General features: G+C 34.4%; 3 protein-coding genes across 6 annotated transcripts; 2 read left to right on the forward strand and 1 right to left on the reverse strand.

The window, feature by feature from the left end:
* Positions 1 to 3,093: 3,093 nt before the first annotated feature.
* Positions 3,094 to 33,281, forward strand: kif16ba (kinesin family member 16Ba). 4 transcript variants are annotated; one of them, XM_079864170.1, is made up of 33 exons: positions 3,123 to 3,428; positions 6,677 to 6,746; positions 6,832 to 6,945; positions 8,381 to 8,497; positions 8,638 to 8,735; positions 9,393 to 9,502; positions 10,931 to 11,073; positions 11,220 to 11,388; positions 11,473 to 11,604; positions 12,159 to 12,334; positions 12,483 to 12,548; positions 13,923 to 13,982; positions 14,083 to 14,202; positions 14,335 to 14,386; positions 15,316 to 15,453; positions 16,132 to 16,214; positions 16,652 to 16,740; positions 16,836 to 16,898; positions 18,130 to 18,162; positions 18,543 to 18,596; positions 19,564 to 19,765; positions 20,046 to 20,269; positions 20,864 to 21,248; positions 22,446 to 22,706; positions 24,962 to 25,299; positions 26,582 to 26,740; positions 27,827 to 27,932; positions 28,737 to 28,784; positions 29,728 to 29,772; positions 29,852 to 29,974; positions 30,115 to 30,204; positions 31,589 to 31,672; positions 31,753 to 33,227. In XM_079864170.1, the coding sequence occupies exons 1-33, from the start codon at positions 3,382 to 3,384 to the stop codon at positions 31,912 to 31,914; spliced, it is 4,161 nt and encodes a 1,386-aa protein (XP_079720296.1). In that variant the 5' UTR covers positions 3,123 to 3,381; the 3' UTR covers positions 31,915 to 33,227. The 4 variants fall into 4 exon arrangements, with proteins under 4 accessions (XP_079720298.1, XP_079720296.1, XP_079720297.1 ...); XM_079864172.1 differs by lacking the exon at positions 16,836 to 16,898 and having other exon boundaries at positions 3,094 to 3,428; XM_079864171.1 differs by lacking the exon at positions 28,737 to 28,784 and having other exon boundaries at positions 31,753 to 33,281.
* On the reverse strand, positions 33,209 to 38,200 carry ndufaf5 (NADH:ubiquinone oxidoreductase complex assembly factor 5). The gene is made up of 11 exons (XM_079864175.1): positions 37,902 to 38,200; positions 37,763 to 37,803; positions 37,049 to 37,112; positions 36,302 to 36,349; positions 35,665 to 35,768; positions 35,549 to 35,588; positions 35,271 to 35,468; positions 34,797 to 34,857; positions 34,632 to 34,715; positions 33,583 to 33,665; positions 33,209 to 33,466 (listed from the first exon to the last, which is right to left on the reverse strand). Exons 1-11 carry the CDS (start codon positions 38,067 to 38,069, stop codon positions 33,365 to 33,367), a joined length of 993 nt encoding a protein of 330 aa, XP_079720301.1. The 5' UTR covers positions 38,070 to 38,200; the 3' UTR covers positions 33,209 to 33,364.
* Positions 38,201 to 39,056: 856 nt separating this feature from the next.
* On the forward strand, positions 39,057 to 48,366 carry esf1 (ESF1, nucleolar pre-rRNA processing protein, homolog). Its single transcript, XM_079864174.1, has 14 exons — positions 39,057 to 39,245; positions 39,783 to 40,245; positions 40,381 to 40,640; positions 41,417 to 41,530; positions 41,621 to 41,730; positions 43,529 to 43,681; positions 43,833 to 43,947; positions 44,024 to 44,177; positions 44,299 to 44,457; positions 46,316 to 46,440; positions 46,527 to 46,623; positions 46,705 to 46,793; positions 46,863 to 47,012; positions 47,178 to 48,366. The coding sequence occupies exons 2-14, from the start codon at positions 39,819 to 39,821 to the stop codon at positions 47,481 to 47,483; spliced, it is 2,259 nt and encodes a 752-aa protein (XP_079720300.1). The 5' UTR covers positions 39,057 to 39,245; positions 39,783 to 39,818; the 3' UTR covers positions 47,484 to 48,366.
* The last annotated feature ends 23,723 nt before the right edge of the window (positions 48,367 to 72,089 follow it).

Raw genomic sequence — 72,089 nt, forward strand, 5'->3', positions numbered from 1 at the left:
ACAGAACCTGGCATTATTAAAATGCAGTGTAAAAGCACAGTTTACATACACTTACTCCACCACCATGGAAAACAGCGATAGATGGACCTTTACGCTATGGAGTTGTCGAATGTCGAATGCAATCAGGAAAATGGCTCTAGGGTAAAAGTTTGTCCTTGGGGGACCTATATCTTTAGTTCCTATAACTTTAGTTCCAATGACTGCCTGGTGCGAAAGCCCCTTAATAGTGTTAGTGTGAGACTTCCCATCACTCAAATCCCTCCTCTGTATTACAGAGCCTCCCTTAAAAGAATTAAACTCAGACGTGTCTGACTGTGCGATCCCGGTTTAGCTGACCTCTGTTGGGCTATCTGTGCCACATCCCATTGACGCACAGACTAATTTAGGGATTTGGTGTGTGTCATAAGGGCGGGATGGGGCGATGATTATAAAGGAAGGAACGGATCGAAGGGACACAGTGTGTCTCAGTGGAGCCTGAAACTTGACTGATCTCATACTTTTTATCCTCAATTCAAGCCTGTGAAGCTACTTCAACTTCTGTTCCTTTAACTCTCCTGAAGGAAGAGCTATACGTGAACTGACGGGAATCATGGACACGGTGTCGCACACGTTACCTCGCGCAGAAGGAGCCGTACCACGGAGAGCCCTAAAGGTCCCGGTTCGCGGGGCCTCCTCACATTTCGTGGGCTCCACCATTGTCATCCTCTCCACTTACGCTGTAACGACACTGGCTATGAACTGTGGGAAAAAAATACAGGATCAGCGAATGGGCACTTTAAAAAAACTGAAGAACAGTTGTGCAGGACTCGGAGCACTTCATCTCTAATGGCTCATAATGGAATTGCCTTGTAACTCTGTAGAGTCAGTTCATGTGTGTATGAGCTGATGTTAAGAGTGTCTGCTGGCGCTGTCAGTGCTGCTGAAGAAAAATAACAACGAATGGAGCTGATATTATCATCATGTTGTTTAAGTTTAAGCCCCGGGACAGCATGAATGGATTCAGGATGGCATCCGAGGAAGCATCATTCCTGTGAGCGGTCAGCGGGGAGAAGCAACAACATGTTTCACTACAATTGCACAAATTATTTTTTCTTCTGAATGTAACGTCTAGAGAGATCCATAACTAAAGAATTCATTTGTAAAGTTAATGTTTCATTTTCAATTTAGATAATAAAGACATTTAATAATGTCATTATTTTTTGTCTGTCCTTATTGATACATCTTGATAGATTAAAAACCAGTATTATTTTAGTATTATTCATATTATAGCATTATATTATATAATACTGTTGTAGTATTTATTCATATTTTGAATCAGCTTTTATTTTTAATCTTCATTTTATTTTAGGTTTTAATCATTTTGTTATGTACTTTTGACATTTTTTTTTTGTCATATTTGGCTTTAGTTTTATTACAGTTTTAGTATTTTAAGTACTTCAAATGTACCCTTTTATTTGGGGTTTTCTTCTAGTATTTGTATTTTATTTTATTGCAGATTTGTTTCAATAAGGAAAACTAATTTTAATAGTATTAGTTAACAATAACAACATTGATAAATACATATATAATTCATTAGTGATTGTGTATTCAAAATGTGTAAAATATCTTATTCATTATGAGGTGCTATAATCTAATGCCTCACATTGTGCCCTCAATGAATAAAGTTAGAGAAAAGACAAGAGACAACCTGCTTGTTTGATCTTACTTAACAGAGGTTTTTAGAATAGAATAGAATAGAATAGAATAGAATAGAATAGAATAGAATAGAATAGAATAGAATAGAATCAAGGTTTTCAGCCTGGGGTTCAGTGAAGGTATAATGGTATAAAATAATTTCAACATTAACTAGAAGATGTGACCTGACTTGGCATAAATCATAGATTAGATAAATCAGGTTAAGGTTGTTATTGGTCTAATTACATGAAGGTCCACGACCTAACTAATGAACACACTGTTATTATTGGATTAAACGCTGACCTGTAAAGACCAAAGTAGAATAGACTAGAGCAGGGGAGATTAAAATAGCATATGACCATATATACAAAAGCAGATCTTCATCATCATAATCATCATCATGGAAATATAAATGAATTATCAAAACAAATCCACATCCCCATTGTTACGTATTCATTACTGTAGAGGACTAGGAAAACTTGGCTATACATTTTTTTTGCACTAAAAAAAAAAAACATAAAAATAAAGAAAGAAATCAGGAACAATTTTTTTTTCACCAGCTAGCAATTCAGTGACAAATCTCACATGTGCATGTCTACAGCACTTTTTTGTTGGCTATGTAGCCTAATATGCTACAGTGTTTATATCATGGTAATTTATTATGTTTTGTTTACTTTTTTATTATAGTTTTTCCATTTATGTTTATTGTATTTATATATGCTGTACTAATATGTAGCCTATTTGTTATTCTAATAATAAAAATATTTATTTGTAATGGTTATGTGCTGATAGCCGATATAGCCTCATATTTGTATTATTATTTGTAGCCTATTTGTATGCATTATTTGTATTATTATACCAGGTGTTTTTGTTCTAAAGTACATTGATTGATTTACATTTATCATCACACCATGTCTGCGACCTGAAATCTTAAAAATGATGCCTTTGGAGGGCATCCAAGGCACGTCCCAATCCAATAGCTTCACATCACAAAGATGGCGTCTGAAAGTGGTTAGTGGTCATTCAATATGTGTAAATGTACATTTTTGACCAACATTATGCCATTACTAGCGAGAAATTACTGTCCTAAATCAGTTTCGTGAGGCACCTTCATGCGCAAACGCTGCCTACAAAGTCAATGCCTGATAAGGCAGCGCGGGAACAAGTCAGCAGCCTAGGTTTTCGGACAAGGCCCATGTTCCAGGTGTAGTGCCGAATTTCTACCCCCGCCAAATTATTACCCCCCTAGTATTGGTAGGTTTAGATTAGTTGTGGGGGAGGGGTTAGGATTAGGGGTGGGGTTAGGATTAGGCAATCAGGTACTGACTTCAACGAGGGGGGTAATAATTTGGCAGGGAGTCGAAATTCGGCACAACACCGGTAAGCCATGATAGCTCCAGGCCGGCGGGTGGCAGTATCGCGTCTGATATGTGTTCTGCCCTACAGCCAGCAAAGAGCAGGACGTTGTGAATCACTCCGGGAAAATAATACGAACCAAACAACAGCGTCCTGGACAAATACGCTTTTTTACATGATGGCAGTTGAGTGAATACTAGAGGATTGTTATCGGCTCCTCTCACGGACAGACTGATCTGTTTTTACGCGTCCCATCACCCGGAGCCGGTTACAGTAGTGTGTGTCAGTGACCCATGAGAAGAAGTGCCTGAAGTGAGTGTGTGTGGTGGTTCTGGTCCTCAGGGATGTGTCATGGCATCGGTTCGGGTGGCAGTGCGGGTCCGGCCCATGAACAGACGGTGAGTGGGTGTCAGACACACTAATAAACTAATAAACCTGCACATAAACATGTCCGAGTGAATGTCGCAAAAGCTGCGGAGTGAAATGCATGACAGTAGTAACGTTAAAGCACAGATATTAAATCCACCTAAAACGAGTGAACTGTATTTATTATTATCATTAGCATTAATAATATATAAAAAATAATATTCCATTCAATTATTTATTTCAGTTTTATTATTAGTATGATATGATTATTTTTGTCCGTTGGGAAGTGTACTTTTTTTTTTTTTTTTTTTTTAACAAAGTGGGATACATATTATCACAAAAAAGAAAGGATAAGAAACTTGAGGTAGAGCGAGGCAATAAAATACATTTTCAAACAATATTTTGGGAAGTGTAGCCTACATGACGCAGGCCAGATACGAACCTGACTGTCTCTGAGAGGACGGTTCCCGCTGCGCCGTGACTCTGACCTCATCTGTGTGCAAGCATGTCCATAATGTTGTCGTCTTATTAGGCTGATAAGTGTGATTTGTCACTGGAGTGTAATTAAAAGAACCAAAGAGATCAAAAAGTGAACCGGATTAAAACGACCCAGTTCTCTTATACGTTTTTATTGTTGTTGTTTTGTTTATTTTTTTGTCAATTATAGTGCTCTCAAATCGATTAATCGTGATTTTAACATAAAAGTTTGTGTATGTATGTACATTGTGTAGATGCGATTAGACGCGATTAATCGATTTGACAGTACATTGTAATAATATACAAATACTATAATATATAAATACTATATATATATATATATATATATATATATATATATATAAACTTGGTAAAGGTTTTAGCATTGCTGTGTGAAAAAAAAAAAATCATTAATTGGAATAATTGGAATAGGTTAAATGGTCTTGAAAAAAATAGTCCCACTTTTATTGTTATATAAAAAATATAGTACAATCATTTCATTAAAATAAAATAAAAATCCATCATTTTTTGACCGACACGGAAACATGGTGCGTTCAAGTCCTCCTGGGAAGTTCGTACGTACGAGGTGGGAAGTCGTGCTTATAACGGCATGTGCGTTCAAGTCACTTTCGTCGGAGCAAGATGGCGGAGTACTTTCTCTTAATTAATTACACAAAAATACAGTAAGATTCTTAAACTCTTGTTCTAGAAAATGAAGAACAAAGAAATGTGCATCAGGTGTACTTTGTATTCTTATGTTTTTAATTAGTTTATGAAGCCACTGCCAGCTCATCGTTATATGTTGCATTGTTATATTATAATACTATCATATTCTGTGTTGGCGATTAGCTAACTGCTCTGTAAATAGACAAGCCTGACAATATCACAGCTAAATACCTTTACGTATTGTGTATTCCGCCATGTTAATCACTGACACGCCCCCTACTCGTACAGATCGGGGCTTAAAGAAAATCCCGAGCTCCCCACTGGTATTTACGACATTGTGGTGGCGTTCATGTGCGTTCAACTCGTAAATACGATCTATACGAGATGACTTGAACGCACCAACAGTACAATAATAAATTGTAAAGTATTTATAAATATTGGTTATTTTATTTACATTTATTTAGCTTTGCATTGTTGCAAATAAAATACTGTAATGTCACAGGCATGATATAGAGTATTTGTAGGGCCCTATAATTTCCGCGATCACGGAATCGCGGACGGAATCGCGGAATTGGCAAATTAACGCGGAATCTAGTGTCAACGCGGAATTTCGCGGAATTTTACATATTTGGAATAAAATTCTGTTTTTGTGTGGGAGAAAAACATATGTCTGAGGAAAATCGCATATTACTTAAAGAACGAGCAGAGAGAGGCCCGGTCGCGCGCGCGTCTTCAAACTGTCTTGCTCTCTCTCACTCCCTCGCGCTTATTAATCTAAATCAATTGAGAATTGACACAATGGTAAAAGATCGGAAGAACGAAGTTTCACGTGGAGCATTCGGATATTTTTTTCCTGAATTACCGCTGGGTGTGAATTGTGCAAAAAAAAATCTTTTTTACCTTGCCTTCTTCTCTGAAAAGCATTCCGCCCATTCAGCTGACATAAAAAACACTTTCAATAAACTAAACAAAACCTATCCAATGATGAAATGTTTTCTGTGTTGACAAATCTTGTGCGATGTCCTAACTGCCGGGATAATCACACAACGCGTAAGTCTGCTAATGATACGTCCGATTCGCGAACTAATGACTCCTTTGAACCGATTCACTTTAATGAATGGTTAAAACAACTGATCTGTCCAACACTGAATCGGTTCGGTGTATAATAAAATCGGTAACACTTTACAAGAAGGTTCCATTTATTAAACTCTAGTTAACTAGATCAGTTAACATTGACTATTAATAAACTGCACTTCTACAGCATTTATTAATCTTTATTAATGTTAATTTCGCCATTTAGTAGCCTACATTATTTAAATGAAAAGTTGTATTTGTTAACATTAGTTAGCTTAATGCACTGTGTGAAGTAACATAATAAAAATACAGGGTTAGGGTTAACTAAGATTAACAAAGATTAATAAATACAGCAACAAATGTATTGCTCGTGGTTCATGTTAGTTAGCCTAATACATTCACTAATGTAAACAAACCAAACCACATTTAACACCTATTAAAATGAGAATTTTGTTTGTTACCTCAATACATTTATTTTATTTGTGTACATTTTAATCATTAACATTAAAAACACTCTTTTTACGACTAAAATAACAGTAAAGGGTAAAAAAAAACTTAATTCCCAAAAATTAAAACGGAAAAAACGGAATTTGCAAAAATTAAAACGGAAAAAACGGAATTTGGGAAAAAATAAAACGGAATTTGGGAAAAAATAAAACGGATTTTATAGGGCCCTATATTTGTATAATAATAATAGATTACAATTGTTGTTATTATTAATAATAATTATAATATTTAAATTGTAAAGTATTGATAATTATTGGTTTTGCCTTTGATTACACAATATACAGCATGTAGAATACAGCAATTTAATGATTAAAGTAATGCGAACGTAAGCCAGAGGTTCTGCTTTCTTTTCTTTCTTTTCTGTTTTCCATCCTAAACTGCTCATAAAAGCATCAAGTTGACAACAGATACCTGGTTTGATCTGTGGATTGGTCTAAATTAAGTCGTCTCCCTCGAGAGTAAATGCATTTTTTACACTGTGCAGATTTACACGGTGTCAATAATAAATTAAGTGCATAAATATGTTTTATTTATGTATTATTGATTTTTGGCCCAGGGAGAAAGACCTGTCTGCCAAATGCATCATCGAAATGGAAGGCAACAAGACCACCATCACCAACTTAAAAGTATGTTGTATTAAGTGACTCTAAATGATTGAGTTCCACAGAAAGTATCATTTTTGTGCTTATTGTGTTGTTGTTTTTCCGCCAGATACCAGATGGAGTGACTGGAGACTCTGTAAGAGAGAGAGCAAAGACCTTCACATATGATTTCTCTTACGACTCGTCGGACGGGAAAAGCGGCAGCTTTGTCTCACAGGAGAAGGTCAGTGGAAACATGAACAGACTGTAGAACTTTTGACATTTGCAGTCATCAGTTTGTTAATTAACCGTAAGCAATTAGTGCACAGGCTGGGCGATTGATATTTATGCGTTTGCCCTGAAATTGCTTAAGCATAATTTAAAAACAAATTAATTAATTAATTAAAAAGAAACCATTTCAACCGAAAAACTGAAGTAAAATAAGTTAAAAATAATCAAGGCATGTTTTCGACACTTTTTTTACTATATGAACACAAGGGAAAAACATAACCACATATAAATTATTGATATAAATGTGATCTTTTAAAAATTCCTGTCGGAGCATGAGCTGGACATTGCCTTCTTTTTTTACTTTTATCTTTAACTGGCAATGCAAATTAATAGAGTTGAATCAGAGTAGTGAATCCACAAATCAGAGACTATTAAAATAGAGACTATTGAATGCAGCATAAGTCGCTTTTACATAAATGTAAAAGAAATCAGTTTTAAAATTCACTTACTTGAAAGATCACAGAACTAGTTTAATTACATGACTTAAAGGGGAACTATGCAGTTTTTTTTTAGCTTAATTTACCTTAACTGAACAGCTTCGGAGTCATTGGAATGGTTATATGACTTTTTTGGGGGTTGAACGGTGGCCGTCTCGCTTCCCCCTAGGGCCTGTGAAAGGAAAAACCACCCTTGCAACTTTGGGCCGGCGGAAAATGTAACGAATTGCTTTACAGCACTGCACACATACACGTTTATATGCGCCGGCTTCTTTGAAAACAAATGCACATGACCAGAGGGAGAAGAAGGGATGGGGGTGAGTCGCGAAAAACAAGTGTTTTTACGACAGTGTTGTCAAATATCTATTCCGAAGCTGTAGGGGGAGCTCTATAGAGAAACCTGCGAGCAAAAAGCGAGAAAACAGCGAAGAAATTGCCAAAGCGCCGCTTTAATGGCCGAATAAATATCATAATCACAATGCGAATTCATTCAAATCTATTGGGAATATTCTATAATTTGCCCCCCAGCTCTAATTGGAGCATTTTTGTAGAAGCATTATTGGTATCAATTCCTCAATAGATGTTTTATTTAAAAGCTCCAGCACCGGTCAAAAGAGAACTTTTTGAATGAATTTGTTCTACCCTGTTTCTGCATTATGAAATAATCAGATCTGATTAGGAACTAATCCTCTTAAGCGTTTGTGTTCAGGACGGTTTGTGCTAAATGTGACAACAATCTTGGGTGTTGTGTTGTACAGTAAAAAACTATAACGTTGGTATTCATGGCTGGTTTCCCAGATGCAGATTAAAACAAATCCTGTGATCGTAAAGGAATTGTAAATGCCCTGCTATTATTAACAGTACAGTTGAGAACATAGCTTGACTTTATGATTAGATTTGAGCTTTTTTCGATACTGTAATGTCACAGGCGTGATATATGTGTGTTTTCAGGTGTTTAAGGATCTAGGCACTGATGTGTTGAAGGCAGCATTTGAAGGATATAACGCCTGCATCTTTGCTTACGGCCAGACGGGATCGGGGAAGTCGCACACCATGATGGGCATGCCTGTAAGCTTTAAGCTCTTTTCTTTTTAGGTTTTGTCATTTCAAACATGCATTAGTAAATCTCTCAGGCTGTTGATTTATCACCCTCGACTGCTTGCAGAATGTGTAATATTGGCTCTGAATCTTGACTTGCTGTGCCGTAGGGTGACGTCGGGCTGATCCCACGGATCTGTGAAGGATTATTTAGCCGGATTTCAGGAATGACTCGGAGAGATGAAGCCTCTTTCCGTACAGAAGTCAGGTAAGTTCAGTTATGTATGAAAATCCTGTGCTGTGCGATAGCTAAAGCATGATAGTTAAACAGCCACTCTTACAGACACAGATTAAAGAGGACCTATTATGCCCTTATACAAAGTCTTGATGTAGTGTTTGGTGTCCACTAGAAGAGGTTTTCATGCTTGAATGTTCAAAAAACACATTATTTTTCACATGTTTGACATTGTTGCAGCACCTCTCTTCCCAGTCTGTCAGTAACGCTCTGTTTAGTTCCTGTCTCTATGAAGCTCCACCTTCTGAAAAGCACAATGTGCTCTGATTGGTCGACTGGACCAGTGTGTTGTGATTGGTCAACCACTTCAAGAATTTTTGTGATGTGTAACGTTCCTTACCATAACCATGAGTTTCAACACACTACTAACTAACTCAACCAAGTCCCTTTATTTGCATATACCTTGGGCGGGAATTACCAGTCCCCTCTCCCGAACTCATGCATTCATTGTTTTAGCCAGTGTTGTTGTGTCCACCCCAACTGACTCAAACAAACAGATTGCAATTCCATTTGGTGCAGCTATGAGCACAGAAATGAGACACTTCATGTTTACGTCTTTAAAGTGAAGACCAGTTGCTGTTTGCATACAGAAAACCTGTTCTTACTCTTACATTTTGGTTATGTTGGAAGCTATTTGGAGATTTACAACGAACGGGTGCGGGACTTGTTAAGGAGAAAGATGGCTAAGACGTATAACCTCAGAGTTAGAGAGCATCCTAAAGAGGGACCCTATGTAGAAGGTAAGACCATGACTTCAAACCTTAACCAAATCAATGCATAAATCATACAAATAGTCACAATTTCAGTAGTCAATACAGTTTTTTCGATTTGCATACTGATTTCAGTGTCATAGCAAAAATGAATATGTTATACATAACACTCCTATAATAAGAAAAAATTAAACATTAATATAAATAATAAATAATTAACCAAAACAGCCTTGTAGCCTTTTAGGAGTGTTTAAGTAAACATTGCTTGTAGTACTAGTTTAAGTAAATACTAATTAATTATTGAGTATAAGTATTGCAATATAAATTACATGAGTATAAATTGTAATTGTAAGTGAATTTTAAGGACATATTAAGAAAATATTAAATATTGAGAAAATATTGCAATCAATATACATATATTACATGAGTATATAAAGTAAATTTTAAATAAATATTGCAGTATCATGTTCACATAAATATTGCAATATTAAGTAAACACTGAGTAAACATTGAGAGTCAATGTTGCAATAGTATTTAAATATTGAGTAAATATTGCAATGTCATGTAAACTTTGAGTGAATATTGCAGTATTATGTGAACTGCATAAACTAAGTAAATTTTGCATTATCATGTAAATATTGAGTAAATATTTCTTAAATTCAAGCACTGAGTAAATATTATAATATTAAGTAAATATTGCAATATTACCGGTATGTAAGTATTGCATATTAAATAGAAAAATATTGCAATCTCATGTAAACATTATGTAAATATTGAATAAATATTGCAATATTAAGTAAATATTGCATTATCTTGTAAATGGTGAGTAAATATTTATAAAATATTGCAATATCAAGTAAACATTGAGTACATTTTTCAATATTGAGTAAATATTTCTTAAATTTAGCAGTATTAAGTAAAAATTGAGTAAATATTATAATATTATGTAAATATTGAAATATTATGTAAATATTGCATATTAAATAGTTAGAAAAATATTGCAATATCATGTAAACATTATGTAAATATTGCAATATTAAGTAAATATTGCATATCTTGTAAATGGTGAGTAAATATTTATAAAATTTTGCAATATCAAGTAAACATTGAGTAATTTTTTCAATATTGAGTAAATATTTCTTACATTTTGCAATATCAAGTAAACATTGAGTAAATATTAAAATATTATGTAAATATTTCACAAATATCGCATATTAAATATTTAGTAAATATTGCAAGAACATCATGTAAACTATGCAAATGTTGCAATATAGTATTGTAATATTATGTCAATATTATGTAAATATTGCAATATTGAGTAAATGTTGCGATGCCATGTAAGCATTAAGTGTTGCAATATTAAGTAAATATATAAACTATTGCAGTTGAAGTTGCATTGGAAGGTGTGTGGATCTCTAGCCCCTGTGAGTCGTGACAGTTGTTCCTCACTGGTTTCAGACCTGTCAAAGCACCTGGTGCAGAACTACAGTGATGTGGAGGAGCTGATGGAGGCGGGAAACATCAACCGCACCACAGCCAGCACCGGCATGAACGACACCAGTAGCCGCTCACACGCCATCTTCACCATCAACTTCACACAGGTGACTCTAACGCATCACACACGGACATGTGGCTTTTTGCCATAGACTGTGCATTTGCATAAACATCCAGCTAAAGAAACGAGATACTAGTAAATGCTATTAAAGCAGTAATATCATACATTTTGTCATCATTCGCTTCTTCTCAGGCTAAGTTTGATGCTGAGATGCCGAGTGAGACGGTCAGTAAGATTCATCTGGTGGATCTGGCAGGAAGCGAGAGGGCCGACGCCACCGGGGCCACTGGTGTCCGGCTCAAAGAGGGCGGCAACATCAACAAATCACTGGTCACTCTGGGAAATGTCATCTCCGCCTTGGGTGAGAGGAACTGTTGTGTGGAACAAATGCCACCGATGTAGTCTCTTTTGATCGGTATTCTGATGGCTCCTTCTGTCTCTGTAGCTGATCTGTCTCAGGAAGGAGGGAACAGTCATTTGAAGAAGAAGCAGGTGTTTGTTCCTTACAGAGACTCGGTGCTCACGTGGCTCCTGAAGGACAGTCTGGGAGGAAACTCAAAAACCATCATGATCGCTAGTGAGGGAGCAATCATGTGACACTCAATCTTGTGTGCACTTCTAAATCTTATGTAAAAAAAAGAGGCCTTTTTAGAGTCATAAAGCATAAAGCAAATGCGATAAACACTGGTGTTCAAAAGTTTGAGGTTGCTAAGATTTTTTTAATGGTTTTGAAATAAGTCTCTTTTGCTCATCAAGGCTGCATTTATTTGATCAAAAACAGTAAAATTGTGAAATATTATTAAAATTAAAAATAACTGTTTTCTATGTGATCATAGCTGCTAATATGCTGATTTGATGCTCAAGAAAAGCATCAAAACATGAAAAAACATGTTTTCAAGATTCTTTGATGAATATAAAGTTCAAAAGAACAGCATTTATTTGTGAAATTTGATCAAAAAATGATCAAATTCTTTAAAAAAATCCTACTGACCCCAAACTTTTGAACCAAAAAGCTTAAAAAAGCAACAACATAAGAATACATACAATGCATAATAACATGAATACAAAGAGTATTTCTGAGGCATATCCCTACTGTGAGATCTTACCATATTTGCAAATATTTTTGTCCAGCGATATCGCCTGCGGACGTCAACTACGGCGAGACACTGAGCACGCTGCGCTATGCTAACCGTGCCAAAAACATCATCAACAAACCCACGATTAATGAAGATTCCAACGTTAGACTTATCCGAGAGCTCCGGGCAGAGATCGTTCGGCTGAAGGCGCTGCTCGTGCAGGGAACTCAGGTCAGAACGTCAACTTGACCGTTGCTATTTACCCTAAATGATTATGAGCCTTTTAATTAGCTTTATATTGGAACTGCCTAATAATCTTAACTTCCTACCGCAGTATCAGTTTTCATTTTCATTTGCTATTATATTGTGTCATTTTCAGATAGCGCTGCTCGATTCCCCCACTGCGTTAAGTATGGAGGTGGAACTGCATCATAATGAAGCCAGGGTAACATACACACTTTCATAATCACATGGCAACCGCTCCTGAACAGCCGTCGCACTGAAGAAGCACTTTCTAAATGTACTCGTTGTCATAAGCTCAAGTCCATAATGTGCTGGACAGTAGGCTAAACGTTCGCTAATACAGGGCTTGATGCTTACTTTTTCCCAAGCAGAACATATGACCTAATTTGAAAAATTTAGGAGATCATAAAGAACTTAAGGGGTGCACTTAAAATTGATCAAATAATAGTTTTTTTTCCTTATTAAAAGGATAAGAGGAGATATTTACAAGCAAAATTATTTAATTTATTTGAATACAAACTAGGTTTCATAGTTTAGGGTTACATAGTATCCCCCCCCCCCCCCCCCATAATATGGGAGTCAATGAAGTCCATCAACTGTTTGGTTACAGTCATTCTTCAAAATATGTTCTTTTGTGTTCAGCAGAAGATAGAAATTATGTTTTTTCTAAACAAAAAAAAATTCCAGATACAGTTTATTTTGTAACTGAAATACCAATAATAATCAGGAAAAAAAATATGTTGTGCATAATGTGGGACTTTTAATTATAAACAAGCCTTAAATACACTGGGACTCTTATTTTGAAATCTTTACTACATCCAGTTACTCATTGAAACATATGAGTGAGATAAAGGCTACATCTGAAAATGTAGCTGACTATCAGGCAGCGTAACGGTTTAATGATCTACAGCAAAATAGAGTGAGCTTTGGTGATAACTAAGCGAATATTTAATTACTATCGTAGTCCTTTCCCGCTAGAAATTATATCAGAAGTGGAAAATGTTGGTCAAAAACATATATTTACACACAAAACTGACTATCATCAATATCAGCAACATTCCCTGTTTAGTAAATCTGGCCCCTGTTGGCAGAAATGTGCAGTATTCATTAATTGTGAACTGCTCTGAAACCATGAGCCTGTAGAACGTGCAACAGTTTTCACTTTGAATGTGCAGCCCTCACATTTATTTAATTACATAAATCATTATTAATTATCACATGAAGCCATATCCTGCTGTCCTGGCTCAAATTTAAGACTTCTTAAAATGATAATACTTTTGTCATACCATTTAAGATATTTAAGACCTTTAAAGACCTTCAATTAATAAAAAAAAAGACTTTTTAAATAACCGTGGGGACCTACTACTACTAAGTAGTTTGCCCACATCTATTTTTAGTCGCAAATGCGAGTGAAATTCTTGCACTGTCAAGCCATGTAATAAATGCTGTGTATTGTCTATCAAATGAACTATAACAGGCCCAGTATACTTTGTGATGAAATCAAATGTAGGCGTTTGGCAGGATATGAAACACACACACACACACACACAGTCTTGAGCATGTTTTTCTGTCGCAGGTGTTGGAGTTGACCAAGGAATGGACGAACAAATGGAATGAAACCCAGAACATCCTGAAGGTTTGTCGCAGTGATCACACAGCTGTCACACCAGCGCTAATGTGTGTCTCCTCATGCACTGAACAAGACGCTGAGTGCTTATGATGTGTGTGTTGAACAGGAAGAAACTCTTGCTCTGAGGAAGGAGGGAATTGGAGTGATCCTGGACTCAGAGCTGCCTCATCTTATCGGGATTGATGATGATCTTCTCAGCACCGGCATCATTCTCTATCATTTAAAGGTAATGAACATTAGAGTTTGTGCCGTCAGCTCTAATTTTCACCTGCCACTGCATCTACATGTGTTCATCAGCCTGTAGCTCACAGTAAGAGTGTGTATTGAGTGAATGTGATTGGCTTGTGTTTGTTTACAGGAGGGAAGGACGTACGTTGGCCGTGATGACGCCACTAATGAACAGGACATCAGTGAGTTTGCAGTCCTATGTGTTTTCATTGATTGAACTCTCTCTCCTTCAGTTCAGTTACTGAAAATAGTTTTTCTTGTCTTTCCATTTAAACATCCTATGCATCATATCATGTAATTTATCCTGAAATAAAATTGAATACATTTTTGTTACTTTAGATTTCTTTCAATTTCATGTGAATTCCACATCCTTAAATATCCTTAAAGGGATACTTTACCGATTAGCATTAAGCTTTGTATCAGTAGAAACCCGGTTGTATTTTCGAATGACCGTGCTTCCCTCCCTCATGTCCCCCTGAGACGAGAGATTTCTGTATTGTGTGTCTGGAAAAAAAACTCAGATGACGCAAAAATCGTCATCGGAGGCTTTTTGGCCCGAGGCAAGAGACTACAGCCAGTAGGAGGAGCTCGTTCCGCATGTTTTCAACCCACCCATAGGGGGATCTCACGATAAAATGTCATCTTTCTTAGTTTCGAGTCGACTAGTAGCCTAGTTGTATCATTTCTTCCGATACTGCCCTCTGTAACCGGTAGGCGTGGCTTGGGAGTGGCCTCGTAGGGCAGCGAAGCAAGTGCATTCTGGGAGTTGTTGTCTTTCATCCACATGAGCCAAAAATACATTTTCTGGCTTTTCTCAGTCTAGAAGGCACCAACTTCTAAAATAATTTCACATTTCTACTACATAAATGACCCAATTTAAATACACATTCATCTTTTCCAGCGGTGAAATATCCCTTTAATATTGAAAGTATAATTCTGCATCCTGTTTGCTGCCTAAATTGAACTTCAGATTGAATTGAAATGCAATTTTTGATTGGCACAACTCTGTTATTATCATTCATAAAGCCTGTGTAAATGTTTCTCTCTCTCTCTCTCTCTCTCTCTCTCTCTCTCTCTCTCTCTCTCTCTCTCTCTCTCTCTCTGTGTGCAGTTCTTCATGGTCTGGGTCTGGAGAGTGAGCACTGTCTGATAGAGAATCGGAACGGAACGGTCACTCTCATTCCTCTGAATGACGCTCAGTGTTCGGTCAATGGAGTTCAGATCACTGAGAACTGTCAGCTCAACCAAGGTCACATATATATAAATAATAAAACCATTTTCTCACATTTCAAACTACAATCTAGACATCAGATAGATCGCTCAATACAGCGTGAAATCAACAAAATGTCAGGTTTTATTTTTTGCGACCCTGCATAATTCAGAACAGAATTCTGAACATTGGATAAAGCTAGGCTCAAAATTCGTGTTTAATTTTGGTGACATATTAAAGTTTTTACAGAGGAGATTTTAGATCTCTTATTATCTCTCCATAAATCAGAAAATACTGTCAACAGCCAGAAACAAAAAAACATTTTCACCATGTTTTTAGGAATAAAATGTAATATAAATCAGGCGAATTATACATGAACAAACCCCTCTGAAATAACCTTCAGAATATAAATGGGAATAAAACTAGTTTAAGTGGAGCTTTGTAGTTCAGTACTGGTGAAAAACTCATTTTGAGAAAACAGCCTTCGAAGATATGTATTGTAATTGAATCCTACAGATAGATAAAGTGTTATAAAATTAACTCTTAAATGTGTATTATGTTTTTGTGGCCACTAGTCTAAAAGACGTGTTATGAATGCAAAATAGCATTCATAAAATTCCCAAAATCTCAAAATTGACCAGTGCATGAAAAAGCAGTAGTTTCGCTTTAGTGTCTTTCCTTAAACAGCACTTTAATAAGTGCATTTGTGTTTCTCAGGTGCTGTCATTCTCCTCGGCAGAACCAATATGTTCAGATTTAATCATCCTAAAGAGGCGGCTAAACTACGAGAGAAGAGAAAGGTGAGAGAAATTCACACATGAAACTTCAGCATTAGACACACGTTTGTTGAAGTCAGTGTGAAACAAAAGTTGCGATAGTCTTTTTTCCCCCTATTGTGACGTATGTCTAAGTGAAACGGCAGCTTGAACAAGAACAAATGTAGGGCGGGACTTGATTTAGTCCATGGGGAATTGATTGGGTGGTTGTGGTTTGCTATTGGTGGATCTCATGTGAGTGACAGGTGGCCCCGCCCTCACGCCAGTAAACGCATCATCAGAGAAGAAAGGAGATGAGCTGCAAGAGGGAGAGGAAGTTATTTTGATTAAAGATTACGAGGCACATGAATTAAAAAAAAATGATATGCCCAGATTTATAATAAATTGCAATATTCCATAAAATAAATAAGAATTGTCAATTTTGATTACATGGTGACTTTAATGCTCTTCCTGTTCTCCAGAGCGGCCTCCTAACCAGTCTGAGCTTATCCATGTCTGATCTGTCCAAATCCTGTGAAAACCTCTCCACAGTCATGCTGTATAACCCTGGGTAAGCCATCGCCTGTGTGTGTGTGTGTGTACCTGTGCGTTAGAGCGAGTGGTAGCTTCCTCTTCCTCAGCCCTCCTCCCTCTCTTCCTTCCCAGGAGCCTCCTCTTCCCTCCTCTCTCCATCCTCCACTCTCTTCATGCCCTCCGGCGCCATTGCTGGTACCGCTGATGCCCAGTGCATTAAAACAGCAGACAAAAACACTAATTCAAACCCCGCTTGCCAGATCACCAGAGACCCTTCCCCAAAAACAGCCACTAGGGATGCACGAGATATCAGTGACCATATTGGTATTTACCAATGCAGGATAATGCGCATATTTAGAAGTCTTCTTAAATTATGAATTGGACAAGTACACAATAAAGACCACCAACAGCCAATAAAATGTTGGTATATCCACTAGTGTTCAAGAGTTCGGTATCAGTAAGATATTTTTTTATTTATTATTAATAATATTCAGCAAGGATGCATTGTATTGCTCAAAAGTGACAGTAAAAACAAAAAATATATATTTCAAATAAATTCTGTTCTTTTAACCTATCTATTCATCAAAGAATCCTGGAAATGTATCACGGTTTCCGCAAAAATATGAAGCAGCACTTTTGTTTTCAACATGATAATAATAAAAATGTTTCTTGACCAGCAAATCAGCATATTAGAAAGATTATGTTTACAAGAGGCTGTATACCAATTTTTTGAGAATCGTTCCAGATGTTGCACCGTAATGATTGATTTTAATCTAAACTATTGCCAGTGGTTTGATTTGGTTAGTAATGGATGAAAATAATTACATTTTTTACAATTAAAACAGTGTTTTTTTTCAACAGTACTAAATACATATGCATCAATTTTGCTGTACATATTTTAATATTTTAATGCCTGATTTCAAGCATGTATAATTTTAGGCTGGACACGGCTGCTCTAGTGAGAACACATGTTTACAATAATAAAAAACACCATAGATTTATCGACTATAAACTTTTTTATATATATATATATCGATGCATCCCTAGTAAACAACAAAACGCATGTTGTCTTTTTGCATTGTCAGATTAATAGAAGGATGCACAGTAGAAATGAGTTTTATGATGGTTTTGTTGGTGAGGTTCTGATCTGCGATCGCGCATGATGATTGGCCTGTAAAACCCTTAACAGTTGTGATGTCATGACGGATCATGAATCTGGGCGATGACCTGCTACTACACCAACTTCATGTCATGAATGAACGCCAACCACTCCATTTTTACACAACTAAGTGTTTATTTTAATATTTAGAGCTGTTCATCATTTACTCTTTTGAATTGTATTTAATTCAATTAACTCAGACTAATAGCTAGGATTTGTGCAGCGGTATTTGGTAACATTTCCTCTTTCTGAACTTCTTCATGGCAGTCTCTTCACTGAAAAGGGTCCCATCTTTCTCAGGTAGAACCAAAGCACAACTAGTGTTCTCATGTTAACTGTCGTGTTATTTATATATATATATTAATCATCAGTATGTGTGGGTTCAGTCTCTGCATTTCTCGTTCATCATGCTTGTGAGGAGCACATCATCATCTTCATAATACTTTAGTTGAACGTGTGTCTTCATCTTTTTTTTTTTTTTTTTTTTTGTGTATTCTGCAGCATGTGCTTATAGTTGCAGCGCATGCATTGTGACTGATGGATGCTCATAATAATGCAGACCCTCATCCCATGCGCTGGTGTGAGTTTGCTGTGGTGTGTGTGTCTGTGTGTGTGTGTGTGTGTGTGTGTGTGTGTGTGTGTTCTAAAGGTGGAAACTAATTATGTCTTAAATGTTCCAGACTGGAGTTTGAGAGGCAGCAAAGAGAAGAACTGGAAAAACTGGAAACTAAAAGGTGTGTCTTGTGACTTCTCAAATATTAATACATGCAAAACACTTCAGTGAAACGTAATTGACATAATGCAGTCCTGCCCGCTAATTTACAGGTAATTTAGCATTTTATACAAATTAACTTACGCAAATACACTAACTTATCGGTAACACTAAATAAGCAATACTTCTACGGCATTTATTAATCTTAGTTAATATTAATATCTACATTTACTAATATATATTTCAAAACTGATAACATTAGTTTACTGTACTGTGAACTAACATGAACAAATTGTATTTTTATAAAAGTCTTTATAAAAGCTTTTAACATTGTTTATATGTCTATGTGGTGTTTTTAATATGTTTTAAGACAAACCATGTGTAAATTCGATCATAGTATTTTCTCCTAAAAACTGCAGTGAACCAAAGACAGTCTCAAAAACACGGTTTGAAATCGCTGGTGTTTCTGACGTCACAAACTACCTTGTAACCAATCAGATCAATGTGTGATCGTCAACGAGTGGATCTCTGAGCTGGTGTGAGTGAGTGGAGGCGGGGCTAATTTGCATATTCATAGAACCGCGTATATTAAATGAGGCAAGGGTGTAGAGTTATATTCAAGCTATTTTAAGGGATGAAGACAAAAGGGAAACTTTTAAATATGTCATTTTGGTGATTTTAAGGGATAAAATTATTGACTACAGTGGGACTTTAACTAACATTAACAAAATGCTGTAAAAATATGTTAACAAATGAGAAAGTGTTTCCAAATGATCAAAAGCGAGCTGCATCAATACATCTACAGTGATATATAGCGGAATCTCATGGTATATACTTTGCAAATTCTAATAAAAATCATGCAAAATACAGACTTATGGATATGTAATATATATTTATGACTGGTAAATTTTCAATTTCACCCACTACTGCTTAATTTTGGGCCCTGGCCTGTCATTTCACCATCCTTCCCTTTGTTTTTCTTGGTCCAGGCGGCTGATAAAAGAGATGGAGGAGAAGCAGAAGTGTGAGAAGGCGGAGCTTGAGCGCATGCAGCAGGAGGTGGCGTCTCAGAGGAAGGAGTCCGAGCAGGTGCAGCTGCGCATACGCAGACAGGAGGAGAGCCTGCGCAGACGCAGTCAGGACATCGAGAGCCGCCTCAGGGACTTGATCGCTGAGAAAGAGCGATTCCAGGTCAGACTCCGTTTGGATTGTTAACAAGACAATAATATTTTATTGCCATAATGATGGAATTCTTCTGTTCTTCCTGCTGATAAAATCATAACAGTTATTTCTCCACAAGGCAACACATAAATGCATTAATTTGTACTTGGGTAAGTTTTTGCCTTGCCATTTCCACACCAAGAGCCAAAATTCACCTCAGACAAGAGTTTAAATCGAAACAGTGCTTTCTTATAAACCATTTTTTGAATGTCAAGGCAGACTTCTTTATGCTAATGTCTGTTTTGTTCAGGAGGAGAGACACAGAGAGCAGAAGGAGCAGGAACAGCAGAAGCAGAGGAGATTACATCCGAAGCAGAAGCTGGAGGAGAAGGAGGTGCAGGAGGAAGATCTGGAGGAGGAAGAAAAGACTCAGGCCCAGCGAGAGCAAGCAGAACAAACCGAGCTCTTCCGTGAGCTGGAGCGGCTCAAGAGAGAGCGGGAGGAGCAGGCCGTCAAACTCCAGCTAGAACGCAGGTGAGAAAGAAAAAGACTTTGCTGTTAATGCCTGACTTGGAAAATATTTTTAATTATTCAACTAGTCTCAGTATAAGAGTGAAAGCAATCCAAACTAAATTGCAGAAAAGCTTTGTTTTTAATTATTTAAAAATGTAAATCATTTATTGTTTTGTTTTTTTTACTTTACAAAATACAACTAATAATAATATGAGTAGTAGTATAAATTATTTTATTTAATTATTATAATATATTAAATAATTAAATATATATTTATATTTAAATGTAGTGTTATGTAAAAGTAAATTTAAGTAATAAAACTATTATAAGTATAATCATATTATTTTAAAATGTATATACACAGTAATATTAGTATCACATAATATTATAAATTATTCAATTAAATTAAGTTATTTATAAAAAATAACAATTATGTGTGTTTGATTTAATTATTTGTCGTTACTTTTATTTGTTAAAGTTATAATCATTATAAAGTTATATTGGAAATGTTGTATTATAAAGATATCATACATTTAAAAATGTATTTAAATTTGGATTTTTTTTAATATATGGAGTGCCTACTTTTGCAAGCGTGTCGGACTGAATGTCTTCCAGGCGTCTTGAGGAGCGTGAGAAGGAGCAGCTGAGTCTGGTGGGGCGTCTGGAGGAGCAGCTGAGGGAGCGCAGCGAGGAGGCGTCTGTCCTGCTCACTCCTGACGAAGCTCGACGACTGGAGGAGGAGAGGCGGGCGCTCACCGAGCTCAGGGAGGAGCTGCTCAGAGCCAAGGAGGCGCGCATCGATGGAGAGGAGGAGAGCGGGGAGGAGGCCCGCAGGAGCGCGCAGGCAGGCTATGAACATTTCAAGCAGACGCAAGTGGAGGAGCTGGGTTTGCTGGAGGAGTCGCTGATCCAGCAGGAGGAGCGACTGGAACGGGAGGTGGCCAATGAGCGCACGTCTCTCGGCCTGTTGCTGCACGCGCACAAGGACAAACAGAGACAGGTAGAGCTGTCCGTATTTCAAAAGCTCACTGAAACCAGAGGGAAACGGATTCGAACAGGCCTGTTATTTGGGGTCGTTTTTAATTGTTTATTATCTAGAGAGTGTTGTGTTTAAAGGGTTGGTTCACCCAAAATTATAATTCTGTCATTAATTACTCACCCTCATGTTGTTCCAAACCCGTAAGACCTTCGTTCATCTTCGGAACACGAATTAAGATATTTTTGATGAAATCCGAGAGGTTTCTGAACCACCCATAAGCAGCAACGTCATTGCAACTTTCAAGGCCCAGAAAGTTATTAATGATATTGTTAAAATAGTCCATGTGACTACAGGGGTTTAACCTTAATGCTATGAAGCTTTTTTGCGCAAAACCCCCTAAAATAACGACTTTATTCAACAATCTCTTCTCTTCCATGTCATTCTCCTACACTGTTGATGTAGTGTTAACTGCAGCGCTTCCTGGTTCTATGTCAGAACGTAGGCTTATTATTGGAGACAGAATTTTCACTGAACTACTGTAGTCACATGGACTATTTTAATGATGTCTTTACTACCTTTCTGGGCCTTGAAAGTTGCAATGACGTTGCTGCCTATGAGAGAGACAGAAACTTCTCGGATTTCCTCAAAAATATCGTAATTTGTTTTCCGAAGATGAACGAAGGTCTTACGGGGTTGGAACGACATGAGGGTGAGTTATTACTGACAGAATTGAACTTTTTGGGTGAATTAACCTTTTAACTATTGGGATAATAGTGTGGCACTTAAATACTGTTTAATATGGTAACATTAATATGGTAATGTTGGTGATTTTTATTTTTTCTTAATTTTTATTTCTTTCTTGTTATTTTTCTTTGAATGAAACATGAAATAGTGTGATCTGTGAAGGCCAGATCTCGAACAAATGACTCTTTTACTCTCTTGTAGCCCTATTCCTGAAACAAATTACTAATATGTGTGAGTCATAATAATGAGTCATAATAAATAGTTCACTAAGATGAGTTACCGGTTTGAATCAGTCTGAAAAAGTGAACAATTTAAAGCATTAGCAGAAAGAAAATTTCTTTCAAATGTGAGTAAATAGAACTTTATAGCCAAAAAATAAAAATAACCAAAATAATTAAATCAAATCAATATTAGATTTAAAATGGAATGGAATCTGGCGATTCGCTGCGTCTCATCCTGTTCTCCTCTTTGCAGGTCCGTGACGCGATGGACCGTGGCGTTCAGGACGTGTCCTCTCTGGGTCAGGAGGAGGCTCTGATCCAGCAGGCCGAACACAGGCTGCAGTTTAAAGAGAGACAGCTCCTATCTCTCCGTGAGAAACAGCTCCCCGCTGTCTCCGAGGAGCGCCAGAGAGCCAGCGAGCTCCTGGAGCGAGCGAGAGGGGGAACAGGCTCTCCTGCTTTGGACAGAAGTTCAGAAGAAATGGACAAAGAACTGGACGAGACTCTGTATCAGGTAACACTCTCAAAACTCTGGTCCGTCAGATGGACTCATGCTCAGATGGACGCTGCTCGGCCAGAATAAGCTGCAGTGTTTTCCGTTATTTGAAATAACTTAAAGGCAGGGTATAGGTGATTTGTTCCAGAGACATTTTTTGTTATGCTGGTTGAAAGTCCACATCCTGATAGCAATCACTACATTAAGTGGTCTAAATGTATTTATATGTATATATATCATCTGTGGAAGCGTAGGACCATAAAATGTTTGTTCAATCATTGAATTTGGTCCGAATGCAATGACACGATGTCCTACCTGCCTATCAGCGTATGTATTTCCACACCTCATCATATCACACGTCATCAGTGCGTTTAATGCTATGCAGAGTTAGACAGACGTCAGTCACTGAGCAGCGCAAACGAAACACCAGCCGCCTTTTACAGTTGCTCCTGAACCAAAACAACCAGCTGATGCTGCTTTCACTTCACACCATAACTGCTGTAATTTGGAAGAGATGGAAACCTGTGACGTTATACTTTCAGTTCATGATTTTTTTTTATGCAATTTATGCGTTTCTGTGTCAACACTATCAATGCTGAAATGAATCTGCAGCAGTCAGGTGATACAGGTCAGAGCTCTTTAAGTTGTTTGTTCATTATTATTGTAATGTTATTTGCTTTGAGATATGAAGTAGTTTAACGCCGTCTCTCGTGGCGTGTTTATGTGTTTTTAAGGAGGCGTGGCTTTGGAGACGCTCTGAATGGAGGGTGGGATCTCGTGCTTTCAAAGCTAACTCGCTAATTGCTAGCCTTCTCCGAAAGTTGCCTACCCTAGCTTTAAACTTTTACGAAATTTCGAAATGTTGTCTTGGTTGAAGTTGAAGTACTAAAATTATTAAAACTACAACTGAAATGAAAATAAAGCTAAATAGAAATATTAAAAACTAATAAAAGTAACAAAAGCACAAAATTACTAAAAGCTAAAATTTTACTAAAACTGAAAATCTAAAAAAGAAAAGCTAATTCAAAATATTAAATACTATAAGTAAGGGATAATCCACGGCTAGCCATGCATTAAAGAATTTTAATGCACGACGTAGAGGCGAAGAACCACCCGACGCGAAGCGGAGGGTGGTTGCCTCTACGAAGTGCATTAAAATTCTTTAATGCATGGCTAGCCGTGGATTATCCCGCTTATACCTTGGTTATTTGCCAAGTTAAAAATAAGTTAAAGCTGTAACTGATGTTTACAGTGTAATTTTTTAACAGACGTGTAAAAATGACGGTTATTTCTTAAGTTTAGGCTCGTCAGTTCTTGCACTCCGTCCGCTTTAAATAAAGTAGAGCCATCGGATTGCTTTTATTTGAATGAATTCACATTTATTTAAATTCATTATTAAAAGAGAGAGACAGAGAACTGAAGGAGAAGGAACAGAGAGAGAGAGAGAGAGAGAGAGAGAGAGAGATGCGTGCGCGAGTTAACGTTACCTGTGTGCGTCGATCTCTTCTTTAAAGTCTAGCAGCTACAGTCCCCTCGTTGCTTAAGCCTACCTAAACGTTTTCATATGCGTCTCTCACTCTGCTTGCAAGTGTATCTGTGTTACTATGGTTACCAATGTAGCGGATTAATTTCGAACTGTAATCAAACTGACTGGAACTACCTGTGCATTAAACGGTTTTACTGCACACCTTCCAGCCAATCAGAATCGAGTATTTAAACAGCCCATGGTATAATAGTATATAAATTATACAAAAATATTTTTGTGAATTTAGAAACATGACAGAAGTTCAGCTGTTTTTAAAACTGTCTAGCTTGTCCATGATTTTTGTCCTGTTTTTCCAACAAGTAGTGGTTTAGTCAGTGTGGCAAAACACAACTTCATTGAAATGAATCAGTTCCAAAAAACTGAAATCATTAGAGTCATCATTCTTTTTTCCTACAAATCCCAGCATGGCATTTGAGCAAACTCCTCTAGTACAGACATGAATGATAATAGCTCAGATCCTGCAGGTGTTTTAGAAGGTTTTATTCGTTTGTTTGTTTTACAGTGACCAGACATATAATTTTCATCTGGCTATAGATAAAATGAGAGTAACAATTCCTGTAGACTTACATTGAAGGAGGAAGTTGAGCAATATCTGGATACCAGAATATCAGAGACTTGTTTAACTTATTTAAACCCAAGATTTGTTTTCACCCTAAGCACTTGTTTCAGTAGCAGCATCTCACAACCTGTCCTTTATCTTTCTCTGCTGTGTGTTTCTTCTCTGCAGGTTGAGAAGGAGCTGGAGGAGAAGGAGGAGCGCTTGTCCCAGTACAGCGCGAGCGCAGAGCAGTTGCAGCAGCTGCAGCAGTCGTACGAGTTCACTGCAAACGTGGCCCGACAGGAGGAGAAGGTTCGCAGGAAGGAGAAGGAGATCCTGGAGTGGAGGGAGAAGCAGCAGCGGGAGGCTCTGGAGCAGGCGGTCGCGCGTCTGGAGCGGAAACACTCGGCCTATCGCAGGAGCCTCAGCCTGGAGCCGGACCCTGAAGGGCCCCGCAAGAGGTCACAGTCCGCACTGGGACAGAGCACTTCCAGGTTTACAGGAACACCAGACCCGGACCAGGACAGGTGAGGGCTTGTTTTTTAGGAGCACACTAGCACTGGGGTTTTCCTTTTCAAACTTTGAGATGCGAAGGACCCTCTAATACGATGATCCTCTGGTGGGACCCTGTTCATAAATATAAAGGTAGCTGAGCTGTATATTTTTATGTATAAAAATCCATTTGTACTGTGTAGGAATATGATTAAGGTAATGGTAACAACTTTATTAATCCCATTATGAAAGTGTTCATGCCAGACCACTCACATAAATCCTCAAAAATACAAACATAAATGTATAATAATTTGAATAAATATACATAAATATAAACCACCCATTAGCATCAAGACAATATATATGTTTATATGTTTTCTATATATATATATATATATATATATTAGGGCTGTCAAAAGATTAATCGCGATTAATCGCATCCAAAATAAAAGTTTGTGTTTACATAATATATGTGTGTGTACTGTGTATCATTATTTTGTATATATAAATACACACAATATGAAATATTTGCATACATATACTGTATATATATTTATATAGTTTATATTATATATAAATATTATTTTTTTGATATATAAATAACACATTTTTCTTAAATATATACATGCATGTGTGTGTATTTATATATACAAATTTAATTATACACAGTACACACACATATATTATTAAAAACAAACTTTTATTTTGGATGCGATTAATCGCGATTAATCTTTTGACAGCCCTAATATATATATATATATATATATATGAATACATGGTATTTGCAACAAAAAAAAAAAAAAATGTAAATATGAGAACATAATAAAAGTAAATGTGAGGTTAAGACAGCTGATCAAATAATTGTTTGCAAAATGAAATAATTAGCTTTTACGTAGTCAGTATACTAAAATAAATTATTAAAATATTACCTGGAAAATATTTACTTTTTATTAAATTGACAAGTGTTTCTGAAATTGGCACTTAAATCCCCCCCCCCCCCCCAAAAAATTTTTAAATACTGAAAAAAATAAAAGTAAAATAATTATAATTAATGTCTTTTCCGACCGGTCTTTAGAAAGCAGGATGAAATACTATTAAATTTAGTGAATGTGAAAAATAATCACGCTAAGCATATAATATTTAATTAAGATTTTAAGTGCAGACATGAACTATAACAGCCTCAAAAAATGTACTTTAAAAATAAATAAAAACAAACTCGAACCCTAGGACCCCCTTGCGGCCCCCAGGGTTCTCTAGAAATGAATGTGATAAATCCAGAGCTCTTATCCTTCTGATTTTATTGTGGATGTTTCTCAGGATGGAGCGAGAGATTGCCCAGCTGAAGCAGAGGATCAGTGAGAGTGAAGGAAGTGTGCGGAGTCTGAGCGTAAGCGGAGAGGAAAAGAACAATGTGAACCAGTCGCCCGTCAGCCCCATGCAGACCCTCCCCAGCGTACTGTCTGTGGGAGACGAGAGGTGCGCGCGCTGCTTAGTGCTCTCGAACACAGTTTTACTGCTCGCTTGTGATTTGGCCAAGCAATGCTGGACTGTTCCTTTAAAGGGATAGTTCACTTTGAAATTAATTTTTGATATGTTTTAGCTTACCTCAAGGGCATCCAAGATGTAGGTGTCTTTGTTTCCGCAGTGGTTTCAATTTTGATATTTTTAGGTCAAACCGTTCTTGTCTGTCAGTCATATAATGCAGGTCGATGGTCACTGTTTCAAAACACAAGCACAGAGTCCAAATTAAAACAATTCCCCATCGTCCAAATGAAACAATTCCCCATCATAAGTACACATTGATGGCCTAAGACATGAAACGAGCGGTTTGTGTGAGAAAACGAACAGTATTTATATCGTTGTTATCTCTTGAAAACAACACACGTCCAAATGATCTGACGGCGCGGGCGGGTATAGATATATACATAGATGTCGCCTTGGCTACTGCAGTTCATTGGAACGAAACCGTAGCCAAGCGACATCTAGTGTATATAGCTATGCGGGTATAGATGTATACACTAGATGTCGCCTTCGCTACTGCAGTTCATTGGAACGAAACCGTAGCCAAGCGACATCTAGTGTATATAGCTATGCGGGTATAGATGTATACACTAGATGTCGCCTTCGCTACTGCAGTTCATTGGAACGAAACCGTAGCCAAGGCGACATCTATGAATATATCTATACCCGCCCGCACCGTCAGATCATTTGGACGTGTGTTGTTTTCAAGAGATAACAACGATATAAATACTGTTCGTTTTCTCACACAAACCGCTCGTTTCGTGTCTTAGGCCATCAATGTGTACTTATGATGGGGAATTGTTTCATTTGGACGATGGGGAATTGTTTTAATTTGGACTCTGTGGTTGTGTTTTGAGACAGTGACCATCGACCTGCATTATATGACTGACAGACAAGAACGGTTTGACCTAAAAATATCAAAATTGAAACCACTGCGGAAACAAAGACACCTACATCTTGGATGCCCTTGAGGTAAGCTAAAACATATCAAAAATTAATTTCAAAGTGAACTATCCCTTTAATGACTCGTTTCTCCTTCAGGATAAACATGTATATTGAAGAAGAGGTGCAGCGGAGGCTGCAGAAACTGAACCTGCTGAACAGAGAGAACAACAACACGCTCTCGCTGTCCTCAGACTCACTGCAGGTATAGGACTACAGCTCGCACAGTCACTCACTTTAAACTGCAACAGCTATAGTCTGGAGACTAGGAATTAAGTGTGAAACCACCAGAAAGTCTTTTGCAGTCAATATTCGTCTTGTCTTCTTTTGTTTTGTGTGACCCTGACCCTGTTACCCCAATGAGCATTTCTTGTCCTATGGTCACACTTTAATTTTTCAATTTCTATTAGTAATGCATCCTTCTCATGGGCATTTAATAATTTTTGACTTTTCAGTGTGTTAAATATCTTTTTTTAGCCCTTTTTTTTTTTTCTTGAAAAAATAGTTTTTTTTTCGCTTCCAGTCCTTGTTAACAATTATATATATATATCAACATTAACAATGATTATATACAAAATTAATAGTAGTTATTAAGTTTGATGTAGTTTACAAAAAAAAAAAATGTTTTTTGATGTGGTTTTTGCTTGGAGAAAAAAAAAGATCGGTATATCGAATTGCCTAATAATTATGCACGCACTAATATATATATATATATATAGATAGATAGATAGATAGATAGATAGATAGATAGATAGATAGATAGATATGTATTCAGTGCCTTGCGAAAGTATTCGTCCACCTTCATTTTTTCACATTTTGTTATGCAAAAATCCATTGCTTTGCAAACTTATTAAAAGGGAAAGACAATCAAATTAGCCAAAGCTTTTAACATTTTATCCACAGAGATTTCTGTGGAGGCACACATTGTGGGAAAATAGTTTAATGTCTCCCTAGTCGTGCACAAGAGACACATTGTTTTTGGCACCAACACAGTTGTTTAACTCTACAGGAGGAGGAGCAGGATAGTGACGGTAGCTCTGTTAGATTGACGGATGAGGTAAGCACAGGCCTCAGCCAATCAGCACCAGCTGAGTGGACTGTGATTTGCATGATCCAGCCTTAATGATTTGCATATTGCTCACAATCTCTGATGTCAGTAGATTGGGTCTTTCCTCTGCGGTTTTCCACTTTGGGAGCATGCAGCCTGCCCACCGATTTCTTGTGTAGATGCATTTGCTGTTGCTGCAATGATTTTTTTTTTTCTGTTCCCAGACATGTTCCTAGATCAACATGTTTCCTAGTCCTAACCCTACCCATAACTTATTCCTAAAACCAGAGGGAAATGATAGGTGAATAACACTGATGTAGAAGCACCTAACCCTGGATGTAAGCCTAAACTTGACATTAACTGTAGACCTATCCCTCAAATCTGATTAGTTGATTGGAATCTTTTTCCAGGATCAACAAAGATGTTGATCCAAGAACATGTTCTACTTGGTTAAATCACATTCACTGTTTCCATCCATCTATTTTTATGGAAATTTTGGGATATTGCATAAAAACACTGGATGGAAATACCAAGATGCGCATAAATTCTAAAAATGGGTATAAAAATGTATGTGCTCAATTGAGTCGGATAAAAAAAAAAAAGATCCGATAAGAAGTGAACTACGATGGAAACACTTTTTTTTTATAAATCCTTCGATGCGCAACAAAAAACTCATGTGACTTTGCCTCAACAGAGGATAACTGGACTGACCAATGATGTTGGTTTGGACGTTCTGAAATCCCTGAGCCAAAGTCTGTCATCAGATTGATTTGGTTTAATTCCCTTCCAGAAGCGATATTCCACTTTAATTCCAAGATAAATTTGCAACATTGGATGGAAACATAGCTATTCATACGAAATGACAAACATGTACTCGCTTGACCCCTGAAATCAGCTCCGTTGAGTTATGTGTGTGTAATTTTGTGACCCTAATAAACTTTCAATCTCTCAGGACAACGATAAAAAACGCTTGGATCCACGCAAACTGAAATACGAGGTATGATCTTACTGTATGTGTTTAGGGAATGATATTTCATCAGCATGTTTTCTGACCGTCACTGGGCATCTTTCCACAGCGACTGGTGTCCATTCCCCTGGATCCGAGTTCAGAGAATCTTAAAGATCCTGTGAAGATCAGTATTCCACGTCACGTCCTGTGCGGACAAGGCAAAGACGAACACTTCGAGTTTGAAGTCAAGGTTTGTCTGCGTTTTATACAGTCCCAGTCAGTGCATTATCCATGAGAATTGTCGAATTGACCAACCGGCGACCTCCACTGAATAAAAAATCTCTGTACATGAAAATCTTTGATGACTTGGTGTTTTGCGTCTGTGTTCAGATCACTGTTTTGGATGAAACGTGGACGGTGTTTAGGAGATACAGTCGTTTTCGGGAGATGCACAAGTCTCTGAAGCTGAAATATCCAGAGGTATGACCTACATGGACACATGATATGGGTTTGATTCCCAGAGAGTGCACGTACTGATGAAATATAAACCTGGAATCTGGGCTTGACATTAACAACTGCCAAATGCGGGTGTATTTCAGCAGCGGTGTGTAACGCTGTAACTCCTATAGCCACTTTGGCGGGTTGAATTTTATATGTAATACATACATTTTTCAATTGTAGTCTTTTAAAAAGGCATCTGAAATAATAAAGTGCAATGTAGTGTTGTCAAAAAATATCGATTTTTCGATGCATATCGATACTGAAATATCTGAAACGCTTTTAATACTAATTTTTCCGCAGAATAGATACACGATACCAGCTGCTCTTTCTCTCCCTCTCATCTCTCTGACAGCGAGTGACACACAAACCCGCCTCCACTCACTCACTCCTTTCATTTGCTCCAGATGAATATTGTTGCTGTTACAGGGCTTGAATTTCGGTGTGGGATTGTGCGTATTGCACATCATTTGACTCATTTCCTGAGATTTTGTCACATAAAGTCGCTTCTCAGGACTAAATTGAGTTATTTTTCGCTGCTTATTGTGCTTAAACAGTCAAATACTCACTAAATAATGTCAAAATGGCAGTCCTGGTATTCATGTAAACACAGTTAGTTATGTTTTAAGTGAACGTAAACAGTTGAGAGAGAAAACCTATGTGTAACAGTATGATGGATGCGTGCGTCAGGTCTTAAAGTGACAGCAGCCTAATATTCCTGCTGCCAAATTATGAGATAATATAAAAAAATATCTAAATGGCAGCTTTTCCCCTTGGTATCGATGTCAAAATTGTGGTCAGTGAAAATGCGGAGTGGCTAATAACTTTAGACACTAAGCACAGTGGCTGGTGCATTAACATAAAAGATTCAATTAATTTCAGATCAAATTAATGTATGTAACTTGTACATTTTTAATGATTATTATTATTTGAATGAATGTATTTCAACCCAAAATAATTAAATATTATGCTTAAAGAAAAGTTAAGCACATTTTTCGGACCATACATTTATTTTGTTTTATTTATGCATTATTTTCATGCAATAAGCTTAATGCAATACAGGTTGTTCTGGATAAATGCAAAAGATTAAATGGATTTTAGATCAAATTTATTCATGTAACCTGTCAATTATTTAATTTTTATCATTATTTTAAAAATTTATATTTTAAAAATTTTTATTATTCCTATAAATATATATCACACCAAAATGATCAAATATTTTGTTCAGAGAAAATATGAGGAAATATACACTAAGGTCATCCATTTTTTTTCCCCACTTTCCAAATATAATCTTGCCGTGTTTTTGTGAGATTCACCCAACTATGGCTTATTAGATATATTTTAATTCGTGAATGTCTTGTTCTAGCTCGCGGCTTTGGCCTTCCCTCCCAAAAAGATTTTTGGAAACAGAGACGAAAGAATGATTGCGGAGCGCCGGAATCAGTTGGAGGTAATCAGATGTGTTGACTGTCATCCATCTTTGAATGAGGAGGTGTTTTTCTAATCTAAGATGCCATTGTGTTTTCCCAGCAATACCTGCGGAACTTCTTCCATGTGATGATGACTTCATCCTCCTCTTCTCCTCTGAGATCGGACGAGTGTGGATTACAACTCTCCAAACACGCCGTGTGCGACATCTCTCCTTTCTTTAAGAAGGGAGTGTTCGACTACAGCAGTCACGGGACGGGCTGACACACACACGCACACACCAATAAAACACATAAACACTAATTCACATGCACTTTATGCAGCTCTCTGACACACACATAAATACAAACCGAGAAAGGCATTTTACCCTAAAATCAAAGGGAAAAAAATAAGAAATTATATTCTCCATTTAAAAAAAAATTCATTGTGACATTATTTGCATGACAATTAAGCACGTTTTACCTGTTTTTGCTTTTGAGGGTTGTAGTTTGTTATTCTGGGGTGATTCAGAATTTGTTTACTGTATTCACGTTAAAAATTACTAAAATATTTTTTATTATAAATTCATATTGTCATGTAAATAATATCATAATGGAAACAATCCTAATAATAAAAATCTGCTTTTTTTTTTTTTGCCTTTTTTTTTTTTTTTGAGGTGAAATATGACCTGGATACACTCATATTCTCATGAACACACTCAGGAAAGTTGGAAATCAGGTGAAGGAGGAATGAGAAAAGATTGAAAAAAGGATCCAAAGTAGATGTAAATAGTTTTGTTTGTGCCTTGCTGGCTGTAATTGAGCTTTAAAATGCATCAAAGAAAATGAAATATGTTAATATGACAACTGATGGTCATCATAACCTGCTTCAAACATCGTGTGTTTACATCGAGGACCATGAAGCCTTTTTCTGTGGACAAACAGGACGTCCTGTAGCTGCTACTTAGGCTTGTGATTCACTTGAAACCAAGTTCATGTTTGAGTTGCTGCATATAATGAATCGCCACTGCTTTGCTTTGTTGTAACTGCCATTAATGAGAACGGAGGCCTCTGATTGGCTCCAATCCATAAATACTCATTATCATCCATTATACTCATGCTAACATTTAGCAGATGTGTTTTTTAATAACCACTAAGAGGTCAAAGCTCACAAAATGCCACATGTACCGTGAGCCAATGTCTTCCAGAAACCGAAATCGAAATGATTGTCCTGCTCACTGCCCTGGACGCAGTTAAAGGGCTTTTAATGTAGAATATGCTGCAATTTGAATTTGGAGAAAGATTAATGTTCAGCGCTATAAAGCCATATGTATATGTAAATGTATTGTACACTTGATCTGTACAGAGGAGCCTGATCTCATGATGTTTGAAGGAAAGGGATAGTACTGTAATATTAGCCCTTAGGAGTTTCTTGAGCTGGTGCTGAGTGTAAGATGTATACATTTTTAAAACAATATTTTCATTTGCTTTTTTATTTCTGAAACTGAATGTAATCACTTGTGAGTAACATGATTTGGTAACTCAGTTTTAGAGAGTAAGGCAAACTGTTCAGCACCATATTAAATTCATGGTTTATTTATGTTGGAGTACATTTGTCAAACAAGCTTTTGCAAAAATACAGTTTGTTGATGCAACATTTCAGTGTAATCATGTTCATGTAAGTAAAGCAGATCCTTCAAAGCACGTACGTTGATTTGAGGGATGAAACTCGACTCCTAGGACTTGTCATTGGTTTTCTGGTGGTCGGTCTGAAGTTTGTCAATTTTTGATAAATCCGCGAACGAGACATTCGCCGAACCCCGTCTTGCTGGTTTCGCCTGTAAATTCATCACAAGATGGCAAAATCAGATTTAAATCTGACTACAGTTCCACTTTTGGAGGAATGTGATTGGCTGTGGTATGTTCCATTCTGACCAATGAAAATGCAGCACACCTGAGAATCATGAGGCTTCCAGCCAATCATGTAGAGGATCTGAAACGTGGCTGGAACTGAGCCGTCTTCACTGCCGTACATCTCTAAAAGAAATTACACAATATCTAGGGTCGTCAATCTCATTTAGGTAAAGAAAATAATTTAGTGTTCAAGCCTTATTGAATCCATTGGCAAAGACAATAATTATACTTCTGCTATAATGACAAAACTGCTAATTTTTTCATAGTAACTAGGAGTGGCAATATAATATAACTAAATAACCTAATTATAAATAATTAAAATTCTGTAATTCCAATAACTGAATGTTCTTCATAGTTTACAATTTTTGTTACCTATGAATCTACATTACTTATTGATGAAATATACATTTTCTACCCGATAAAATGTTATGGCTTGACTAAATTTATATAAAAATACAAATATAAATTATATTCATTATTCATTAAAACTTTTGAAAAATGTCCTCATAGGTTGTCCAAAATCATTAGAATTATAAGATTATGTCTTACATCCTGATTTTTAACCATTTAGGCTTTTTTTTTAAACATTGTTTTATCTTATTTTAATTCATCAATCTTTCTGCCTCCTGGTTGAAAACCACTATTCTACATAGAATTATTATTGTTAACATAATAAATATATAATAAAATAAATACTTTGGAAATTTAAATTGTCATTACAATATTAATTTACAATAAATAATATTAGTAATATTATTACATAATATTAGTTACGTTCCCATCCAAAGATGCAAATTTAACTTGTGCGCAGGATTGGAGTATCGTATAAAACATGCACGAATAAAGCACAGTTTGCATCCCATGTGTTCAAGGGAACAAAATCGTGGAAAATATCTGTAATAAAGAGACCGCGTCAATTGAGTGCATATGTTTTTTATGCGCATTCTTACAATTTATGCAAAATCTTGCCGTTTCCAAACTTTCCGTCCAGCGTTTATATGCGATATCCCAAAACTTGCATAAAAATAGGTGGATGGAAACATAGCTATAGTTACATTTGAGTGAATCCTGTGCAGTTTGCGGTCTCACCTTTATAAATGGCAGCAGCCGCCAGTATAGTGTCTCTTTGCAGGAGTGACTTCCTGTTCCACGCACAGTTGCTCTCACCCATACCTAAAGCGGATGAATAAACCATAAACACATTCTCCTTCAGTTTAACATCAAATCACCAAATTTATAAGATGCAGAGTTTACCTTGTAAATCACTCATGACCTCCAGCATACCAGGGTAATGGACCTGAACCTCATCAATGTCCTGGATTACAACACAATAATGAGCCTCAATATAATCACTCATGATTCAAATCAAACAGACCCCTTAACGTGCAATATATAAACGGTGACTTCAATGTGGATTATGTACAGTAGTGGCTAAAAAATATTTATTTTTAATGACCGTACAATTTGATTAAACCATCAAAATATGAGGATAATCTTTCTGATTTTTAAATATGAGGGAAGAATAAAACACTGCCTTTTTTGCCAAATAACTTTGTCAGAATCAAGTTTAAACTAGCTACTAGCTTGACTCAAATTAAAACGACTACACAATATGCTAACAAAAGCTTTAACTAATAACATTTGAATAAAGGGTGAAGATGTCGGACCTCACTTTTGGCCACTACTGAAGCTGAATCTTTGAGTTGAGATGTATTCGAGTACTCGTACCACAGTGAGCATGTTGAATCGGGCCTGTCCCATCAGGTTGCCCAGGTCAGTGACGGCTGTGTAGGGCGAGATATGGGGCGCAAACCCGCCCTCCCTCTCCAGCTCGGCTAACTGCAGAGAACATCGCAGCTCGTAGAGCGTCTCACCACCAACCATCGCTCCAATGAACACGCCATCCGGCTTCAACACATGGTGGATCTGAACGACAAAAAGAGGGAATTTCGGTTTGTTTAGCACTTGCACACCACAGGAACGCACACTTGCTTAGATCCTCGTACCTGTCTCAAAGCTCCGGGAAGGTCGTTGATCCAGTGCAGACTGAGGAGACGAATACGGGTTTATAAATGAGAGTTCATCTTTACATTTCCCATCATGCACTGGGGTGGTACAGTACCTCAGGCTGCTGAGCACTAGGTCAAAAGTGTTTTCTTTAAAGGGCAGGAACTCCTCATCTGCCACAACACAGTGAGTAGGAATCTCACATTCCCTCCTGTTCCTCTGAAAAACGAGGAGGAGAAAGAAGGTTCAAGTAAATGTAAGTGTTGAAAAGTTTGGGGTCTGTAAGATTATTATTATTTTTTGATGTTTTTGAAAGAAGTCTCTTCTGCTCACTAAGGCAGCATTTATTTGATCAAAAATACAGTAATATTGTGAAATATTATAAGAATTTTAAATGACTTGTCTATTTGAATACATTTGAATACTGCTCAGGAAACATTTCTGATTATTATCAAGGTTAAAAACAGTTGTGCTGATTAAAATTTTTGTAGAAACTGATTTTTTCGAGATTCTTTGATGAAATATAAAGTCCAAAAGAAGAGCATTTATTTGAAATTTAAATTGTTTGTAACATTATAAATGTCTTTACTGTCACTTTTGATCAATTTAATGTGTCCTTGCCGAATAAATGTATTCATTTCTTTCTTTTTTTAAAATCTTACTGACCCGAAAGGTTTTAACGGTAGAATCATGGGTTACACAATAAGTTCCAACTGCATATCAATGAAATAAAGATGTGTGCAATCTCTTACCAGGGAAGAGTCTGAGACGTCTGTTAAGAAGAGACGTTCAACAACCTCCTGAGAGCGAAACAGTGTCACAATTAGATGGAAACACAGAAAGGAATAATTTACTTGCCTTCATGTCGTTCCAAACCTGTATGACTTTCTTTTTAAGAACACAAAAGGAGATGTTGTAAAGAATGTTCACGCTGCTCTTTTCCATGCAATAAAAATACATAGTGATGAGGGAATGTCAAGCTTCTAGTGTCTCAAAACCAATAGGGCACACTAGGAGCTCGACAGCCCTAGTCTCTCCATTCACTTTCATTATGACAACTCTCTTGAGTGTTTGGGATGGTAATGGACATGATAATGTTGATATGTTTGGTCTTGGCGAAATAGCTCTGTTATGTTGCTGCTGTACAATATAGCATACATGAATTAGCAAATCTATACATGCGGAGCTGGGGAAGGTGTAGGGTTTCTGAAAACTGCTACAGCAAATGCTGACCAAGTATTTGAATGTTGAGCAGCGAGCTCATTGGCTGCTGATACAGCAGGAACCAATCAGCTGTGCCCTATAGAGAATGATGTGATTGCAAGCAGGTTGAGTTAAGGACCTATTAGCCAGTTTCATGACAGAACTTTGTATGAAAAGAGTAATGTGAACATTCATCAAATTATCCTATGTATAAAAAAAAAACATTAAGTAAATTATGACAAATCTTATTTTTTCTTTAACAATGCCATTCACTGTAACATTAGGAACAGTTCTACCTTACTCAAATGCTCTGCGATGTGACTCTTCCCACATCCTACATCCAAAGCCAGAGGGAAAGTCCTGCGATGACATGTAGGGGATCAAAAACTTACATTTGGTTATTTTCTCACCCTCATGTTATTCAAAACCCACATGACTACATTTGTTCTGGTTAACACACAATTCGACATTGCTGTTGCAATGAAAGTGGATGGGGACTGGAGTTCTTGAGCTCCCAAAATGCAATAAAAAATACATTTGTCTGTTCGTTACCCAGAGCTATCGTATGACTTCTTCAGACTAGAAATATAGCACAAAAGTCGTATGGAGCACCTTCATGGTGCTTTTTTTTGGAGGTCAACAGTCCCAGTCCCCATTCACTGCTATTGTGCGGTAAACAGCCGATCGGACATTCTGCTCAACATCTCCTTTTCTATCCCACAAAACAGAATAAAGTCAAACGGGTCTGGAACGACATTACATTAAAAATGTCTCAATTTTTATTTTTATTTTTTTGGCTGAACTATTCCTTTAAGTTTCTTTCTTCTGTTAGAAGAAAGTCTCTATACTATAGTCAATGATGCCCATCAACTGAAATTATTCAAAATATCTTCTTCTGTGTTCAGCAGAGGAAGGAACTTCATGCAGGTTTGGAACAACATGAGGGTGAGTAAATGATGGCAGAATTTTCATTTTTGGGTGAACTATTCGTTTAATATGTGGACAGTGACCTTGAGACGTCATAAACTCTGTCTGCCACTCTGCTCGCCACCTGCAAACACAATCCATGAAAGCAGAAGTTCACACACACACACGCACAGTTTGACTTCTCGTAGAAAAACGCAGGTATCAGAAATGCATCTCTCTCACCTCGTCTCGAAGGTAATCGTATTTGCCGCTGTCCAGTAAAGATGATGCCCATTCTTTCTGCTTGCGCTTCATGTTCCTGTCAAACACGTTCATCGCGCCTCCCTGACTGGAGGACAAACACCTCCATCCTCTCCACACAGAGCGGAGGCTTTTCACACTCACGTTCATGCTTCCTAATTCATTCTCATTTCAACAGATACATTTCATAACACTTTCAAATACATTTCATCTGTGTACCTCTAAAAACAGAGCTCAGCTTTGCGTCACATAACAGGGAGATGTGAGGTAAAATGTGGAATGGATCAGACCATCATACCGGACTGGAACATGGACCGGAGTCAGTTTAAAGCCATTGTTCAACCAAAAATTACTATTCTATTCTATTCTATTCTATTCTATTCTATTCTATTCTATTCTATTCTATTCTATTCTATTCTATTCTATTCTGTTCTGTTCTGTTCTGTTCTGTTATGTTATATTATATTATATTATATTATATTATATTATATTATATTATATTATATTATATTATATTATACAATGAAAAGCAAAGGGAAAACGTCTAAATATACAGAACATTTTAAAAAGTGTGACTTTATTTCAAACTAAATTTTTGTGTTCTTTAAAGGTTATAATACCAATATTGCCAATAGTAATATTAATGATATTTAAGAGTCGTGTTCATATTTTGTGATTTAAAACTGATGATGAATAATGGAATTGACCGAAGATTTTCTTATTTGTACGTTTATTTATATATTTCCAGCTTCAAGCTCGATTAGACAAATCAGAGTTATTTTAGTAGCTTATTTATTGTAGTTTTATTAATATTTTGAATTAATTTTCGGTTTCGGTTTGTGTTTCAATTTTGTTTAAAGTTTTTGTGATTTCATTGTTATTTTTTTCCTAAATATGTCAATAAAGTTATTATATATATATTTTTAATTTCAGTCATAGTTTTAGTTATTTTAGTACATCAATTCAAACTAAATGAAAACGAGAAATATTGCTTTGGCAACTATCTGAAATAAATGTTTAAGAATTTTTTTTTATTTCAGTTAACGTTAATTTTATTTCAAATAACGAAAAAATTGTTTTTAATTGTTTTTGTTTTATTTTTAACTGTTTGAATGAAGTACAATAACCCTTCCTCAGCTTCCCACACAGTCGCATATCAAAGACAAGAGGACAGGCGCTCGCGTCTGGTGTGTTTTGAACTTTTCGACGCGCCGTAGGAAAAATAAGGCGGGGTTTAAAAGAGGTCACGGAAGTAGTGAATCAGTGAAGCATCACGGGAAACAAAACACGTGTGGAGCTGCGTAACATCGCACGAAAAACCAGTAGGTCAGTATTGGCCTTTAAATAACTGTTTTATTTGTTGTGGAGTCCGTTTTGTGCTGAATTCTTGTTTCGTGTCCTGTGCTGGAAATTAACGGCATGCTCAATGTTGTAGTTTGTCATTACAGTCATATACAATGGAACAAAATGTTTGCTCTGTAAATCACATACACACTGTAAACAAATAAATACAAAACAAAAAAAAAGAGCATGCATATAGCCTTTTGACAAGTATACATTATAAAATACAATGCTCTGTAATTAAAAATAAATCTACACTAATAAGTACTGCAGTAAACATTGTGACAACTAGCCCCACTCTACCCTATTTTTCCTTATTTGTCGGTTTGTTTTGCTGTAATATCAGTTGTTAAAATCAGTAGTTGATTTAGTTTATTTCACTATAACGAAAACACTCAAGAACCACATTATTTTGGGCTGTCTGCGTAAGAAATATTTCATGACATTTCTTTAAATGGATATACATTGACAGGTAATTCTAGGCAACTGGTTTCTCATGAACCTCTTTTGTTTTTTCCACAGGTTAATACTTCCACTCGGTTCTTCCAAATAATCACCATGACTTCCAAAAACACTCCAAGCGGCGACGACCGCTTCTCCAAGGTTAAAAAGGACCCTCGCTTCTGGGAGATGCCCAACAGAGAGCGCAAGGTCAAGATCGACGAGCGTTTCCAGTCCATGTTCCACGACCAGCGCTTCAAGCTGAAGTACACGGTGGATAAACGGGGCCGGCCCGTCAACCACACGACCACCGAGGACCTCAAGCGCTTCTACAAGCTCTCTGACTCCGAAGAGGAGGACGAGGACACAGAAAACACAGAGAAGGAAAAGAAAGCTGATGAGGAAGCTCAGGTTGAGGAGGAAGATGAGAGTGATGAATCTGAGGAGGAGGAGGAGGAGGAGGAAGCCGAGAAGGTTCTGAAGTCAGAAAAAGCGAAGAAAAAGAAAGAGCCGCTGATAAAGGGAGTGAGAGTGTTTGAAGAAGGTACTGCCGATTTATTATGTAACTGTTTTGTTTTGGATCAATCATCTTAATGTCATTTTGATAAGTATGTTTATATATTCTTGTGGGGTTCGTTTGTTATTCATGAATTGAGACTGTTTTTATTGGTTTTATCAGATGAAGATGAGAAATCTGGTGTTGAAGAGGATGAAGAAGAAGGTTCTTCTGAAGGTGAAGATGATGATGAGGATGAGGATGAGGATGATGAGAGCGAGTCAGATGAAGACGACGAGAAAGGACCTGATCTGGCCAGAGGGAAGGGTAACATCGAGACCAGCTCTGATGAAGATGAGGATGAGGATGAGGATGAGTTGGAGGAAGAGGAGATTGAGCATGACTGGGGAGAGATGTGTAAAGATGCTCCACGCGGTGACAATGTGAGATTTCATCCAATCACTTTATTCTGCTCACCAGAGCTGCATTTATCTGATCAAAAATACAGTAAAAACGGTAATATTGTGAAATATTATTACAATTGTAAATAACAGTTTTATATGGGAATATTTAGTCAAATTTAATTTATTCTTGTGATCAAAGCTGAATTTTCAGCATCATTACACCAGTCTTCAGTCACATGATCCTTCAGAAATCATTATAATATGATGATCTGATGCTCAAGAAACATTTATGATTATAATCAATGTTGAAAACAGTTTTGCTGCTTAATTTCTGTGAAATAGAAAATCTTTAGTAACATTATAAATGTCTTTTCAGTCTTTACTGTCACTTTTGATCCATTTAGTATATCATACTTTTGAACGTTAGTATATTTATTAAATGAAAATTATATTTTATATATAATATATTTAACATAATTTATAAATTATAAAATAATAAAATATAACATGTTTTCCCCACCAAATTAATCTTTTAGCATATTGCAATTGAAAGAATTATTTAGGTTAAAGAAGAATCTTACTGACTTAAGTTTATTTATAAAAAAAAAAAAAAATTTAATATTTTTTGTGATATATATAATATATTTAACATTATATTATATTAAAATTGATAATAAAAATAACAAAAATAAAAAAATAACACATTTTCCCCACCAATTTTTTTTTTTTAGAATAACGCAATTCAAATAATTACTTTAAAAATGTCTTTATACATCATGTATCGTGTGTTTTAGTGTGTTATTTTCTGTGTGTAGACTACACGGCGGTTGGCAGTTTGTAACATTGACTGGGACAGACTGAAAGCTAAAGATCTGCTGGCTCTCTTCAACTCGTTCAAGCCCAAAGAAGGCGTAGTGCTGTCTGTAACGGTAACTGTCCCTTCTCTTCCTGCTCTGGCTCCTCCCACAATCCCTTTATCATTTCCGTTCGAGTCTGAATGCTTGTCCTGCATTTGTCAGATCTACCCGTCTGAGTTTGGGAAGGAGAGGATGAGTGCAGAGCAGACCCAGGGTCCGCTGGAGCTCACCAGCCTCCCGGACGACCCCGACGCAGACACAGAGGAGCAAAGGTACTGCTTTCAGCACCTTTTTGCATAACAAAAAATGCATCCTAGATGGCTGACTCTGGTTTAAAACATACTTCTAATTCATTATATACTAAAAACCGGACTATAAAAATATTTCAGTCTGATTAAAATATGACTTTTTCACCCAGTGCTGTGTGTATCAGAGTAGTCTGATAGATAAAAAAAGTGATCAAATGATTTTAGCTGTAATGCCGTTCAAGAAGTTTGAGTCAGTCATTTATTTTTCATTGAAATGAATACATTTATTCAGCAATGATGCTTTAAATGTATGACAGTGTTAGGGGTTAACAGTTTAGGACCCAAGGACCAGATGTTTGAAAGAAGACCCGGAGTCAGAATTATAAAAATTGAAGATAAGTTTTACTGAATATAGTTGGCAGTTTCATCAGCAGAAGTCAGCTTCAAGACTCACACAGGAGTTCGTAGGCCGCCCCGCTTACAGTTACACAGATCACAGCAGTTATACCATTTCCAAGGTCTAAACTACGTCATTGCTTACAGGTTGAATGATTCTCATTGGCCAAGAAATTGATAAACATAGTAATTTTCCACACATATACAGATAGCATATACTGCTATATTAGTATAGTATATACAGATAGACTGAAGCAAATCTCCATCGATTATGCAGCTGACACTCGGACCATGAAGTCAGGCACGTCGTGACCTTCCAGGTCGCAGATTTGGGTTGCTGGGTGCCAGCATGTCCCGAACAACAACTCAGTCAATCTCCAATAATGCCAGTGGTTCCTTAACCTGTAAGCAAGAAGACTAACACACACACACCCGACACACATTTGGCCAGGCTCTTAACTATAAACAGGAGTCTCGTCTCAAAACATCAGGATAACAAGTTCTTTCTCTCAGGATAGGACACTTTAGTCTAATTGGAAAATATAGGCTTTAACTGAGAAACGGTCCCTTAAACTATAGACTTCAATGACCCCTATGTGTTTTAACATGTTAAAGACCTTTCTCAAACACAAAACCAGTCCCTATTTCATTTCTGGAAGCCGGAATAAATAGGCAAGCTTTGTTACTGTATTCAAATATCAAATACAGACATTAAAGAATACATGATAAGAACATTTCAGTAATCACACTGGTAACTTCTATAACAAAGTAAAATCTCCAGAGAAGTCATTAAACTCATTTGATATTTAGAAGGAAAAATATTGATTAATACCTTAATTATAATCACTCATTACATATACATTGAAGCAGCAGTGGATTCCAATCCACCCCCTTCAACAGCAAAGACAATCATAATGTTGTGAAAGATTTCTATTTCAAATCATTCTATTCATCAAAGAATCCTGACAAAAATGTATCACGGTTTCCTCTAAAATAATGTTTTCAACATGGAAAATAATACATTTTTCTTCAGCATCAATTCATCATATTAGGATCATGTGATGCTGAAGACTGAAGAGTAATGATTCTGAAAATACAGCTTTGATCACAGGAATAAACTACATTTTACATGGAAAACAGTTATTTTAAGTTGTATTAATATTTCACAATATTACAGTTTTTACTGTATTTTTGATCAAATAAATGCAGCCTTGTTGAGTATAAGAAAGTTGTTTAAAAAACACACTCTAACTTTTGAATGGCAGTATATAACTGTATATTTCACCCTTTTGATAATTTTTCATGTCTTCTATTTTTACATTCACTCTGAATGGTTTTAAAGGACAGTATTATTATTTCCCGATCAGAGGAAGCCTCATTTATTTCAGCCCAGTGTTTTATGACGATGTCTTCCATGTGTTTTCAGGATCTGCCGGGAGAAAGTGCGTGACTATCAGTTCAAGCGTCTGAGGTATTACTACGCAGTGGTGGAGTGCGAGTCCGTCGAAACGGCGGTGAAGATTTACGAGGAGTGTGACGGCCTCGAGTACGAGAGCAGCTGCTCGATGATCGACCTGCGGTGAGTCCCTCACGTCCCCGGAGACCTTCAGTCAAAACCTGATGAAACCATCAAGAATTCAAATCTGATTACATTTCTAAGAACTTAGCACTAGAGAGATTTATTTGTCAGTTGTCATCGGTTGATGTTGGTGTCTGCGGGCATTTTCCAGGTTCATCCCTGATGATGTGACGTTTGACGATGAGCCGAAGGACAGAGCGACCGATGTGGATTATGGTTCCTACAAGCCCAAACTCTTCACATCGGCGGCCACCACCACAGCCAAGGTCTGTCACACTGAACACTACACGAGATCTGAGCGCCTGAACTCGGCGTACTGTAATGTCTGCTGTCCGCCATCAGGTTGAGCTGACGTGGGATGAAACGGATCACGACCGGGTCACTGCTCTCTGCCGGAAGTTCAATAAGGACGAGCTGTTGGACATGGACTTTAAGGCTTACCTGGCCTCCTCCAGTGAGGAAGAAGAGGAGGAGGAGGAAGAGAAACGGACGGAAGGCTAGTGATGACTAAATCTCATCTATCATATGGAAAAGAGCATCCTGTTAAACATCTCCTTGTGCTGGTGAACTTGTAAGTCTGGCTGTCTTTGAAATGTTTTGTTGTGTTGAATGTTCAGCTGAGGAGCCGGCTCAGCCTCTTCCCGAGGAGAAGAAGGGCAGTAAGGGGAAGAAGAGCGCAGAGCAGATCGCCAAATACAGAGATCTACTGAAGAGCATTCAGGACAAAGACAAGGGGAACGATGACGCCATGGACATGGAGATCACATGGGTACCAGGTATCAGAGATACGCTCCTCCTCACCTAAAAAGTTGATTAAGTGTTATGTTTTATATTATTTTTTAATATTACTTTAGTTTTAAAAGAACGTAACATTTTACATTATTTTACATTTATATTATATTATTAATATTATATTATATATTTTATTCAATAAGATACAAAAAATCGTATATCTTAAATCTGTATATATATATATATATATATATATATCATTAATTTATATCATTAATATATTTAATGAATATCTAATTAAAATACACACACACATACAATATATGTGTGTGTTTTACTGATTGCAGAAAACTCTTCTCTATGTATTATTGTTTAATTATATACAAGCATAGTATTATACAGTATATATATATATATATATATATATATATATATATATTAGAGATGCACCGATTGATCGGCTGGTGACCGGAATTGGCCGATTTTCACGTGATCGGCCGTAACCGGCGACCGGCCGGTCAGTCTGACAAATGCCGATTTTATGCCGATTTTATGCCGGTCAAATGCACCCGGGCGCCGCATGATTAACATCGCGCAACATCAGCATCACACGTGCACACGGAGCACATGTAGAAAACCTCGTGAATTACGTCCGTTCAGACCGCAAGCGCGTATTTTTTTTCGGCGTGCATGTTAATTCACAACGGAAGCAGGAGCAGCGCTTGAGCGTCAAGCAGGAGCGTCGCGAGCAGTGAAGCGCGTGTTTCGGCGCCGAGTCTATTTGCTGCACTGCTCACGCTCAATTAAAGGGAAAGCACACTTTTGATGGAAAATAGCCTAAATAGGGTTTCACAAAAAAGTGCCCAAAATGCACAGAATTTGCGTGTTTTAACAAGAACTGGAGTAGGCTATGTCAGAAAAGAAAACAAAGACTAATATTTATAGAAAATGTACCCATTTAAACTTGTTTTATTATTCAGTTTGTACAAGTGATTGCAATGGGCCTGTGTGTGTGTGCTTTGAGAAATATCTTAATACTGCAAGGCTATATTTATTTTATTTTTTATTTATATATTATTTTATTGCCATTCCCTGTTTTCATACAGACGTTTCGTTTGCTAAATACATATATATATATATATATATATATATATATATATATATATATATATATATAAAATTATTGGATATTGAATGTGAAAAGGAAATGGTTCTTCCACAACACTGCACTTTAGATGTGTGTGTGAACTATGCAAATTGTAAAATGTTTTATTACAGAAATGATATAAAATAAATATTTGTGTGTGCTGTAAAGTGGTTAGAAAAAATGAAATCGGAATCGGCTCAAATCGGTATCGGCAGGTCAAACTTACTGAAAAATCGGAAATCGGAATCGGCCCAGAAAATTGTAATCGGTGCATCTCTAATATATATATATATATATATATATATAATCTTAATTTACATTAAATAATATATATATATATTACAGTATTAATTATATATATATATATTATAATTATTTTAATATTAATAATATATATTTTATTAAGGAAATTTAGTAAATATGTACTTGTGTGAATAAATATATAATGTGAAATGAACAAATTAATATGTACATATATAAAAATGCTTTATGACTACAGATATTTTTTGTTTTTAATTGTATATTAGCACATATTTTACATATATATTTATAGATATATTTAAGTAAATACAAACTATCAAAAACAAAATAAATAAATATATAATTATATAATATATATCATTTATATATCATGTATAAGTAAATAATAAACTATCAAAAATAAATAACTATTTGATAATTATGTAATATGTATATAATTTATATATCATATATATTTTATATGTACTGTATGTTTGTTATTTGATTGTTTTTAGGACTGAAAGAAACAACCGAGAAGCTTGTGAAGAAGAAAATGTTGGGCAAAGATACACTGTCTCCATGGGAGGAATATCTGCAGAAGAAAAAGGAGAAAAAGAAAGAGAAGAGGAAAGGAAAGAAGGTAAATGTGTCACTGAGGAATAATCATTCCGTTTGCCCTTCATTTCTGTGCTTCTGACTCACTCATACACCGTCTCTCTGGTGCAGGACGCGCTGGAGGCGGAGCCTGCGATCAGTGATGATGAACTTCCTGCTAATGTTGACCTCAACGACCCCTTCTTCTCGGAGGAGCTCGGCGCGACAGGTTAGCCTGCGCTTTATTCCCCTCACTCTTCAACACATTCAACATGAGGGAGATTAAACCATGAGGTCAATTCTATTGCAGCATCCCTGGAAAACAAAAAGAACAAGAAGAGCAGGAAGAAAGATGAGGAGAGGACACCAGAAGAACAGGAAGAGCTGGAGAGACGGAGGGTGCGTTTCTGTCACAAAGTGTGTTTCTGGGTAATGTATCATCATGACCAACTGTGTCTTGATCTCCAGGCCGAGATGGAGCTGCTGATGGCTGACGATGAAGACGACAAGCACAAACATTTCAACTACGACAAGATCGTGGAGCACCAGAACCTGAGCAAGAAGAAGAGGAAGAAGCTCCTGAAGAGCGACACGCCACTGGAGAACGACGACTTCAAGGTCAGAGTCTCACAGAGTCACTCTCTTTTAGATTTTCAGGAGAGAAAAGATTTGTTTTTTGTGTGCATGTGTGTGAATCAGAGTTTTGAATCGATTCTCTGAACTGATTCTGAAAAATGAATCAAACTTGCCAACTCTAACTCCATTTCTGCCATGGTTCTCCAGGTGGACGTTCACGACCCGCGCTTCCAGTCTATGTTCACGTCCCATCTTTACAACCTGGACCCGTCCGACCCGGCCTACAAGAAGACCAAAGCAACGCAGAGCATCCTAGAGGAGAAGCTGCGGCGCAGAGAGGAGGAGCACCAGAGACAGGAGGAGACGCTGAAGAGCAGAGCCTCACAGGAGAAGATCACAGCAGAGACTTCATCCGCCACTAAAGTCATGGACCCCAATTTATCACTGCTTGTCAAATCCATCAAGAACAAAACCCAACAGTTTCAAGCGCGCAAGAAACAAAAGACGCAGTAGACTGAGAACGAGAGTTATGTCTTTTTTCTTTGCCTGGTAGAAGACAAAATGAAAAGCTGTTTGATAAACTTCATGTTTTGTTTGTGCTGCTATAAAATCATCTCCTAGTTCAAAATCATTAAAACATCTATTCAGATTTTCATGCTTGACCTGCCGTTTTTGGACCAAACATCATGGGTTTTTTACTGAAATTTTGATTCTGCACAACACACTTTTTGATTTATTATTTTTTAATTTAGTTTCTTCAAGTTTCTCAGAGACGTTCCCGCAGTTCTTCTGGATTTAGTCTGTCTGAGTGTCACGGACCAAACAGTCTGGCAATGAGGAAAACAGGAGTTTCTTGTTGAAAAAGGTTTTTTTTTATTTACCCCCAAAAATACTAAGCAATAGAAACCAAAAAATTAACAACTAGGCCTATAAAAGAGGTAAAAAAAATATATAACTATACTCAAAACAGCATACAAAAAAACAGAATATGAACTGAACAACCTGACCTAACTGAATGAGACACAAAGAAACATATATAGTGGCTTGGCCAAACCAATTTACACAAAGGGAAAACCAAATGGACAACAAATACCAACAACTACAAAGCAAAACAAACTTAACCCAAAAATCCCCCTCCAACATGGCAGCACATGGTATGGCTTAATTGGCAGGTCACAGGATATCACAGCCCTCCACCCTTGGCCACGCCTTTCTTCCCCCAGGACAGACTTCTCTCCAACATGGTAACAAAGAAACAATGATTAATAGAACAGAAATTATTTACATAACCCTACAATGTAAAAATGTGTGCACTCCATTTAAACAGTGTATGGCTAAAGCAAATAAATGTATATTATACCTGAAATAAACTATGTGATCTGTGTTTTCAAATCATAAATTGTTTGGGGTGTGGCTAACTGAAAAAATAACTTTACTTGTGTACCTAAAACATGGCTTGTGTACTGGTAGGCTTGTATGCGATATTACCATTGCTGGCTGTTACCCTGCCTTGCCGGTTATTCATCCTGTGTGGCTTGGGCCATCACACTCAGTTTCTTCTGTTTCTTCATGTAATCACAGACGGACTCGATGATGGTGAGATCAGATCATCCTGGCTGTTGTCAGACTCCTTGTGCATACCCAAATCTCACTGGATTATTACAATTAATGGCAAAAGGAATGTTTGGAAATGTAAACTAATATTTCCTACTGACACACTACAGCAAAAGATATAAATATATGTATAAGGGCCCATACGTAATAATTAGGGAGTTTCGTAACGATATGCCAATGCGTTCGTAAACTATAATATGCAAAACCATTGCAGTTACAGCTTTGGATCTTTTTTGTCATTTGGTAATTAAAATGACAGCCATGTTTTTCAAGGTACACCAATGTCATAATCAGAGGTTAAATTGGGCCAGAGCGCAGGTCCGCCTCCTCAGGTCCACAACACACCCTGCCGGAGCTCAGCTCCATCTCTTTCAGCACCAAATATTGTTATTCCACTTGAATTAGGGGGTGGTGTGGCGCAATGGATAAGACACATGCCTTTGGTGTGAGAGACCCGGGTTCGAATCCACTGTGAGACACCAATGTGTCCCTGAGCAAGACACTTAACCCCTAGTTGCTCCAGAGGCGTGCGACCTCTGACATATATAGCAATTGTAAGTCGCTTTGGATAAAAGCGTCAGCTAAATGAATAAATGTAAATGTAAATGAATTATTTTTCATCTCCTGGCAAATACATGGCATATGAGACTGCATAATTAGCAAGACTACACAGAGACACCCAGGCTACATGGAGTTATCAGACGTCATAATGCATCAATCTCTGCGTTCTCTGGTTCAGCACCCCACCCACAGCATCAGGGAAAACTGTCACAATTCTAATCTTTGATTTTTTTTTTTTACTATTTTCAAAAGTTTTTTTGGGGGGGGCCGAATCAAATCAAATGTTTTTTGGTCAAGATTCATCTCGTAGCTGGCTGCCTTGGTTTATTACACTGTAATAATGGCATAATTATATTGTAATAAAGGTTTAATTACACATTTATTATTATATTGTAATAAAGGTATAATTACACAATAATAAAGGTATAATTACACAATGTATTATTACACTGTAATAAAGGTATAATTACACATTTATTATTATATTGTAATAAAGGTATAATTACACAATGTATTATTACACTGTAATAAAGGTATAATTACACTGTAATAAAGGTATAATTACACATTTATTATTACACTGTAATAAAGGTTTAATTAAACATTTATTATTATATTGTAATAAAGGTATAATTACACATTTATTATTATATTGTAATAAAGGTATAATTACACATTTATTATTATATTGTAATAAAGGTATAATTACACAATAATAAAGGTATAATTACACAATGTATTATTACACTGTAATAAAGGTATAATTACACATTTATTATTACATTGTAATAAATGTATAATTACACAATGTATTATTACACTTTAATAAAGGTATAATTACACAATAATAAAGGTATAATTACACAATGTATTATTACACTGTAATAAAGGTATAATTACACATGTATTATTACACTGTAATAAAGGTATAATTACACATTTATTATTACACTGTAATAAATGTATAATTACACAATGTATTATCACACTGTAATAAAGGTATAATTGCACATTTATTATTACACTGTAATGAAGGTATAATTACACATTTATTATTATATTGTAATAAAGGTATAATTGCACATTTATTATTACACTGTAATGAAGGTATAATTGCACATTTATTATTACACTGTAATGAAGGTATAATTACACATGTATTATTACACTGTAATGAAGGTATAATTGCACATTTATTATTACACTGTAATGAAGGTATAATTACACATGTATTATTACACTGTAATAAAGGTGTAATAAAGGTATAATTACACATTTATTATTACACTGTAATAAAGGTATAATTACACATGTATTATTACACTGTAATAAAGGTATAATTACACATTTATTATTACACTGTAATAAATGTATAATTACACAATGTATTATCACACTGTAATAAAGGTATAATTGCACATTTATTATTATATTGTAATAAAGGTATAATTGCACATTTATTATTACACTGTAATGAAGGTATAATTACACATTTATTATTATATTGTAATAAAGGTATAATTGCACATTTATTATTACACTGTAATGAAGGTATAATTGCACATTTATTATTACACTGTAATAAAGGTGTAATTACACATGTATTATTACACTGTAATAAAGGTATAATTACACATGTAATAAAGGTATAATTACACATGTATTATTACACTGTAATAAATGTATAATTACACAATGTATTATCACACATGTAATAAAGGTATAATTGCACATTTATTATTACACTGTAATAAATGTATAATTACACAATGTATTATCACACTGTAATAAAGGTATAATTGCACATTTATTATTACACTGTAATAAATGTATAATTACACAATGTATTATCACACTGTAATAAAGGTATAATTGCACATTTATTATTACACTGTAATGAAGGTATAATTACACATGTATTATTACACTGTAATAAAGGTGTAATAAAGGTATAATTACACATTTATTATTACACTGTAATAAAGGTATAATTACACATGTATTATTACACTGTAATAAAGGTATAATTACACATGTAATAAAGGTATAATTACACATTTATTATTACACTGTAATAAAGGTATAATTACACATGTATTATTACACTGTAATAAAGGTATAATTACACTGTAATAAAGGTATAATTACACATGTATTATTACACTGTAATAAAGGTATAATTACACATGTAATAAAGGTATAATTACACATTTATTATTACATTGTAATAAAGGTATAATTAGACATTTATTATAACATTGTAGTAAAGGTATCATTACACAATGTATTATTACACTGTAATAAATGTATAATCACACATTTATTATTACACTGTAATAACTTAATTATTACACTGTAATAAAGGTATAATTACACAATGTATTATTACTCTGTAATAAAGGTATAAACTGTAATCAGAGTTTAAATTGGGCCGAAGCAATGTCAACTAACACAGCTTATATTACTGAGCTCGCTAACATTAACGTTAGCTCAATTGAATGGTTAAACATACAGACAGCTAACATTTCTTTCAGCTCAAACTTTTTTTTTATCTATTTTTACTGTTTTCCTATCACTTACCGGAGCAATGGGGAGGCACCGTCTCTATTTTCCGAAGTGTTTTCCCCGTTCAATATCTCCGTTGATGTTTCATTAAACTGCTGATATAAAGAATTGTATGTCTGAAACCAAGGCAGCCAGCTACGAGATGAATCTTGACCATAAAACATTTGATTCGGCCCCCCAAAAAACTTTTGAAAATGAAAAAAAAAAAGAAAAGAAGACTTGTAAGACTGTAAACAGAGGATTTCAGTGGTAGCGGCTTGATCGCTCTAGCTGTTCACAGGTTTCCATGGTAACGTCGCTGTTTTCGCTGATTCCCTGTATACCTTCATTACAATTTAACAAATGTGTGATTATACCTTTATTACAGTGTAATTATAGATTACAGTGCAATAATACATTGTGTTATTATACATTTATTACAGTGTAATAATACATTGTGTTATTATACATTTATTACAGTGTAATAATAAATGTGTAATTATACCTTTATTACTATGTACTAATAAATGTGTAATTATACATTTATTACAATGTAATAATAAATGTGTAATTATACCTTTATTACATATAATAATAAATGTGTAATTATACCTTTATTACAATATAACAATAAATGTGTAATTATTCCTTTATTACAATGTAATAATAAATGTGTAATTATACCTTTATTACATATAATAATAAATGTGTAATTATACCTTTATTAGATATAATAATAAATGTGTAATTATACATTTATTACAATGTAATTATTCCTTTATTACAATGTAATAATAAATGTGTAATTATTCCTTTATTACAATGTAATAATAAATGTGTAATTATTCCTTTATTACAATGTAATAATAAATGTGTAATTATTCCTTTATTACAATGTAACAATAAATGTGTAATTATACCTTTATTACAATGTAACAATAAATGTGTAATTATTCCTTTATTACAATATAATAATAAATGTGTAATTATTCCTTTATTACAATGTAATAATAAATGTGTAATTATACCTTTATTATTGTGTAATTATAGTATTATTGCAATATAATAATAAATGTGTAATTATACCTTTATTACAATGTACTAATAAATGTGTAATTATACCTTTATTACATATAATAATAAACGTGTAATTATACATTTATTACAATGTAATTATACCTTTATTACAATGTAATAATAAATGTGTAATTATACCTTTATTACACCGTAACAAATTGTGTAATTATACATTTATTATTGTGTAATTATACCTTTATTACAATATAATAATAAATGTGTAATTATACCTTTATTACAATGTAATAATAAATGTGTTATTATACCTTTATTACAATGTAATTATACATTGTGTAATTATACCTTTATTATTGTGTAATTATACCTTTATTACAATGTAATAATAAATGTGTAATTATACCTGTATTATTGTGTAATTATACCTTTATTGCATAGAATAATAAATGTGTAATTATACCTTTATTACAACGTAATAATAAATGTGTAACTATTCACCTTATTCCGCCCCGCCCACTTTTAATACTTCGCGCTTCCGCATTTTGTCATCGGACTTCCGCTAAACTGACACGGCACATCTGGTAGCTATTTCAGTAGTTAGAAGATTGTTTATAGTTAGCCAAAACTTTATCAAAATGACAAATAACGTTAATACCGTAAATGTTTTAAATTGGGAGCACGGAGAAAATTTCGTACAACTATCAGTTCGTCTCACATTGTCTCATCCATCGTCATTGTTAACGTGGCCAGAGGTAACGTTAACCCTTGGGAATATTTAAATACGTCCTGTCAGAAGGAGTTGAAGGAGCACCAATGGAAAATTATTTGTAAATAATAAGGAATGAGAATATTTAGGGTTAAGGATAGGAGATTAGGTAATTGGTTAAATATGAACGATTAAATAAGTTGTATAAAATCAGTTGTAAGAAGTGTTTGATGTTTTCAGGAAGCTAGAGACACCTTCTACTGACCTTCATGTAGAAAATTTTTACCATTTAAATTTCATAAGTAATAAACCAAGATGGTATTCATTTGCTAACTTGACGTGACTTATTCCTTCTAACTAGAAGACTTAATTCATTTAAGTTTTAAGGGGAATCTACAGAGCTCACATTATATTATTTTATAATAAATGACTGACAGGTAAAATCTGGTCACATTGTAAAGGTTTATAAAAATAACTATTCATAACAGGTAACATCTGGTCATTGTAAAGGTTTATACTAATAACTATTCATAACAGGTAACTACAAGATTCACAAGGAGGACAAGTTTCACCTTCCTTTCATAGAGGAGATCGGTAATGGTGAAGCCTGTCTGCCATTACTTCATCGCCTGGTCGAGGTTATTAAGTGCACGATATTGAAGAAAAATGCGATATGCGATAACTCATTAAACAATGCGATATTCGATATGTGATACAATAATGCTTAAAGTATATATAATTAACTTAAATTAGATTTAAAATTATATAACCTACATATGTGTTTCACATTCTTTTTGTAACAAGAAAACATCCCTTCAACTTGTGAAAGTGAACATCAGTGTTTTACTATAACTATACCATAAGATGTGTTATTTTAACATCAGTGTAAACCACAGGGTTCAGGTTATCCTACATTAGGTCTATTTAACAACAGAAACTGAATAATCAAATGTAAAAGTAAAACACTGCTTAGTTTTTCACTGTATGAATTATATAAACTGATTAAAGCTTATTAAAGCTAAAAAAATTATGCATATTGCGATATATATATTTGTGATATTTTGATATATTGTGCTCTACATGTTGTGTTTGGAAACTGCTCTCTGAAACACTTCTTCATGATGTCAAGCCAACGCGAAATCACCTTGCTTACAATGGACTGAGAAACACCAAACCTTTCAGCAAGATCACCCTGCAATAAATTAAAGGGTTAGTTCATCCAAAAATGAAAATAATGTCAGTAATTACTCACCCTCATGTTTTTCCAACCCCGTAAGAAGTTCGTTCATCTTCGGAACACAAATTGAGAAACAAAAAAAATGGAGGAGTGAGACAGCTCTCAGTTTAATCAAAAATATCTTAATTTGTGTTCCGAAGATGAACGAAGGTCTTACGGGGTTGGAACAACATGAGGGAGAGTAATTACTGACAGTTTTCATTTTTGGGTGAACTAACCCTTTAAGACGCAGCTTCATCAGAGTCATCAGGAGCTGATACCAAGTGTGTTGCTGAAAGCTGTTGGTGTGTGAACTGGTAAGGTGCTCAGCAACTGAGTGGAATGCATCAATGTCGACCCTTTGTAGAGCTGACAAAGGTGGTCGTTTCTCAGCAGAGTTATGTAGTATGGCACTGGCTCAACGCATTGTGTTCCCATTTCAGATGTAGGTGGCTTCAGGTTGAGTTGAGATTTTGGAGCGTAGTTGTGGTCAGAGACAGATGGATCCTCCCATTGTGTTTCTGCATCACAGGTCTGGGGCATGTGGCTGTGATCATCCTCACGGTTGTCCACTGCAACACTGACTCTCATCGATGTTCTATGGAAATAATATAACCATAAACATTTTTACATTAGTACTTAAAATAGATTTAAATAGTACTTTTTTAAATTAGATTTAAATTAGTACTTAAAATGTAGATTTAAATTAGTACTTAAAATGAGAATTAATTCATTTATGATGGCACTCATACTTAGAACAGTGTGAAAAAGAAAGATGCATTAAAAACGAGACAGTATACACACACAATCTCCTAACTCTATGTAGGTCAATATCAATATCTGAATAAGAGATGTAGCTAGCTGGCCTCCTTACAGGAAGAATGTGAGCTATTGTAAGACTGTAATGTACCATAATATATTGTACTATCGTGAATATTCATTCATTCTTTATTTCAGACCCTTAGGTCCATATCACAAAGTAAACGAAATATAAGAAATATGACATACAGGTGGCCAATGATAATCATGCAAGATTCGTTGTATTTTGTGAACGGCTCGTTACTAATCTTAAATGTATTCATAGAACGGACTTCATCTAACGTTAGGCTAACAAGCACATAGATAGGTAAGTTAGGCAACAACAGTTAGGTAAGTTAGCTTACCTGAATCTGACAACCTGTTCAGCACCCGTCGGGCCTTTTTTACCAGAACATCGTAGCCGAGCCTTTACTCGGGGTAAGGGTGTTCGCCCGTCCATAAAATGGTACGAACACACATAACACACATGGTACGAACACACAGCGCTTGGGTGAGCACTTCAAGTTTAGCGCCTTCCGCCATTGCCTCAGATGCTTCTCGTGTAAATCGTAAAGTACACCACAACATTCCGATCGCTTTAGCCTACATTGTGTTCGAAACACCATTGGTTAAATTGTTCTATCCTCTTAATCCAGTTGTTATGGCAGCCCCTAACTGAGCATATAATACTTCACATATTTTACCGTTACAACTATAGAATTACGCTAGAAACTAGCGTAGGTCTTTTCAGCCGGAAGTAAGATGACAAAATGAGCGTAATGGCGTCGCCCTTGTTGTCATGGAAAATAAGGTGAATACCTTTATTACAATGTAATAATAAATGTGTAATTATACCTTTATTACAGTGTAATAATACATTGTGTAATTATACATTTATTACAATATAATAATAAATGTGTAATTATACATTTATTACAATGTAATAGTAAATGTGTAATTATACCTTTATTACAATGTAATAATAAATGTGTAATTATACCCTTTATTATTGTGTAATTATACCTTTATTACAATGTAATAATAAATGTGTAATTATACCTTTATTACAATGTAATAATACATTGTGTAATTATACCTTTATTATTGTGTAATTATACCTTTATTACAATATAATAATAAATGTGTAATTATACCTTTATTACAGTGTAATAATACATTGTGTAATTATACCTTTATTACAATGTAATAATAAATTTTGTAATTATACCTTTATTACATGTAATAATAATGTCTAATTATACCTTTATTACAATGTAATAATACATTTTGTAATTATACCTTTATTACAATGTAATAATACATTTTGTAATTATACCTTTATTACAATGTAATAATAAATTTTGTAATTATACCTTTATTACATGTAATAATAATGTGTAATTATACCTTTATTACAATGTAATAATAATGTGTAATTATACCTTTATTACAATGTAATAATAATGTGTAATTATACCTTTATTACAATGTAATAATAATGTGTAATTATACCTTTATTACAATGTAATAATACATTGTGTAATTATACCTTTATTACAATGTAATAATACATTGTGTAATTATACCTTTATTATTGTGTAATTATACCTTTATTACAATGTAATAATAAATGTGTAATTATACCTTTATTACAATGTAATAATACATTGTGTAATTATACCTTTATTACATGTAATAATAATGTCTAATTATACCTTTATTACAATGTAATAATAATGTGTAATTATACCTTTATTACAATGTAATAATAAATGTGTAATTATACCTTTATTACAATGTAATAATACATTGTGTAATTATACCTTTATTACATGTAATAATAATGTCTAATTATACCTTTATTACAATGTAATAATAATGTGTAATTATACCTTTATTACAATGTAATAATACATTGTGTAATTATACCTTTATGATTGTGTAATTATCCATTTCTTAAAATATAATAATACATGTGTAATTATACCTTTATTACATATAATAGTAATGTCTAATTATACCTTTATTACAATGTAATAATACATTGTGTAATTATACCTTTATTATTGTGTAATTATACCTTTATTACAATATAATTATGCCATTATTACAGTGTAATAAACCAAGGCAGCCAGCTACGAGATGAATCTTGACCAAAAAACATTTGATTTGATTGCCCCCCCCCCCCCCCCACCCCCCCCCCCAAAAAAAAAAACTTTTGAAAATGGTAAAAAAATAAATAATCAAAGATTAGAATTGTGACAGTTTTCCCTGATGCTGTGGGTGGGGTGCTGAACCAGAGAACGCAGAGATTGATGCTTTATGACGTCTGATAACTCCATGTAGCCTGGGTGTCTCTGTGTAGTCTTGCTAATTATGCAGTCTCATATGCCATGTATTTGCCAAGAGATGAAAAATAATTCAAGTGGAATAACAATATTTGGTGCTGAAGGAGATGGAGCTGAGCTCCGGCAGGGTGTGTTGTGGACCTGAGGAGGCGGACCTGCGCTCTGGCCCAATTTAACCTCTGATTACAGTGTAATTATACCTTTATTACAGAGTAATAATACATTGTGTAATTATACCTTTAATAAAAATTTAACAATACATGTTATTATACCCTAATTACAGATTAATAATACATTTTGTAATAATATCTTTATTACAGTGTAATAATACATTTATTAGTGTAATAATAGATGTGTAATTATACATTTATTACAATACAATAATAAATGTGTTATTATACCTTTATTACAGTGTAATTATGCCTTTATTACAATGTAATAATAAATGTGTAATTATACCTTTATTATTGTGTAATTATACCTTTATTATAGTGTAATAATACATTATGGAATTATACCTTTATTACAATATAATAATAAATGTGTAATTAAATTATATTGTAGTATAATATAATTACACATTTATTATTATATTGTAATAATATAATATAATAATAAATGTGTAATTATACCTTTATTACAATATAATAATAAATGTGTAATTATATCTTTATTACAATATAATAATAAATGTGTAATTATACCGTTATTACAATATAATAATAAATGTGTAATTATATTATATTGTAATAAAGGTATAATTCCACATTTATTATTATATTGTAATAATATAATATAATAATAAATGTGTAATTATGCCTTTATTACAATATAATAATAAATGTGTAATTATGCCTTTATTACAATATAATAATAAATGTGTAATTAAACCTTTATTACAATATAATAATAAATGTGTAATTATATCTTTATTACAATATAATAATAAATGTGTAATTATACCGTTATTACAATATAATAATAAATGTGTAATTATATTATATTGTAATAAAGGTATAATTCCACATTTATTATTATATTGTAATAATATAATATAATAATAAATGTGTAATTATGCCTTTATTACAATATAATAATAAATGTGTAATTATGCCTTTATTACAATATAATAATAAATGTGAAATTATACCGTTATTACAATATAATAATAAATGTGTAATTAAATTATATTGTAGTATAATATAATTACACATTTATTATTATATTGTAATAATATAATATAATAATAAATGTGTAATTATACCAGAGACAATTTATATAAGAGACATGCCACTTCCTCAATCCTCAATAGAACTATATAAGGAAAACCCGTAACGGCAAAGATGGCGGTTGTATGCACATGCCCCGCCCCTCCCGCTGGAAAGCCAATCATCTGCTTTTAACAGTCAAGCCGGGAAACATTTAAGCCTATCGTCTGGTTCCACTGACGCATGCGCACAGTTGAGGTTTTGCGACAGCGGAGACGATTTGGTGACAGCGAGTTGTGGCGTGTGCAAGATCAGATGGAATCCACATGGAAGAGGGTGATAACAACGCTTTGTGATAATAACGCGAAGGCACCGGACTACCAAGGAAATTAAAGCATTTTATATCGACCATAAATATGTCACATTCTAAGTAAAAGACACAAAATATGTTGTGTTATCAAGGTACGGCGTAACGTTAGCTAACGTTAGTTAGCCAGCTTTCCTACATAACTTAGCTAACGCTAACTTATCCAACGTTAACGATAAGCAGAAACGTAAAATCGAATCGACTCTAGATAACTGTAGTTAAATACCTAATTTGTGTGGAACAACTTAAATAAAGATGCAGACCAGTTATAGTTGTACAAATTGAGTATTTATTTTGACCGTGCTTAATTGGTAAAGCACGTCAGTTTCCGCTGTGCTGTGGTGTCGTTTTTTTTTTTTTACTTTGTGAAGCTTGGTTGCGAGCTCTGAGCTCGGCCCCCATCCTGCACATCACATATTTGTTTAAGGCCACCTTTTCGATTGCATTTGAGTGGGCAGGGTGAATGCGGTGGAGGTCGGCGAACACACCACTCTCCCTGAGCGAGGTCTTCAGCCTCGCCGTTAGTTTTTTTTTTGCCCATGCTTTGGGGGGGATCTTTTTAATGACGCCATCACATTTACAAATGCAATCCTTTAGTAAGGACGATGGCTGAAATAGCCTAGATGTGGTGGTGTATTTTTTCTTTGAAATGAAGAAGGCATCATCCTCCGCCAGAGCGTGGTAGTTGTGCTCGGCGTCATTTGTCCGCACGAGCAAACTTTCACATTCACCACAATCTCTCACTGAAGGTTCTTGAGCAACTTTCCGTGCGACCCAGCCAGACACATAGGCAAGTGCCTCCTTTTCGCAGCTGTCCACATCCGGTATGTCCTACAACGAGTAATATCGAATTTAGTGAATTCTGAAATATTGCAGAAACATTCATTTTGGATCATATCAAGTCATATTCAGTGATCACCTGCTCATTAACCATTTGCTCTTTATCCAGCTCTTCATTTTCACATTCACTCTAGGGCACAAAAGAGCACTTTAAGATAAAGTTGCATTTTAATTCAGCAGGTTGCAATTAAATGACCAAGTAATAAACATTTTACCCAATCTATGTTGCTTCAGGAGTATAAAAGAGAGGCGTGTATTTGGATTGTTAAACAAAAATGACAACATTTCAGCAGAATTGCAGATTTTACGTAACAACTACAACTGTTTACTAAAGTATTAGGGAGGCTTAATTATTTTGGTATGACATGATTGGGATTGTAATGATATTATTGTGTGTACCCTTCCAGTAATCGAGTTATACACTGGCCATACCTGCTCACTGCATTTCACAGGAGTAGACTGCAACAACAACTGAGTGGCATTATCAGGAATGCAGTTTGTAGCACTGCCCTGCAAGCTGATGATGTTGGCCACTGATGCACTCCTTAGTGCTGCAGCAAATTCCCTGGCAGTGGGGTGAAAGCGGTGTCCTCCCTTTCCTCTGATGACAGAGAACAGGTTCTACAAAGATAGGTAAGTGCATTGTGGTCAGTATAATATCACCAATATTGCGATTGCGGTTTAATATGCGTTTTTTATTTTATTTTTTTTAAGCTCTTTATCTCATCTATTATTCAACAAAAACAAGCAATAAAGCATTGTAAAATAGGGAAGGGAATCTTTAGACACCTCATGAGCCGATACATTTTTTTTTCATTAATTGATCTTATTAATAAAACTTAAAATATTTAATTACATAATTATAAGTAGGCCTACTTATAATAATTACACATTAAAAAAACTAAATTAATACAATTACATGTTAATAATTTTAACAGATATAGCTTCAAATCAAATAACAAAGAGGGAAAAATGTATTACAAGCAATAAATAAAGAGTGCTTTCAGTATTTAAGAGTAGGCTGTCTGAATGTTTTCATCTCTTTTGAATTTATAAGATGTGGTTTGTCCTGTCTGTTTAATAACTGAATGTGTCACATTAATTTCGCGTCATAAAAGCATTTTGAGATGCAAGTACATTTAACCACGTAGACGGAGTCGCTCACAGCCGCGTGCTCAAACGCTCTTCGCAAAAACGCACGTGAGTATTTGAAATTGAAAGCAGCTTCTGTCTGGTCAAATCCCGGGTCACTTTATCCGTGTATTTTCCGGAATCTCTGTGTGAAAGGGGCTTTACTTACTTTCATGTATTTCGGGAGAAACTGATGAATTCACGTGCTGAAATAAATCCAACAGACAGGAATCTCTGAACTGCGGCCCAAACAAAAACATGACGGCGCCCATCTCACGTTACAGATCAAGATCATTTATAAAGGTTTTTTAAACGACAAAACAAACTCACTTAAACATATTTGAAAATCGGAATAGAAGATAGTTGATGACATGGTAAGCAAGTTTGTTAATATTTGGAAATAAAAGCGCTACATCTGTCATACAGCATTATTTTGGCTGTGGTGAATCACGTGGGGGGGATGGGGGGGTGTTGCGATCGGCCCAACCCTAGGCAGAACATCACTAAAATCAGCTTTAATACCTCCAGGCAGTCTTGGTTGAGCTTGGATGTGCAAAGATATTTCACCCCCTCTGACATCAGCTGCTGGTGAAGCATCAGGATACTCTGGATGCTGATCACCAGTCCCATCTGGCATGGTGGTATCTTTCCAGACCTTAAAAGGATTGGTCTGTGAGTTTCAAGGTACCACACTCATCTTAGTAATTCACCTTGGAGTTTACCCCAGGGCTTACCCAAATTTCCAGGACTTTATCCAGTTGATGCTGTTCTGGAGATATTGGATCCTGGTGGTGTTGGCACAAAGCGGCCTCCTCCACCATTTACTGTCTCTCATGCTCCTGCGGAACCATTTTAATTTTGGTGATTTATAGAAGTAGCCTACACACAATCTCACAATTTATGACCTCAGTTTGAATGATACATGTACACACATTGTGCACACTTTAATAGAACCATGTTTGTGCATATTTTGTTTGTTCTTGTGTATTTTAGTTCCACCTGGAATTGAGGATGTCAAAGAGCCTATCCATGTCCTCTACAAATTTGGCTGTGTGAAGAGCATCCTCTGTGAGTTTATGGTGGAGCACCATGGTCTGCATGCCTTGTGAATGTCAGGGGAGAATAATCAGATGTTTCTCAGTGTATTATATATTTTTGTGTTTTTGTTGTAGATAAGTTGTGTAGCTGTACCAGCTGATACGGAGTGGCTGAAGACCTGAGTGGCCAGTTTGACCCTCATGTTGGTGAATGGAGGCAAGTGAATATGCCGCTCTGTCAGTTTAGGAGCCATCCGGATGACACTTCTTTTGTCCTGGTTGAAAAAATCTTCCAGGTGTCTCCATGTCAGATCATGTCCCCCAACCTTAGAGGACATAATTACAATGATTGTAAGCATTACAGTGATGAAAGTAAATACACATTTTAAAATGTTGTTAAAGTTTCTTTTACATTCAGTGAATGTCTTTTAAAGTTGTTCCGGATTGATTTTACAAGATGTGGAACATCAAATATGATTGGAATTTGTCTGTGTAGGATGCAGTGTGATCCATTGCCATCCTCATTGATGTCCAAGGAAGCACCAAGGGCTCTCATGGCCTTCACATTTGTGGACCCCTGATCACAGACAATGCATTTGACCTGAAAGTAAAGTTATTAAGGATCAATCACCTTTTATTTTGGCATTCTGTTTTTCACTATGTAATACACAACATGCATTCAGTCCAGCACCGTCGAGGCGGGTGACGGCTTCCCTCAGTTTCCTGGCAATCTCCTCACCTGGCATGGCAGATTTGCACAGGAAATAGCCGATTGCCTAAAAGGTGAAGTGTGAGGGTGGAAAGATGTTTTTAATATTTGTACATGTACTCTTCTGAGTGTACACATATAGTAATGTTTCTGAACTTTGTGGATGCTTCCAAATATTTACTGTACTGTTTGTACATTGTGCACTTATATTTTGCAGACCTGCTTCCATTTTCCGTTTATGGCCCTAACCAAGAACACCATAGCCTGGCGAGCCTGGGAGCCATCTGGTGTAAGACCATCAATTGAGTCTGTCTTCCTGTTGTAGTCAAGGTGGCCTTTTATAGACATCTCGTCCAGCACAAGGGAACACATCTTCTCTTCCTTTGTCATGGTCTTTGTTTTTGTGTTAATTTTTGCAAGAACACCATGCAGAAATCCAGGCTACAGAATAAATGGGAAGTATTGCTCTCTGTTAATTCTTGCATACTCTGCGATGACATTCATGCTTACACTAAAGTTGCAAATGTGTATTTGGATTTGTGCACTCATGATGTCAGAATAGCACAAGTTTATGTGGGATGAGTTACGCGGCATAAGTAGAGGGTGTGTCAATGCGTTATGTTTTCAACTCACAGCAAAGCTCCCCAGACTGCCCATTACGTGCCTCCTTAGAGTTGTTTTACTGGGCAGCTTAAATACTCTCTGGAGTTCAGAGTAGCACCTTGGGCTGTGGTGGAACAGTTGTACTGCCAAATCCTTCTCGCTGTTCTTATATCTCTGGCCATGTTTGGCCACCCTGCCCATGGCAATTTGCATTTCAAAGAAATCTTTGGTTGCCTTTGGAAGGCAGTCAGTGGCCAGTGGCTGATAAGACTCCCTGCTCTTTCCTGCTGTCTGTTGATGTTGCAGTCTGCAAGTAAAATGACTGGAATATTTACAGTTATGTATATTACATTTACTATCACTACTTGTGCTATTACACTGCTTACGTACTGTTTTTGGAGTTTTCTTATTTTAAAGTTCATACGGAACTTGAGCTGCCGCATTTTGGCCCTCTCTCCCTGCAGGAGCCTTTTAAGTTCCTTGATTTTCTGTAAATATATTATCGGATGTTAATATGATACAGTTTCTATGAGTAAAGCATCATGTTGGATATGCAGAGATTACTAATGCCATTTCACCTTGTCTTTCTCATTAAGTAACTCTGCCACAACCACTTGACTCTGTGGAGTGTCTTGCAATGGCACCACTTCATGAACACTGGTATGTACCTCAGAATCTTTAATCATATTACACACAGTATTGATGCATACAGTTTTGGTGAATCTACATGTTGTATATCTGTAAACTTGCTCTGTAAACCTGACCGAATAAATCATTGAAAAAATGATTAAGAACAATACACAATATTTAAACAAAGTTAAACAATATTTTATTACACTTATTCACTGTCATGTGCTTGGAAAGAAAACAAAACATAAGGGGGCAGGGGGTCCATGAATATGATTATGAATCCCTTTTCTATGGGCATTTTTTTTCACTGTATTTGGGTACCTCCTTCCTGTTGTACAGGGGTGTGCCGCCGATAAAGGACAGGGATGGCTTTGGGAGCCAGCCGCTTTCTTTTACCCTTTTAAAAAAAAGGTAACTTTATACAGGTACATTATACATTACTATATTAACAGTGTTTATCAGTCTGTGTCTATACAATACTTTATTACTGATAAAGTGCAAACCTGCTTATATTTTAATAATGGAGAACAATATTGACCATACTTTTGATATTAGGTCCTCTGGACTGAAATGATCTTCACAGACCACATATCCTCCCCTTTCTGCCTCTGTTTTTGTCATGTGGGAGGACAGATCTCCCCTCCTCACACTATGAAGCCATTTCTGTCTCCTGTGTCGATTCATATTTTAATAAAATACATCATCAGAATGCTGTGTCAGGCTTATTCTTCAGATGGTATTTCATAGTGGGACCAAATTTATTTTGATTTTATATTACTTGACATTTCATTGCCTAATATTAAGGCTAAAATATGAGGTGTTTTATGCAAAGTATAACTCGTTCATGAACAAATACATTTTAAATGCTTAAACCTGAGTAGAGCACCATAGAGAGAAGCGTTAAATGTCTTCTCTGATAAGTGTATCTGAACTGTGTTTTTAGCTATATGGTCTAGCTATGTGGCACGTTAGCCTAGGCTATCAAGATATACAATGACAATAGTAAGTTAAACAAACTAACGTTACCGGGAGTCTAACGTTAATGGTTATAACTTTTTTAAGACGTTACCTTTTATTCTCCTTTGGGAAGGCGAAAAAGGACCGCCCACATCCCACTCTGTTATTACACCCATAGAAGGCACATAAACGTGGCATTTGTACTTTAAAATATAAGTTATGGAATAAGAAATGTACAAATCTCTGTCTTGATGCTAACGTTATTTTTGTCCGCCAAAATACGTTACTATTTAAAAAGGCGGCAGCTATGCAGTGTATGTGTGTGCGTTGTGTAAAAATATGGTGTGTAAATATAGATGGTAACGTTATATATATATATTGTCGCTGGTTATATGCTGACTGTATCCCTAACGTCAATAAGCACAGCATTTCTTCACGGGTTTGTAAAAAAATAATTTTATTTTACAGAAAACATAACGTTACAATGAGATTACAAAAAAATCTGTCCATATCAGGGGTAGACAAAGAAAAAGTGAGACACAAGAAATTAATTCAAAATATTGTACTGTGTACACTGATAAAACAAATGACATTGAGCACAACACCGGCATTCTGGATAGAGACATAAATGAAGTTGGTGTCGTGAACCCTTGCGCATGCGTAGTAAGTATAACCTGTGGGGAAAAAAATGCGTTTTAAACCTTATTTTGGGGCAAAGTCATCAAACTTTTTCAGCGATTTTTATCATATTTTACTGCTGTTTCTATACATGCAGTTTTTATGTCCCGGTGACCAGTGAAAGTGCAGTTCTGACTCTCTGCCCATTCATTTAGATAGGAGCCTGGTCTTGTTAGTGCGAAATAGCTGCCCGGAGGCGTTGCCAAGATGGCGGCCGAGTGGCATGACTTGCCTAAAAGGACTTTGATTATACCTTTATTACAATATAATAATAAATGTGTAATTATGCCTTTATTACAATATAATAATAAATGTGTAATTATATTATATTGTAATATAATATAATTACACATTTATTATTATATTGTAATAATATAATATAATAATAAATGTGTAATTATACCTTTATTACAATATAATAATAAATGTGTAATTATGCCTTTATTACAATATAATAATAAATGTGTAATTATACCGTTATAACAATATAATAATAAATGTGTAATTATATTATATTGTAATATAATATAATTACACATTTATTATTATATTGTAATAATATAATATAATAATAAATATGTAATTATACCTTTATTACAATATAATAATAAATGTGTAATTATGCCTTTATTACAATATAATAATAAATGTGTAATTATGCCTTTATTACAATATAATAATAAATGTGTAATTATACTTTTATTACAGTGTAATAATACATTATGGAATTATACCTTTATTACAATATAATAATAAATGTGTAATTATACCTTTATTACAATATAATAATAAATGTGTAATTATACCTTTATTACAGTGTAATAATAAATGTGTAATTATACCTTTATTACAATAGAATAATAAATGTGTAATATTACCTTTATTACAATATAATTATACCTTTATTACAGTGTAATAATAAATGTGTAATTATACCTTTATTACAGTGTAATAATAAATGTGTAATTATACCTTTATTACAATATAATAATAAATGTGTAATTATACCTTTATTACAATATAATAATAAATGTGTAATTATACCTTTATTACCGTTATTACAATATAATAATAAATGTGTAATTAAATTATATTGTAGTATAATATAATTACACATTTATTATTATATTGTAATAATATAATATAATAATAAATGTGTAATTATACCTTTATTACAATATAATAATAAATGTGTAATATTACCTTTATTAAAATATAATTATACCTTTATTACAGTGTAATAATAAATGTGTAATTATACCTTTATTACAATATAATAATAAATGTGTAATTATGCCTTTATTACAGTGTACTACATTGTGTAATTATAACTTTATTGCAGTGTAATATAAATGTGTAATTATACCTTTATTACAATATAATAATAAATGTGTAATTATGCCTTTATTACAATATAATAATAAATGTGTAATTATAGCTTTATTACAGTGTACTACATTGTGTAATTATAACTTTATTGCAGTGTAATATAAATGTGTAATTATACCTTTATTACAATATAATAATAAATGTGTAATTATAGCTTTATTACAGTGTACTACATTGTGTAATTATAACTTTATTGCAGTGTAATATAAATGTGTAATTATACCTTTATTACAATATAATAATAAATGTGTAATTATACCTTTATTACAATATAATAATAAATGTGTAATTATACCTTTATTACAATATAATAATAAATGTGTAATTATACCTTTATTACAATATAATAATAAATGTGTAATTATGCCTTTATTACAATATAATAATAAATGTGTAATTATAGCTTTATTACAGTGTACTACATTGTGTAATTATAACTTTATTGCAGTGTAATATAAATGTGTAATTATACCTTTATTACAATATAATAATAAATGTGTAATTATACCTTTATTACAATATAATAATAAATGTGTAATTATACCTTTATTACAATATAATAATAAATGTGTAATTATACCTTTATTACAATATAATAATAAATGTGTAATTATAGCTTTATTACAGTGTACTACATTGTGTAATTATAACTTTATTGCAGTGTAATATAAATGTGTAATTATATCTTTATTACAATATGTGACCTGATCCAGCAAAATGAGTCACAGTGACCCAAATTTAAAAATTGAGATTTTGGTATTAATGGAAAGAGGAGACCATAAGCTTTCAAATGATATCCAAGTCAAAGTCATACCTTGAATGGTTGTAAAGATATACACATTTGAATTATGGTCGTCTGTCCTCTTTTTACAATTGAAAACCTGAGAAAATCGCTTTTAAAGTTTTTTGCCCGTTTTTTGTTGATATCTTTCAAAATCCATTGCATTTAAAGGGATAAATTATTTATTGTACAGCTTAATTTGACCAAAGACATTAATATATGCTATTAAACCAGGCTGAAGCTCAAATTATTTTAAAGTTTTTATTTTAATAAATAATTTAAAAGGCACTTTTACAAACATTTACTAAAATCAGAAAGATTGAACAGAGGTGCTACAGTTTTCCTTGAGAGAGGGTGTGTGTGTGTGTGTGTGTGTGTGTGTGTGTGTGTGTGTGTGTCTGTGTGTGTGTGTGTGTGTGTGTGTGTGAGAGAGAGAGAGAGAGAGAGAGAGAAATTGAGAGAGGCAGAGAGACAAGGAAACAGAGAACAAAATAATGTTAGCCTATGCAATCATATCTTTGTGTAGGCTAGTTGACAATAACAGTTTAACACATTCATAACGGAGATACCAACAGTTAAATATTGGGTTAAAATAAATCAAACACATTGTAATGGATTCTCCTTGCAGATAAATACACTCACAGAATAATTGCACTCACTCACATCCATACACAATAAATACCACAGGGCTGTCACTCTCGCTGTCGCTGTCATCAGAGGATGACACGTCTCCATATCCAAAACAATCACTGACTAGCCTTAGCCACTCTTGATGACCAGCAGCAGAGCTTAGGTTAGAAGCCTCTAGTGATTTCAACGCTTTTGGCGACTTTTTGGCGACTTTGCTCTCTTTTGACAGCGACATTTCTCAAATTAATATTAAATCTTTCCGAGGAGATCTGCTAGCTTGTTTACACATAGCGCTACGAGTCTGACAGGAGGATGGCTGGACCAATCGCGTGCCGGTCAGTCGAAACGGGGCTTCCCATTGACAAATGATCAGCGTTTGTGTACATTTCTAAGCTCTTTGATTGGTTCTATACAACGTGAAACACCATATTTGGAGAGCAGAGACGTTTGAGGGGATTCCCGGGAAATGCTCAGAGGTGACGAGAGGAGTTGAGAAAAGCAATATTCATTTTCAGCGAATTTAGTAAAACTTTGTAAACTTTAATAGTCATTTAAATACCTTTACTCAATTATCTGGACTACGAAACTTTAGGAGATTATTTTTGGATGTCTGTTCTTTGGATTTTAGCAAAAAAAAAATTTTTTTTTTAAATCTATTATTTCATTGTTTTTCCACATAATCGGCCCATATCTTAAAATGGAACGTTGCGACTTCCGACTCATTTCGCCAGATCGGGTCACATATAATAATAAATGTGTAATTATACCTTTATTACAATATAATAATAAATGTGTAATTATGCCTTTATTACAATATAATAATAAATGTGTAATTATACCTTTATTACAATATAATAATAAATGTGTAATTATGCCTTTATTACAATATAATAATAAATGTGTAATTATACTTTTATTACAGTGTAATAATACATTATGGAATTATACCTTTATTACAATATAATAATAAATGTGTAATTATATATTTATTACAATATAATAATAAATGTGTAATTATACCTTTATTACAATATAATAATAAATGTGTAATTATACCTTTATTACAATATAATAATAAATGTGTAATTATGCCTTTATTACAATATAATAATAAATGTGTAATTATACCTTTATTACAATATAATAATAAATGTGTAATTATACCTTTATTACAATATAATAATAAATGTGTAATTATGCCTTTATTACAATATAATAATAAATGTGTAATTATAGCTTTATTACAGTGTACTACATTGTGTAATTATAACTTTATTGCAGTGTAATATAAATGTGTAATTATACCTTTATTACAATATAATAATAAATGTGTAATTATACCTTTATTACAGTGTAATAATAAATGTGTAATTATATCTTTATTACAGTGTACTACATTGTGTAATTATAACTTTATTGCAGTGTAATATAAATGTGTAATTATACCTTTATTACAATATAATAATAAATGTGTAATTATACCTTTATTACAATATAATCATAAATGTGTAATTATATCTTTATTACAATATAATAATAAATGTGTAATTATACCTTTATTACAATATAATCATAAATGTGTAATTATACCTTTATTACAATATAATAATAAATGTGTAATTATACCTTTATTACAGTGTACTACATTGTGTAATTATAACTTTATTGCAGTGTAATATAAATGTGTAATTATACCTTTATTACAATATAATAATAAATGTGTAATTATACCTTTATTACAGTGTAATAATAAATGTGTAATTATACCTTTATTACAATATAATAATAAATGTGTAATTATACCTTTATTACAATATAATAATAAATGTGTAATTATGCCTTTATTACAATATAATAATAAATGTGTAATTATACTTTTATTACAGTGTAATAATACATTATGGAATTATACCTTTATTACAATATAATAATAAATGTGTAATTATATATTTATTACAATATAATAATAAATGTGTAATTATACCTTTATTACAATATAATAATAAATGTGTAATTATACCTTTATTACAATATAATAATAAATGTGTAATTATGCCTTTATTACAATATAATAATAAATGTGTAATTATACCTTTATTACAATATAATAATAAATGTGTAATTATACCTTTATTACAATATAATAATAAATGTGTAATTATGCCTTTATTACAATATAATAATAAATGTGTAATTATAGCTTTATTACAGTGTACTACATTGTGTAATTATAACTTTATTGCAGTGTAATATAAATGTGTAATTATACCTTTATTACAATATAATAATAAATGTGTAATTATACCTTTATTACAGTGTAATAATAAATGTGTAATTATATCTTTATTACAGTGTACTACATTGTGTAATTATAACTTTATTGCAGTGTAATATAAATGTGTAATTATACCTTTATTACAATATAATAATAAATGTGTAATTATACCTTTATTACAATATAATCATAAATGTGTAATTATATCTTTATTACAATATAATAATAAATGTGTAATTATACCTTTATTACAATATAATCATAAATGTGTAATTATACCTTTATTACAATATAATAATAAATGTGTAATTATACCTTTATTACAGTGTACTACATTGTGTAATTATAACTTTATTGCAGTGTAATATAAATGTGTAATTATACCTTTATTACAATATAATAATAAATGTGTAATTATACCTTTATTACAGTGTAATAATAAATGTGTAATTATACCTTTATTACAATATAATAATAAATGTGTAATTATACCTTTATTACAGTGTAATAATAAATGTGTAATTATACCTTTATTACAATATAATAATAAATGTGTAATTATACCTTTATTACAATATAATAATAAATGTGTAATTATACCTTTATTACAATATAATAATAAATGTGTAATTATACCTTTATTACAATATAATAATAAATGTGTAATTATATCTTTATTACAATATAATAATAAATGTGTAATTATACCTTTATTACAATATAATAATAAATGTGTAATTATACCTTTATTACAATATAATAATAAATGTGTAATTATATCTTTATTACAATATAATAATAAATGTGTAATTATACCTTTATTACAATATAATAATAAATGTGTAATTATATCTTTATTACAATATAATAATAAATGTGTAATTATACCTTTATTACAATATAATAATAAATGTGTAATTATACCTTTATTACAATATAATAATAAATGTGTAATTATATCTTTATTACAATATAATAATAAATGTGTAATTATACCTTTATTACAATATAATAATAAATGTGTAATTATACCTTTATTACAATATAATAATAAATGTGTAA

Source organism: Squalius cephalus, assembly GCF_949319135.1.
Source record: "Squalius cephalus genome assembly, chromosome: 2".
Classification (NCBI taxonomy): Eukaryota; Metazoa; Chordata; class Actinopteri; order Cypriniformes; family Leuciscidae; genus Squalius; species Squalius cephalus.

Bases quoted from the DNA above. Each gene is read 5' to 3' on its own strand.
- esf1 (XM_079864174.1), top strand. From the start codon at position 39,819: ATGACTTCCAAAAACACTCCAAGCGGCGACGACCGCTTCTCCAAGGTT. The intron at 41,731-43,528 runs GTACTGCTTTCA...ATGTGTTTTCAG, and splicing joins GCAGACACAGAGGAGCAAAG to GATCTGCCGGGAGAAAGTGC. The intron at 44,178-44,298 runs GCTAGTGATGAC...TTGAATGTTCAG, and splicing joins GGAAGAGAAACGGACGGAAG to CTGAGGAGCCGGCTCAGCCT.
- kif16ba (XM_079864170.1), top strand. From the start codon at position 3,382: ATGGCATCGGTTCGGGTGGCAGTGCGGGTCCGGCCCATGAACAGACG. The intron at 13,983-14,082 runs GTTTGTCGCAGT...TGTGTTGAACAG, and splicing joins AAACCCAGAACATCCTGAAG to GAAGAAACTCTTGCTCTGAG. The intron at 14,203-14,334 runs GTAATGAACATT...GTTTGTTTACAG, and splicing joins TCATTCTCTATCATTTAAAG to GAGGGAAGGACGTACGTTGG.
- ndufaf5 (XM_079864175.1), bottom strand. From the start codon at position 38,069: ATGAACGTGAGTGTGAAAAGCCTCCGCTCTGTGTGGAGAGGATGGAGG. The intron at 37,804-37,901 runs GTGAGAGAGATG...TTGTGTTTGCAG, and splicing joins ACGATTACCTTCGAGACGAG to GTGGCGAGCAGAGTGGCAGA. The intron at 33,666-34,631 runs GTGAGACCGCAA...AATTTCTTTTAG, and splicing joins GGCTGCTGCCATTTATAAAG to AGATGTACGGCAGTGAAGAC.